The 60,089-nt window shown below is 38.8% G+C and overlaps 1 protein-coding gene across 1 annotated transcript; it reads right to left on the reverse strand.

The window, feature by feature from the left end:
* Positions 1–4,646: 4,646 nt before the first annotated feature.
* On the reverse strand, positions 4,647–37,160 carry LOC108673457 (mucin-5AC). Its single transcript, XM_018161297.2, has 5 exons — positions 35,763–37,160; positions 17,299–17,999; positions 9,179–9,511; positions 8,709–8,966; positions 4,647–8,516 (listed from the first exon to the last, which is right to left on the reverse strand). Exons 2-5 carry the CDS (start codon positions 17,989–17,991, stop codon positions 6,588–6,590), a joined length of 3,213 nt encoding a protein of 1,070 aa, XP_018016786.1. The 5' UTR covers positions 17,992–17,999; positions 35,763–37,160; the 3' UTR covers positions 4,647–6,587.
* Between the last annotated feature and the right edge of the window lie 22,929 nt (positions 37,161–60,089).

The following is a 60,089-nucleotide window of genomic DNA, read 5'->3' on the forward strand; positions in this document are numbered from 1 at the left end:
GGCAGAGTCTCTGGAGCGCTCGGCGTCAATGTAGCGGAGAAGCCAGGCATTAGCCGAGACTGTAATCGTCCGCACGTGTCTTGTGTATACGCGTACGAAATTAGACCTAAATAGAAATACAATCGCTTGCTACAACAATTAGACCTAAATAGAAATACAATCGCTTGCTTATAGTACCTTGGGTCGTTTCTTCTGAAGCCATTAATTTTACCGGGGATTTTTTTCTGTGGAGATTTTCGTGAACGTTCTTCGTTAAGGTTTGCCTTTCTCATGGACTATTTACCCGAAATAACATTTTCACAGGCTTTAATGCGTGCACTTTTGTAATGAACATGATTATGAAGAAAACTTTGTATTGAAAATATTTTGAGCAGAAAACTTTAATTATTTTCAAAATTGTGTGCCTGTCTCTTCCTTAATTTTTTCTACAATTAATTGCATATATGATGCATCCACCTAATTAAAGTTTTGTTTGTAACTTAATCCATTTAATTTATTTTAGAATGAATATGGAAGAATATTCACTCACTTTTCATTATCTCCTGATAAGAAAACAGAACGAAGGATTTATTAGACTGTTTTGAGATACGGCAACCATTAAAATTGAAGAAAAAATGCTTTTTTAATACTGAGCACAAAATTTAATTGCTATATGAACACTATGCGGGTGAATTTTACTTCACATACTGAATGTGTCCGTGAGATCCGCATTCAAGCTTTGAATTCAATATTCGTAGAAATTGTGAGCATTCTTCACTACAAGTTTTCAGCCGACTTTTTCATCTTACATTTTATGCATTTCATTTTTTCAGCTTTTTATATCACAATTTCTAAACGCATGGAAAATTGTAATTCAGCACTGTATTTTAATTTAATAATGATATTATATCGCTCAAAATGCATGTCTTTCAAAAAGCTGTATTTAAAGTAGATGAATACTTTTCTAAATTTAATTCCGAATTGTTAAAGGCTTGTATGACGAGTGATGTTTATGTTGCTCGTGTTATATTTTATTTCTATATAATTATAGCCAACATTTGTTCACTATAATTTCGTCCTCGTTTATGCAAAAGAGGATGTAAGAAACAATAATTTCTTCTTCTTGTTGACTGAAATAATCAAATGTGTATTACATAGCTTCTACACCTCACAGTTTTAATTGTTCTGTACAAGACCAACCACGCAGCAAGTGTAGTCGCGCACCGGGGCCATGCATCAGCTTCAGCACGAGCCGTTGATTCTGACCTGCATGTGCCCAGTGAACTAGAAAAAAACTTCAATAACAGGACGAACCTCCGTAACCTGCAGTATTTTATTTTTTTCTTATTTCCTGGGTCTTATTTTGAGCTGTGAAGTCACCTGAAAATTTCAAATAATGTTAAATTATATAAAAAACGTTTTCTTTCACTTCCCGGGGCTGATTTTTGAGTTGTGGATCGAGTCACCCAAAATTTTCATACAATGATGAATATCTTGAATGAATATAAAAAATGCTTCATATTGTTACGGGAGAGCGAGTAACTATTAATAACGATAACAGAGCTGCCTAACCGCTCAATGTCCCCGGGCAAGAGACGCTACTAGTACCGAGGGATGGCCCATACAATAAGGCTTACTAAGACACAAGAATAAAATTCAATCCAAAGTTTTATTCAATCTAGACTAGAAACTCCGAACAAATATAACTACTGACTACCTACTTCACGGTTACTTAACTAAAAAACCATTTATTCAACACAGTCGACCCGCGACAAATTTAAAACCTATTGACCATTGCACGAACCCGAACACGAGACATGCCGACTTCCCGAGAGCCGCGTATCTCTTCCAGTGGAAGCCCCAATAACGGAACGGGCAACCCCAAGCGGCACCGACACCGGGCCTAGGACACGATGGCTCGGCCTAGGACACGATGGCCCGACCCAGGCAAGCCTAGGGGTCACGCCTCCACGAGGAACTTCCCGACTCTGGTTAACTCGTCATTAGGTGCTCCGCTACGGTACGGCGGTAGGCGCCCAACGCGGCACGGCTTATGCAGAGCACACGGGAAATCACGGGCAGACTGGTCAAGTCGGCTCCCACGTCAGGCGAACACTGGAGGCAGTCGGCTTCTTCCGATGGTGCACGTTCACGGTACGCACCCCTGAACAAACGCCTGAGATGAACACGGTCGAATCTCAGAAGCCAACGCCACACCAGAAAAGGGTCCCTCCCACCTGAGAAGCAGAATATCCCATTATATCTTCCAGGCAAAATAGGGTAAACCCTACTTCACAGTCCAATAAACTTCATATAAATTCGGAACCGGCAACATTAACAGCGTCTATATAAGACTCCTACACAGCCGAGCCTAACCGGCAATCACAACCAGGACACTAACACCTCCTCACCTCATCCACCGAAGCCAACGAACCAAATGGCCAGTCTAACAGCGCTCAGCCCGCTCGTGACCTCGCGTCAGATTCGTTCAGAGAACACCCGCGTGTCAAACCTCTACAATATCATTGAAATGTTTCCTTAAACGCAAGTAAAGGCATGGTGGAGTGTTTATGTCTTTTCCAATCGTAGTCCTTTTTAATTTTCAGAAAAGTTCATTCGTTTTGTCATCTATCATGCATTGATCGTTGAATCGTTTAATGTGTCATTCTCTTTTTCATGGAAGTTCTTTAGAATTCTTTTTTGCGAGCTCCAAATCCGCCTCTGAAATTTCCGCTGAACACGACGTAAAATTTTTTTCCAAAAATTCTTCTCGTGATGCTTTCATGTTTAAGAAAACAGTTCAAGATTGTTTTAGACCAGGCATACCGTAAGATCGATGAACCCAACTTTATAGCTAGGTTTCTACTGCTAGAAAGTCAAATAAAAGATGTCTATATCTACCCAGGATCAGTGCTGAGTATCATCACGACACCGAGTCGTTCCCGCGCCAGAACGAAGGAAGAAGTTAGGCCTCAGCCAAGCATGTCGCCCGGTCTGGCCTTTTGAGTTCAAGTGTCACCGCGCAACGCGCCGGCCATCGATCGCTTCGATGGTCACAGCGTGGGCATGGAAGCCACTGAGCACGAGTGATCCCGTTAAATAAGGTTCCGGCATCCGCTACTTGGATCTGCCAACTAGCGGACATCTTTTGGGTTTTCCGACCCAAGGATCGTGAGGCCGTGGCACCCGAAGCATGACTTGCCTACATTGCCATCGTGAGCTGCGGGGCTCTGCTCTCATTCAGGTGCATGCACGTAACAATGTTCAAAATTATATGCGGGTATGGGTGGCCACTCGGTGGTCTATCACTTACAACTAATTCCCTATATAATATTCTGCACTTTACTTTATCTGCGCCTCGAATTGTTTCCATAAAATAGCATAAATGCTTGAAATTTTGGTACCGCGCGCTGGAACTTTAAGCATGAGGTAAATTAAATGGCCGACTGAAGCATTCTATAGAAATATCGAAGTTTAAATTGAGCATCTGGGTTGCGAGTTTTGTATGCGCGATGAAATAAGTTTTGTAAGGGAAGTTGCATGGATTACATTTCATCTAAAACCATGTGCGTTTATTGCTTGGCATACATACACCTCACGTATATACGTAAATAGCTTGGCAGATGTAAAACATAATGTTAAGAAGTTTAGACTATCATTTAGACTATTTCTCGGCAAATAATTGTATTAGCAATTTTTTGTGGACAAGTTCCTCAATTAATTCTGCTTCAATGCTATCGAAATTCGCATAGATACAGTACCAGAAATATACTAATAGAGAATTAAAAATATAGAGGGCTCTTGTTTGAATGATGCATAACGATCTGGTTCACAGGGTCCTAGTCTTTTTACTTAAAAAATTTCTGAGACTTTTTGAGGCCGGTTAGAAAAAAACACTTGTAATCCAGGCTTTGGACAATTGACGTTCTATTAAAGAATCGAAAAACATAAAAATGATGAAGGTATCAATTAACGATAATGAAATTTTGCTAATTTCGTTGTCATGAATGCGACAACCTGCCTCGTTAATATTTTCCGGTGATTTAGATAATGAACTAATGTAAAATACTGAAAATGAAGATCGAGTTTTCTAACCACTTTTTTTTATTGCATTCAGTTCAACCAGGAAAAATGCAATACAATTCCGTAACTCATCGTTGTGCTGTTGCGATTGTTAAAGCGGAGTGGAAATTCGGTGCATGCGGCATGTGTACGGCCACACGTCGTATGCGACCGAGCGCTGCCACGTCTGCTGGGTTAACAGGTTAAATATCTCGTGGCTTAAGCCGTAGATAAGCAGACAGCTCTGCATGAGGCCAGACATTAGCAACTTTGCCGGTATGCAATATTGCAACTTTGGTCGCTCCAAGTCCCTGTAGTCTGGGATTGAAATTCTAACTTTGGTAAATGCCACAACTTTTGTGGCTTTAGCCTCCCATACACTGTGATAAAATATAATTTTTACAATTCTGACGTTATTTAATATTGCAACTTTGATACTATGACTTTTTTGAACTTCGATGTAATATACTGAAGTAGTTGGCGATTTCATCACATATTGAAAACTCGATTTACTCGCATGGAAGAGATTCGCTTAAACGAAAATTTTTTTCTTCTAACTTAATGATTCTCAGTGATCTATAAGACAACAAGGCTATAACAACAAGATCATTCAGTTACGTATATTTATTTCCGTGTACACACTCTCTATTATCTACTATCTACATCTAATGACAAAACACATCTTTGGCAACAAATAACCACATATATTATTATGTATAGAATTCTGACGACCTATAACTGCATTATTAGACTGTAGTATCGAGACGAAACTTGTTAATGCTATACTGGCTGGCATTTGAAGATACTTTGATCACTTTGTAAAGCACATTTTTTTCTGTAACAAAATCCTAATAACGAGCGACATCAATCAAAATCATAAAAATCAGACATGAAATCGCTCCATGGCAAGTAAGAGTATTTCTGTTTTATTTTGTTTTGTTTCGCTAGTTGGGCAAAAGCAATTTTAACAGTCGATCAGAAATTATTTTCGAACTGTCGGAAAGTCGGTACAAAGTTTAAACAACTTGAATAATTTTTGTATGCATTCACCTACTTGTATGCATTCTTCTTCTTTTTCAAATCAAGGCTCAAAAAAGAAGCTGAATCAAATATATTTATCTGCAGACTGACAGATGAATTTCACAGTTTCTTTCCCTACATTAGAGTGCTATCAGGTACGAACCATAGCTCAGTATGAGGCACAATTGATGGATCTGAGAGTATACGTGAGCGTTACTCACATCAGCTATTCGGCGGCGCTACAGACGAGATGGTCATAACTTCACTGAAGTATTGTGCTATTCTTTATCAGTCATTACCAAGAGCTAGACTCGTGACAGCAAGCTACGCTATCATCGCGTGCTCTGTAGTACTTCATTACTTCACTCAGACCCAACGGACAGCAAAGGCTTGGAGTCAACGGTTTTAGATCCTTTTAACATCGGAGCTCACAATCAACAAAGTCACACAACTTAAGACTACAAAAATTTATCACGTAAATATTAATCAAATTTTAAGTTTTCTTAGTATCTGATTGTAACAGACACTTTAACACAATTCTTAGCATGCAAAGATGATGCTAGCTACATAGCTGTATTATATCTCAATAGATGCTTTACAAGTTCAGTTACCGCATTAGGAATAAAACCTTGAATATCAATCACTTCATTACCCGAAAGTTAGCGAAGAAGTTCGAAGTCGGAAGGGATGCACAAATTAGATATTTAGGGGGAACATTAAAAGGCTTTCAAATTACATATTGATCGGCGTAGTAGGAGTAGTTCTCAGCCTACAAGGAAAAACAATGAATTCATTCATCAACGCATAGTACGACTAACAAGCAGACAGTGCATCACTCTCCTTCAGCTTTGTTGCATCGCAAAAATTGTTGCTTTAAAGGTATGTATTTTACCATTTATATTCGGGTGCTCGCCTTGTCGTATACCAGTGATACGACATGCTACTTGATCTTTGTAAGTACCTGGATTCAATTTAGAATTCACGGAAAATCGTTCATTTGTCTGAATTCGTTACGTAAAAAAACGTCATGTCAGTTGAACTTCTTAATAATAAATCGTACTTTATTTAATGATTAGATAAATTCAATCATATAAAACGAGTAAACGTATTGGTTAATTTCAGTATCGAAGGAATTACTTCTACGCGTTTATCAGCCTTCGCTATTGCCACATATTGCAGTCACTATGTGAGAATTAATTTGTCGATGGATTTAAAATTAGTTAAAGGAATAAATTCACCAGATTTGTAAGGCACGATGATGCTTCACACGTCGCTTTCCTCTCTGAACTATAGCTCGTATCAAATGAATAAAATTAGAATTTGAGTCTTTATTAATCGTGAGTTCTTTAATCAATTCGCTTTAAAATATTTAATGTCTCGTCTTTAGTATTCGATGGATGGCCGCGGTAATAAATATCTTAGAATTTGTTCCGATACTTCTTATCAATTATTGTTGGCTGGCAAGATAAGGTGCAACGCAGGCTTATCAATGACGCAGCCTTGCTGTATGTAAGACGAAATATTTCTTATATGTAAATGAGGTCATGCGTAGTAAGATACTTTAGAGAATCAATGGCTTGTTGCAATTCTTTTTGAGCTTGAATTGCATGTGGTGACGTATAAAGAGAAGGCGAGCTAGAACACGGCCCTCCAAAGCTGGCCATTTTATTTATTTGTTTGCTCGATTCGTCGGGTATCGTAGGAGCCTCATTCTTGTTCAATAAGTTTCTGAAAGAATCTGCGATTAAATTCTGATTTTCAGTACATTCAACTTTCCATGTAAGTTCTGGATTGCTCGAGGGATGTGACTGACTCGCTGTAGGTCCCTCCTTTTGCGAATCTAATGTTGAAGGAAAGCTGCTACGTCGGGAGTTAGCCTTAGCATCTGTGATCGATAGAAAATGGAAGTTACGTGATTCCTTCGGTGTCAACGGTGGCGGAGAAGTTGTCGGCAGAGGCGGAGGGGAGGGCGTTGGACGAGGTTGAACCGACGAAGACGAATTCTTGTCACGCCCAGAAGACTTTTGTACCTGAGTAAGCGCTTCTAAAGTCGTATTTTCGCTATCAAGAGATTTTACAAACGGCAATTTTTGACATGCATGTTCATTCGATTTCAAAACGCCTGCAAATACTTCTTGCTTTGACATAGACCCCGAATTCGTAGATACAAGTTTAGTATTGACGTGATGGCGAGGAGGAACAGCCGGCGGAGTCGAAGACTGAATTTTCACATTTGAGTCTCGAAGGACATCATTATGAGATTTATGGTAATGCTCAGGGCCCAATTCAAATGTATTCAGGGCTTTCTGAGGCTGCGGCGAAGATTCGCTTGTCCCTGATTTTCCTTCGCTTTCTGAGGTAAATGCTGACGAGGCTGAAGACATTGACCGCTGCCGCTCGGTCGACGATGCGGTGGGCGAAGGCGTCGTCAAGTTCGAAGTCAACGACGCGTACGACACCTGCGACGCTGGCGATGACGCACTAGATGGGTTGTATTGAGACGAGGCTGACGGTGAACTAATGTGCTTATAAATAACTTCTCTGATAATGGGCGTAGAACGGGAAGAACTCAGGCAAGATGGCCTGTTTATAACTACCGAATGTTTTGAAGGTGATGAAAAATTTAAAAGTGGCGACAAAGCATCACTCGTCTCATTTTTTGGTGTTCGATCACTCAAATTTGATGACAAAGATGATTCTTCCTTGGTATGTGAAAACTCCCGAGTATTGATTCCTAGATCCTGCAATGATTCTTGGTATTTCTTGTCAATTGAGATCGAAACATGTTCAGGGTGAGGTATTAATCCATCACTTGAGCTTGGTTTAGTTATATTCTGAACATCTCCAGCACATCGTCCGTCGAGTTTTCGTATGAAGTTCCGCGGAGGAGGAGGTGGAGGTTCTTTCTTTATGGGCAGCGTCGAGGTCGCTGTTAACTTTGGAACCTCTAACTCTCCGGATGCAGAAAAGTTCCTTTGACCGATATGTACGATGCCATCGTTTTTGGGCTGCATTGCGCTGTTGCCAAGGTAGTCAATTGCTTTCGATTCACTCTCTTCATAGGCTCGTACTGGAGTTTGCGCTGTACTCGCTGAAGGCTGGAGAACGCGCAGCGGAGGGGTTTGAGGCTGTGGTGACGATGCGACTGAAGAGAACCCAGAGTCACAAGATATCCTCGACAAGTTTTGCGGAGTGTAACAACTACTTCCACTTGAACCACAGTTAGACGAAGATGATGAGGACGACGATGTCGATGATATAGAAGACCTGTTGGATGAAATGCAGGGCACCGCCATCAAACTGGGCTTCTGTATTAGTTTTGGAGAGGGTAGAAGCATAGACGAGTTGCTCAAGATTGAAGACGGGAATCGGATAGCTGGCATCACCAGCTGATCATCCATTTCTGATTCTGTGTCGGTGCTTGAGGTTTCAATGGACGTTACTCGCCATAATTGCTGTCATGATAAAAGAAATCCATGAATTCTTTACACGATAAACTTTATGAATAAATCATTTAACATTTCTAGAGCCACTGGATAGTATTTATAAGTGACAAGTAATATTTTGGAATTATATCTTAGTAATTTAGCTTCTTTAGCATTTTGATAACTTTAATTAGTATTCTCTGAAACGTTTCATTTACTCACCCGCTTTTCGATGAGGCCTTGCGTTAAACTGCGGCGTAGTACAAACGAGTACTTGTCCCTCTTTTCCTTGGGCCACGATGCTTGGATTTGTAGAGGGCGATCGTCGCTGTCGAGCGGACGGTCGTGGTAAGGTTCAGAGCAGCTCTCGTGCAGGGTGAAGAGCCTCGGGTCGTCCGTCCTGTTGTTACACTGCAGAAGCAGCCGCACAACCTCCACTGCAGAGCTCGTGTATGATACCAGCAGCGATTTGTAGTGAGACTAAAGTGGGAAAAGATTTTTTTTAGGTTTTACGTTCATTTTCGGAAAGAATGCAGGAAATATTTTTATTAGCCAAAAAGCTTTGCTGTTTTTTGCCAAATTTGCCTATTTAATAAATGCAGCTAATATGTTTTCTATTTAGAACTCGGTGTTACTAATGTAAAATTTGCACAAATTAAGATAACGAATCACGCCTCTACAATAAAACTCACCCCGGGCGTAAGAACGCTGTCCCGCACCCTGAGGACGCCACCGCGTCTCATGGTAACGCTGAAGTTGGCCTCCCCCCGAGGGCGGCATTGCTGCAGCTCCACGGGACGCGCTGAGTCCTCCAGCAAGAAGCGCTTCTTGAGCGGCGGTGCCCCGCCAGGCCCTTTGACGGCCACTTCGAGCACCACCGCAAACAGGTTCGGGTCGCGGTGCTTGAGACGCAATTTCTGCAGCAGGTGCTCGATTAGCTGACGGCAGGTCGTCTCGGTATCCATACGGATCGTTTTGTACTCGATGTCAGGACGTAGTTGGCGAAGGTGAATGCGCACTGCAGTCTGATGGTGAAGTAAATAAAAATAGATAAGTAAGGTAGACATTTTATTTAAAAATTACAGCCTTCTTGCTGAACATAGAAATGTCATCGAGAATGACGATTCATCTCATGCAGAGAAAACATTCTAACTTTAATTTCAAAGATTAAACTCTACCACACAGACAATTGTTGATGTATTTGCGTGATTATGTAAATACGAGTCCTATTTACATAGGTAAATCGATTACGAGTACGATTATCTAAACGTGTTTGATATTCCTATTTCGTTGAACTAACTTGAATTTGAAACAAATTCTAGATTTTTCACGAGTCCCTTTCCTACGAAGTTCCTATTTCTACAGCTAGGGAAGTTTGTTTGATGTCTACTTTTACTTGTTTAGTTCACACGTGTGGTCAGGTCTTGAAGTAGTTTTTGGTCTTGAAACTTTCTTCTGCTATCACCACGCATTTATTCAGTGATGGAAAAATCACTGAAAAACTTTTAACGTCCTAAATTTTACAAATTTTTGTCGAGTGTAAACTAATTATGAAACGGTTCATTTTTTTCATATTTTTAGCCGCATTTCGGAATTTACCTCGTCACTTGTTAATTGCTTGCAGTGTCATTCCTCAGCCATCGTAACGCATTGCAGTGACATCATTACCTCATATCGCAATCAGACCACTTTTTGCGGGAAATTTACGGAACTGGTAAGAAAAATATTTTTAAATTATTAATTAACCTCGGAAGAGCTTATAAGCAAAACCCCGTAAAAAACATGTGCACCACTAGTGCGGACTTTAGTTTTAAGGCGCATTTTAAAATTCCATTCATTTCGACCGATGAATTTTCATTCATCCACGCAGTTGAGCCGAAATTAATTCAGTCTACCTTGTTCTACATTCATTCATAGTATTGTTCCATTCTGTACTTAATTAATTGATGCTAACTTTTTCTACGGGGATTATTGGGTCGCCTAAATGAGAGAAGGAAGCATGAGGACTTCTCACGCTCATTGCGTTGAAGGCAGGAGAGCGACGGTCAATGAATAAGTCTATTAGTCCGGATGCGGAAGATTCGCGGTTGTCGACTGGATGTCGGAAAGTTTTTTCTTTTTCCGTGGGTTCCGGTCACACCGAGAAAAAAGTCCGTGAGACAACCTTATTGAAATGAATGGAACAAATCAATTTATTTAAGCACTTGATTAAAATAGAATGTAGTAGTCGAGCCAGTTATCAAAAGGCTATTCAAGGGAGCCGTGAGAACTTGAATGAGGAACTGAGCTCAATATATATACTGTACACCGTTGGCAAAAAATTGCAGTTTACATCCTTGTATTGTTTTGCATCATTCTAAAGGATCAAGCACGTCTATAGTTGGATCCATTTCGGGACTCAGTGGTTTGTGCCCAGGAAAAGGAAACCTAGCTGACGGAGTTCTGAGTTGCCCTCCGCCGTAGTGAAGGAATTAGGCTGGGAAAGAAAATTAGGGCATCCGTTGAGCCGCGCCGCGCTAGCGACGGCCGTGTCTACAGCCATTCAGAAGCGGAAGAGAAATTTTCATTTCTTTACGCGGTTCGTTGCATTTAACGTGGAAAATTGCATACATTATTGTTGCGTAATCACGTAACCTTTCTGAATAAACAGCATTAGCATCTTATGAACGTCTTCACAAGTTTTATATCCAATCTTAATTGTTTGGACCGCAAAACGTACTCCCTTAAATTTGTGACCGAATTAACTAAATTGTCTGATCTTCTTATTAAGTTGTGGCGATATTAAATGCTCGTTGTTCTCAATTAAATTATTGAAAACACATATCCGTCTATGTCAATTAATCGATGTCACTAATTTATTACGCAAAATAAGAAATTTTTCGTTTTTCATTTGACCCATCGTTATGATGCGTCAGAGTAACTCGGGCCACAGAAGAAAGAGACGAGCTCCCCTTATAAAAAAAAACTCCAAAGCCTGATGGCATTGAATCTTGCTTGATGACATTACTGATAGATGAAATATGAAATTCAATAGTCACGCGACAGAGCATTGTTTCTTTCATTTAGATGGAAATGAATTCAAGGCCGTTTTATAGTAATTGAAGTCGAAGGCATCTTGAGTAGTGCAGGTCATTCTACAGTCTGTATCGATGATTGATGTGTTGAACATGTGCTTTAATCCCTCCAATAAAACCCTAGCATAAATGTATATCTACCGTGAATAACTTGAGGAATCAGGCAGGCAAGTAATTAAGGTTATGATATGAGTATATGACATTAATATTTATGGGACGCGGAATATTAAGGCTATTCGCAATAAGGCAGTAAACTATTCCTATTATATTTTGATCTTAACTCGAACCCCCCTCCCCTCCAAAAAAACTTGATTGAATTCATTACCCAATCTTTTACTTTTCATAATATGACCGATTGTATCCTCTACACAGAATAAGTGCTCTTCGTCCCGTTACTGAAGCCCCATATATCACTATTGAGACCGCTGATCCCATGCGGCATGCACGCCAGTTATCATAGGAGTAACCGTACCCTTCAGCCCGCTAACATATTCTCAGAGCGAGAGGTAAAATCAACCGCCCCGACACTGACAGGATGTTGAGACCTTGTGGGGATATAGAACATCTGATAACCTTTGGCGCCCGTGCAACAATAGGGTTATAAACACTGCCCTATCGAATACTTATTTTAAAAATCACTGAACTTACTGCGTGCTTTATACACCACGAACGTGCCACGAATTGTTGCCCTCGTTAAAATTAAATTATAAAATCGCATTGATTGTATATTTTACGATTCATTACCACTGCCGTAAGGAAGCATCAACGAAAACGTGCTGGTCGCTATCGAGTGCAACCTTTGTAATATCATTTGTGGTTTACTACATTGTATGACTCCAATTTATTATTACTACTCCATTCAAGATGAAATTTCGGTGTTTTTTTATTGTAAACAACTTGTTTTAGTTCAGAGGTTGTTAATATTTAACTTTTTTAACTGTATCAACTGTACTGTTCAACAGTACAGATGTACTGTACAACTTTGCAATTATTTATATTCTGTGCTGCAACTTTAAAATTGAGGTACCGATCGTGCTCCGACAAATGATCGTTTAAAAATTAAATCGATTAGTTTTATTCTATGTTATACAAAAATGTTATCATTTTACGTTAGAGACGGATTGAAGTGAGCGAGAAAGAGTTCTACATATTTGACGTTCGTTACGAAGAGTTGCTCGTTGACTTCAATCCGTTTTTTAAAAAAACCTTTTGTTGGGAGGTTCTCTCGTTGATGATGGTATTAAGCTTGCCTAATTGCAAATCGTTGAATGGAACTGGATTCCAATAGAATTTCTGATTGTTCATTGGAGTTCAATTTTAGCAACCCCGGAAATGATTTCAGTTGTGACCTCGAAAGTTTTGCTTATCTATTTCCCACAATTGTTCCTGTTATCATTGTTACATTAACCTGATCAAGGCCCTTCAATAAATTGTGAGCAGTTCTTTTCATCTCTATCACAAAAAAAAAAAAAACTCAAAGCGACACTTCATTGTCAGCGGCTGTTATTCAGCTGCTCCTATACTCGCGCAGCGCTGCGTGATTCTGAGCGAGGCGATCGCTTGAACAAGTTAATAGTTTGAACATGGTGATTTATTTAACATGTTTATTTGAACAAATTTATTGTTTGAAAATTGTGCTTTTTTTAACTTGATAATTGTTTGCACATTAGGATTTTTTAAACATGGTTTATAGTTGAATGAGTAAATAGATTAAAAATGGTGTTTTGAACTTTGTGATTGTGAGAAAATTTTTTTGTGAAATTTTTTTTTGTGCTCGAACATGGCGATTGTTTGAAAATTGTTTTAGCTTTAACATGACAATTGTTTGAACGTGGCGGCAGTTCGAACATAACAATGAATAGAACACATTGGTGAACATGTTGATTGCATGAACGCGTTGTTTGAACTTTGTGGTTAGTTGAGCGGGATAATTGTTTAAAAACGATGATTATTATAAAATTGTGCTTTTTATTCGAACATGTGGGTTATCTGAACCTCTTATTACCAATTTCAGTCAAGATACTTTATATTAGGATCAAATCAAAGTTTGAGAGATATGTCTGAGGATACCGCGCCTTGTTCCCATGCGCACACAGTTCCGGCCGTCCCACCTGCTCGGAGGATCTCACTTAAAAAATATAACTTAATTAGTACTCACTGTAGTGAGTGACAGAGAGCGCATTTTCTCGTCGACGAAAACGTGGTCACGGACGGACGGACAGACAGACAGACAGACGGCCGGACATGACGAGCACAATAGCGCCTTTTTTCAATACATGATAAAATGTGCTAAAAAGATGCGAGTGCAAGGCACGGAGCGAGAGGAAGTCTCTTGCATAACCTCAAGTGCGCTCAGAGTTGTTGATGAATTTATGCTCACTACTGAGGGCATGACAATATGTGCCTGGAATGTTCTGAGGGCATGATAATATGTGCCTGAAATACCAATAATTAGAAGATATATGCAAGAACGTTTCATCGACACGCAATAAGTTTTTCTTAACTTTTTCATGCACAGTTTTTATGACCGGCTTAAATTACAACTAAAGTAAAGCTGTGATTATTTGCGTTACCAAATTGTCTGTCGATGTAAAATATGTTTATTGAAGCGCACTAGCCAATCGCTGCGCGAAAATATTTTCTTGCTTGTGCATAACAAGCTTAGATCGAGCTATTAACTTTCTACAAAGTTTTGAGTGAAAAACGTAAAAAAAACGATCTCGCAACAGACCCAAATTTCACGGTATGCCACAACTTTAATTAAGATATTCAGTAATCTAAGAATGATCTGTCGCGATTATTTGGCGCCAGTCATGCAAGATGATCGATGAATGGTTGTTGCGCTTGCGACATGAAACGTCAAAATAAAATAGATTTGTTAGCTCTCACTCATAGCTCGAGAAAACCATGAATGTTCCCACGCGATGAACGCGTTGCTAGTTCACGCGCCTTCACAAAAATTTGCCTCGGCCTATCCTTTGTAAAGCTAACACCCGCAAGAATGCGATGGTGCGCATGATAAGGCACAAACACCGCACGCGGTGCCAGCAGATTTATTGGCTTGAAGCCTTGCTTGATAGATTGCTCGAGTGTCGGGACAACGATCATAGTAATCGATTGCGGCGTGAAACCCTTTAATATTGTTCAAGTTCGAGGGACTTTATCCGCCTTCAGTTACTTTTGAAGCGAGCGTACTATGGTTTTTTGGCGTGTGACCAGAGTGAGGCGTGGCCCCATAAGTAGGCGCATCATTGTTACTAAGGGCCCGCTAGAAAGTTCGGTTGTCATATGTATACGTCATGGTCAAGCGTCAAGAATTTAGTCTCGATGGCACTGCAATTGAGGAGCCCGATTGCGATCGAATCAAGATGAAGCGAGTGATCAGAGGCGTGGCCGGTCGAAACACTTACGCCTTCAGGACTTTATGGACGGTGTTTGAAATACGCAACATATATGATCAAACGAAATATTTAGTGTTTTTGTGCTTATTAATTGAAAGTTTTTATTGTTAATCGAATGTCGTTGCTTGTTCCGTTTATTAACTACGTTTATGTTGGCGTATTATTTTTTTCGCGTTTCATGGCTCCTTAATTAGGTTTTTTAAATCGTACCTATCTGTTTATTATCCACTTTTTTGGCGGTACATATTTTATCACTAAGCAATACCTGCCCCGATATGAGTGAGAGTCAGCAAGGCAAGCAGACACCCGAAGCATGGAGATGATAACGAGTGATGTGAGCAGGACAAAGAGAACTAAAGAACTGGAGAATATATATTGTTAGAGGACAGGTTAAGAGTCGCACTAGGTGAACTGAACAACCGGTTACGCGAGACGAGATGCGCATTCATATCGTAGACATGCCACATTCAACTATTACTACGAAAAATTACTAGTAGTAAACTTCGAATATGAAGCAAAAAAAGAACAGGAGCCATTTCGGGAGTAATTGTTGTTTTTTAAGTATTATTCCTGTCATAAGAATATATAACATCTGTCTTTGTTTTGTTTTGGGACATTTCTTCATTCGGTTTTAACCGGAATTCATTAAAGCTTGTGCTGCATTAATGAGAATAACCTAAAGAAGTTGCTATTTATCCAACAATTAGAACGTTTCTTTACACTGCAACACCTCGCTGGCAGATTCCAGTTCAACTTGCGTTACTGCAGCGAACGCAATCAATTATACCTATATGATTTCAAAAACTTTTAATAACCTCTGATTTTATCACAACACTACTTATAAATTGATTGACATTTAGAAACCGCGCGAGAGTTCCCAATAAATAACGCTCAAGCAAAGCCCTCGCTGCCGACTTCTCAATAGAGGGATTATCCTGGCGCTGCCACCTAACCTCCGCGCCGTGAACGCCCGTTGCGTGTCGCCGCGCAACGGACACAACCGCCAACACCGCGTCGATGGCTGTGCGAGCTAAAGAAGAGTTTGAGGGCAACGCATGACCCAAATCGTCGGTCACACTCGGTGTTGTTTGAAAAAGTTATTTTTTCACGATTAAATGGAATATAATTTACCTAGCATGACAAGGACGTTATTGTTCCTCAGCTTTGTAGTATGAACACAAACGTGATACATGTAACTATATATCTGGCTACGGCTGCTTATTAATACAAATTTCAAAACATTTAAAGTATTAGTTATCATATTTTCTCATAAGACAGCAAGACAAAATGAAATATAGCTTACCTAGCATGACAAGGACATTATTGTTTCGCAGCTTTGTAGTATGCAAACAAACGTGATACATGTAACTATTTTTCTTGCTACGGCTGCTTATTAATACAAATTTCAAAACATTTAAAGTATTGGTTATCATATTTTCTCATAAGACAGCAAGACGCATCTCATGAGAAACTGCGACGAGCAGTGCGGATGTGCCTTCTGTTCACTTTGCACACACTAAGCAACACTGATTGGTTTGACTTCAACATTATAGAAAAGTTCCTCCTTCAATCTGTAGAGGACATGTTTGCTTCATGCAAAAAATTTCATCTTACCGTGGTAGATTTCAAGTCAATTAATTTCTTTCGATTTTGCAAATTTTCAAAACCCTACGTCGCACGGCAACCTGGTTGCAGACGCTCTCCATGCGTCGTGTGTGCGCGTTTTGTGTTCTTGCTGTTAAATGCAAATAGAATGGCGCGGCCGGACGCCGTCTCGCTCTCACCCTCCAATCCTTTAGTCTCACGGTTCACGAGCGAGCTTGATGAGTGCAGCTAACAGGGTTATCATTACAGGACTACCACACATAGCGCTAATGTGGCCCGTAGAACATTCGGGCTGCCATCAAACCAAGGTCGGCAAAATGTCAGGGAAAGGATTAGGTTAGCTGCAGGGGGCTCTTTCCTTGCGGCGCTGATTCACTAATGTTTGAGCTCAAGGGTGATTGAACACAGCCGCAAATCTCACGAGTCGGTGCGACCCAAAGTCGTGTTAATATTTGTTGTTTGGTAATGTTATTGTTTGATTGTTCCTGCACTTTCACACACATTAATATGGAAAACACTTTTAAAATATGCTTGTTGGTAGCTGTCGTTACTGTTTTTTTTACTAATCGTTTTAAATTTTTACATACCTTGCTGTGGAATAGCTAAAGAGATTTAAAAAAATTATAAATAATTCAGATTTCATTTATAATCAGATTTTTTCTAGGCTAAGATTTCATCCACTCAAAATCTTTCCTTTATCACTTCTCTCCCTTTGTACTTGTAATTACTCACTTTACTGCCGCTACATCCGGGGATTCCGACGATGGTGTCCGACAAAGAAGAAGTCGATGAAGATCGTCCTGACAAGGAAGTTCTTCCTCCAGGAGGCAAGGACGTGTAGCTCATGGCGGCCGTCAAGGGGGGCGTGTAAACGCCCGTCAGGGGCATAGGTCGTCTTGGTAAAGTTGAACTTCGCGGCGCGTCGGGCAGGTCATTCCTAGCATCGAAACTTGGCTTTCTGATGCCAAGGGCGACATTCTCGTCGCTTGCAATGCGTTTATCGTTTATTATAAGATGGGGGCTATCGGGCGTGGATGCTTGTGCTGGCGACGACACTCCTGGTGGAGGGTATCTACATCCTGCTGGAGTGCTCATGCTGCGCCCGAGTTTTGGTGGCGGTTCGTTTTGGTAGCGACCATGAATCAATTTTGGTTCGGGGCGTCGGGAGCAGTCAGGGGACACCGTGTACCTGCAAGCCTCGGGGGACTGCGACACCCGCCTGTGGATGCCAGGCGTCGACACGCACGAGGATATCGTGTCGGGGGAGTGAGTGGCGCGGCGGCCGGAGGTGGGAGTGGACGCATTGCTGAGGGGACCTTCGGACGGCTGCCGACAGAGAGGCCGTACTGGGACGGAGGCTCGACGGCTGGGACTTTGAGTCCCGGCGATGGACGTGGACGAGCGATGGGACACGTGCTTCAGCATAGTGCGGCCTGGAAATAGAAGGCAACTTTTCAGACAAGCTTCAAATTGCAATTATACAGCTCAGCAGTAATGTTTAAAATGTACATAATTTAATTTGATTTTCTGTGAGGCATTTGAAGATTTGAAGATTGACTGTGAGGCATTTGAAGTCATGCGGAGAAGTTCTTAGCTATGAAATATTGCCAATCGGACGAAAATGTGTCAATTTTTACGATATCATAAAAGAAAATACCATATTGTTAAGAAATGAGCATTTAATGCCTAAAAAATATTTGCTCATTATCATCAAGTTGACTAAACACATACACATACATACCCACCAGTTGACATACACATACATACCCACCCCAATACAAATGCGCTTCAAACTCCATGCCTCGTTTAAAATAAATAATTTAACAACATATCTCTCTAGTTATGAAAGCTTGCTTATTTTTACTCCAATTTACTCTAAATCTAATTTTCATCCCCAATCACATTTTCTACAATCTCCTTTATCTTTACGCTTATTCTATACGTACGTGCGTGGAAAGTGGAATACATTCACCAAAGAGGGCATAGCTTTAGAAAATCATAATATGCAGTCGAGTTCTGAATGCAGGTACCTTTGTTTGTGAACAGCACAGAGATCGGATCACTGATACCAACTATTGGACGGTAAACTTTATTTAGATTTCTTCTCCGTATAATTATTGTAAGATTAAGTTCCTATTATGGATCATTTATTTGTAGTCAAATTTCTTGCAGCAATACATCATTCATAATACCAACCCCGCATTCAAGTGAACCGTTAAAAACCTTCTAGCAATTTCCCTTCGAAACAAGTTCCCATGCAAATACCGGATCATAATTCCTGCACAGCGTGGCAGCTTATCTCGCTTGTATCGATAAAATCAAAGCCATAGTTCTGACCTGCTTTCCACGATACACTTTACAGGTTGGCAGGTAAACCTCTTTCGCAAGACTGACACCTGCGCTGTCAATATATACCTAGTCTTTCAGTGAGATGAAAATTGGCATTTCTCGCCATGCCATACCCAAAACAATTGGAGTGAGGCACGCTGGCGCATATTGCAAGAGTGTATATAGGTCTCCCTAGGGCGAGGTACCACAAGATTGCAGACTGCAACGCAGTCCAGAAAACCATTTGGGTTGCCCGAAAAGAGTACAGGCTTCAGCTCCTTTTACTTTCAAAATGAACTTGAATTCCATGCTACTGGAAAATATACTTTTAAATTTAAATCTTTATTTGTAAGGGGGAAAATGTAGATGTATGTTATGATTCCTAATTTAGTGAAACCAAAATATTGTATTATGAATTAATGACTAGGTACAAATGTGGCATTTAGTTCATGATATTCATCTATTTGAATAGAGGTTTGAACATTTGCTCAATCTAGTGATTAGCGCACACTCAGTGAGTTAACAATGGCACAACCACAAAATGTGTTCAACTTTCTCTAATAATAATTCAAATACATTATCTCTTTTTTTCTGAATTCATGAACAGATGGTTTGCCTTTGAATATCTGCCTTCACTTGCATTCCTGTGCACTAAAGGTTACTTTTCAAAGTGAATAATATCTGCATTTGCATCGAACAATCAGTTATGTCCAATGTTTCCTTGTCAAGCTTTAAAGCAAATTTCCCTCAATAAGTCCCCACTAATTCAACGCCTTATATATTTGATTTTATTTACATCAAAGGAGTAAATGTGAAAAGAAATAATATGCGTTTAAAAATTGCTTTTTAAAGACAACACTTCTGAACAATCCAGTATCTTGGATGTTACACATGTACAATGAATTTCTAATTTCATTTTCAAATATTGAAAAAAAAAATTTTTCTTCAAATTTTTTTAAGATATCAAAATTTTGTAAATTTTAAAAATTATTTATTCTGTCAATTGATTCATGCATTGTCTCTGACTTTATGCAATTGTGCAAAATTTCAGATCAATTGGAAGACAGACAGACAGACAGACAGACAGACAGACAGACAAACAAGAAGTGAAGTTAAAGAGAAGTGTTGTAAAAATACAAGAAACCCGTTACTCTCTAATACTACCTAGTGAACGAGAACACCGAATAAACAGAATAATAATGAAACTCCACTTTTCTTCTGCGCTAGCAAATGATCTTGCATGGTTTATGAACAGCATCGCAACACGCCCCTAAATTGCATGAACGCTCGAGATTGTGCTAGATTGTGGCTGGTGGACTGTGAATGAGGGACTCCACGAGGGCGCGTGGCATGAGTAACTTGGCCACCTCGTGAACAGTACGAACTGTTTTAAGCCTTCCTTTAGTAAATTAATTAGTATTGTCAGAAGTGGAACTGTACATGAAGACCACCTGCAAAGCCGGAATTTCTAATGAGCATATAGGGGAAACTCTTCCATATCGTCGAATGTATATTGCCCCCAACCTGTCGTGTTCAGCGAAACACAGAAGAATGGTTCCAAGGTGCAGCAAGTTTTGATTCAGTCTTCGGGTATCTGGGCAACATGCATTTTAAAGGATTTTTGCCGTTTTTAGACGAATGCATCCTGAACTTCGAACGAACTATAGAGACATTGGCTGAAAACAAGCGATTTTGCTCAAAGCAAAATCGCTTGTTTTCATACTCCCTCATTCGAGAATCCGGTATATGCTTCAGATATTCTCACTTATATAATGCAGTTTTTTTAACTGATAATCAGGTTTCGGCAAATTTTTTCATTCAGTATTTTGTTTCACTAGCCTTATAATTATAACCTAATGTCTAAATTCGGTAAAAAGTTGCCCATTAAATTTTAAAGTCAACTTATAAAACAGCTGCTTTGGCTCGGCGATTTTTGAGTGGTCAGGGTTCGTTGCTAACAAAAAATATCGCTTTGCATGCGTCATAGGCAGACGAGCGACTGCATTTGCACTTTCTCGAGCGCGCCCGCGGCTTTATTTCCTGTACGGCATTTTTAGACATTTTCTAACGGAGATTCTCCGTGCCTTGCAACTGGTCTAATTCCTGGTGAAGGTCGTGCGTTTCAAATAGTGTTTGAAATAGTGAAGTACATTGTTGGAATAGTGAAGTACATTGTAAAAACAGTGATGTACAATGTAGGAATTGTGATGTACATTGTAGGAATAGTGAAGTACATTGTAGGAAAAGTGATGTACATTGCAGGAATCATCGCTTGTGTTGAGTAAACTACATACTACCACTTGAAGTGACTGCATGCATCATATATGTCGTGACAGTTTCGTGACAGTTTATTGTATGTCTGTAACAGTTTATCTTAAGTATGTAAGCGGTTTGTAATAGTTTTTTTTATACGTCCTAACCTTTTTGAGCTTTGCAGTGCTTATGGGTAGCTTTGTGTGTGTTTCTTGAATTAAATCTAGCCTGCGCTAGTGTGTTGCGTATACACATGCGTAGATGTACAAGTAGTACATTCTCAAACATTGAATGCAAAAAGAAGTGAACGAATTTAGGGGAAGCAACCTGACTCCATGACTTTGTTCGTATAAAAATTACTATGCAGATGACTTGTTCAGCTGAAACTCAACCTCTCACAAGTCTGAATCAAGTATTCAAGTTCTCATTAGAATCAATCATTACTAACAAGTTCGGCTCGCAAATCCATTGTAGGCATCCATCACTGCTGCCAGTCGCACACAGCTGTGGCACGAGCGTTCAGACGCACGGATACCGCGCAAACTCTTAACTTGTGACAACGCCCCGCACTACCAAATTATGATGTCATACTCATCCTCAATACATTATTCATTACAGGGCTTTGAGTCTATACATTTTAAAATGTTTTTCACATGATTAGAATACAAGACGGTTGGTATGATGTTAAATTGACGCATTGCGTGAAGCAACATAATCTATAAAAAAATATAACTCAGTACTCACTGCAGTGAGTGACAGAGAGCGCATTTTCTCGTCGACGAAAACTTGAGGTCACGGACGGACGGACAGACAGACGGACATGGCGAGCACAATAGCGCATTTTTTCCATAAATGAGAAAATGCGCTAAAAATGCTCCTCTATTAAATCTTAATTGTTTATAATGTGTCGCGTGTCGGTTTGATGCAGAGGTCGCAGTCAGGAAATGCATATCCTTTTTAATAACGGGAATATAAGGTAAAGAAAGTGCATGGGTGCCTCCATAAAATGTAACCTCAATCAGCAATAGCTTTCTAGAAAACACCCGATCCTTTTCCTGCGCGCTGCCGATTGAACTATGAACTGAACTGGCGCAAGAACTCCACGCCGCGTATGGGGTCGAGAATGAATGAACGGCATCGACATTCTATTCAATATAACCTTAAAAATACCACTGAGAAAGATACGTGGATATCTGTTTGAATTAAAAGCACAATAATCCTTGCACTGGGCTTGCCGAAGTTGCGAAGGCCCCGTGCGCCCGTGGAATGAAGTATACGGAGTATAATCTTCGATCCGGTTTGCTGATGATTTTAAAAGTCATTATAAGAGTTTGATGGCAAAATTGTTCGTGAATTTTGCACATTTTGCAAAATCATAGTTACTGAAAAATAACGACTTCCAATGTATCGCTAATTGATAATCTCTGAAAAACGTGGATCATCGTGGTGGATGTCACTACTCTTCATTATCCTGCTGCCGTGATCCGTAAAGCCGTGTATGGTGGAAGCAATCATGTCATCAAGTCGCTTCTAAGTGTTTCTTATAAACGGTAGCCGGAAACGGTGTCGTGTTTCACTCGTGATCCCAGCCGACCTCGCTATCTGAGGTAGGGAACCTCGGATCGACTGTGTCGCTCGTCCTTTGGATAAGAACACTCTTAATTTGGGGTAATTCACAAAGCGACGACTAAGGGTAATCAAAAGTGCTCTCTCTTTGACTTGAAGACATATTTTAAGAAAGTTTAGCTTTGCCATTCATATTCTCGGAAAGGTCGTTCGGTTGTAAAGTCGAAGAAAGCGTCAACCGATCAAATGCTATAACGAGAATTTGTCGCTCTTGTTGGTTGGTATTTTGAACGCAAAGCTTCAAAGAAACATCGGAATCGCTATTTGTGCAACGTTTAATGAGGCATATATGTGTACGATTCGTAAAAGTTAACCTATCTGCAACGCCAGGGGTAAGGGACATTTGGAGCCCCATTTCCGCAATTTTATGCTGAAGAACTGAGCGACACTTTCTTTATACATTGTTTTATGGAGCATATTTTAGCCTTTCTAATAGCCGCTCGAATTTGAGATTACAACCATGCCTCTCTTTTGCTTGAATTAAATCAAGAATATTCGAAGAATTACTTTCTATTCACGACTACTCAACAGCTCGAAGAAATTGTGTTACTCGAATATTCCATTCACTGCAGGCGCGTGATGTGCAATCTCATTTAGTTATGGTAAGATGTAGAAATGATATATAACAACTGGAGCAAAACGACTTTTTTATATTCGGCAATTAAGGTCCTTGTTAACTAGAAACGACCTTCCAGATGATCCGATCATTGCAAGCTATACGATTGTGACTTTTGACAGTTACGATAACCAAGAAACAGCAATCATTTTTCCTCTAGTTTTATTTCTGGAAGACCTTTATAAACGTCGCTAAAATGATCCTATTACTCGCCTCTTGATTCTCGATTTAACTTCCTATACGACGTTCTTAAGCTGCATTTCCACTGGGTGCGTAGAGCAAAAATTATACGTTCAATCACATTTCAAACTTGTTAGACCAAATGTCAGTTCGAGAAAGTAGTTTCGAAAGTAAATTATTTCGTCATACACTAATATTAAGTCCGTTAAAGGTGCTGACAGCCTCCATATTATTTTGGTTTTGTCAATTTATTCTCTTTCTGACATTCTACATTATATTTAGTGTTGTTTTGTCCACGGATTGAAGCTATTCAGAAGTGCTCCATTTATAGTTAGGTACTTTTCTTCTGGCTGGGGAAGACATAGCATACAATTTTTGTTAGACGTTCATTTTGCATGCTATCAACAATTTGTTGAGAAAAGGGACGTAATTTGACAGAAATAATTGAATTTCTAAATTTCCCTGGTAATTATTATTTAATGCACTATTTGTCAAAAAACATCAGCAAAACACGAATTATACCATTAAAAAGTAAAAGCGATCAGCCAGAAAGGTGTTAGTTGGCATGTGTTTAGATATAATCTACTAAACTAAAATTTATCGACTGAATTTTCCTTTAAACCAAATAATTTCTGAATTTATTGAAGTGTACAAAGGCAAACTGTAAAACTGTAACTGTGTGAAGGGATAATGTAATTTCTACACAATTAAATTCGATTTTACCTACTTTCAGTCTTATCTCTCAAATACTTCTCTTCGGCGTACGAGAACTTTGAAAATCGCAATAATTAGTCAACCTCATTTTCTATACACCAATTAAATTCATTAAGAATGAAGATGAAATTTATTTCATGGTCACACGAACCAACCACATTTTGTGTGTGCAGCAGTGTATGTTTTGTGTGAGACTGTTAATTGCATCAAACATTATCACACACCTTCTGAAAATAAATTAACGGCTTCTACATTTTTTCGATCCCTTGCATATGCCCGTCTCTGCACTTAATTCGCAGCTCCTGGAGCATCGTACGAACTAAACATGAAAGATTAATTGAAGATGCAACGAACACTTTAAGAACGACTAATGAATTTTGTAACAAATATACATTGATTTTATTAAAATATATCTTTAGAATGTAATATAGCGCTTCCTCTGCAAGAGGATCTCATTAAACTGTAATGCATGAACCGTAGTGCGAGGGGGGCCATGATATTCTTAGATCGCCTAATTGCTTACCAGCGCAGAAAATTTCTCTCCCTAAGCGGCATTGAAACTTAATGCGCTGCACGCAGCAGGTAATCAAGGAAAGACTCTATATTGGGAATACGGTAGGCCCGTTCTCCCTCATATTGGATGTGGTGCTCGACCAGTGAAAAGCCGTCAGAGGTATAGGCTGCATGGTTATGAACACTGAATTTGGCATGAAACACATATTTGCTTGTATTAAACATATATATTTAAATGAAGTATTTAACGTTTTATCAAAGAATTAAATAAAAATAAATGAAAGTGTGAATTGATAATAAAAATTCTGTTTTATGTAATGAAATGCAAGTTTGAAATTGTAATATGCATTATATGCATTTAATTAAAATTCATTATTTTTATTGGGTAGATTAAATTTTATCGGCGTATTTTGGCGATTCATTAAAAGTAAGATAGGGCATTAAGTGAACGATGCCACACACTTTCACTTTTTGATTAGGCAAATAACTGCTTTCACCAGAACTGGAGCTCTCACGCGGCAGTTTGCAACGCTGTCTACGAGGCAGCGGATGCGTTTTTTGCCCCGGCAACTTGGTTAATTTTGCAATTTTCGAACGCTGGCGCAACATGCGTGGGCGATCTGGACAAGAAACAGATCTGTTATACACGAGGTTCTCTCAAATAAGGTATCATGAAGCATTCAAAATTAAGAGTTACCTTTCAGAATTGAAAAGAAAAATGTGAATGTAAACGCACTGCAAATAACAAATTCTATTTTGGTGCTTCTATTGTTTTGGATTTTGGCTGTGATTGTATGACAACTGTGATATCATTTTTTTTAAGTCAGACTCTAATTTGTTAGCCTAACCTTTATAGTTACTTGGAATAAGATTTACATGCAGTTTATTGCGTTGCACTGATATCTCTCTAGCGAACAAAACCTTTTCCTTGGAAAGACCGGTTCTGAGTACCTGATTTAATATTTGATTTAAATCACAAGTCACAAACACAACTCAGAATGAATCCCTCAATTTTTTTCGATTTGAACGTTAGTCAGCTGACTCCCACAAGCTGTCGCATGAATCAAAGCTAAGAGTATGTTCCAATATTTCCAGTAATGTACTGCATGGACGGTGCATTTGTGACTTCGAAGAAATGTCGGCAGCTAACTTATCTCAGAACACTATTAGGTCTTCGTTGTGGCTATGAGCAAGCTTCAACCCGGCGTTACATAACGTGCGTTTTTAGTGCTTGAAAACGTTCATAGATACGGGTGAGAAATTTACGAAGAATCTCTCCTCATCTGTGATAGCGGGTGGGCCAAGAACTAACAGAAGTAAAAACAGAAGTTTTTATATGTTTTAGCCTCTAAAGTTGTCTTTTCTAATCACAATAATTTCCTTTAAACTAGTCCGTAAAGCATAAATTTACTTTTTTTAATGAAAGTTTATTAAATAAATACCCAGATATTTGTTTTACCTGAAAAAACATTCTGGTGAAACGATATTGAGGACTAATAATTGAGCTATTGCGAACACATTGCAATCAATTTCCGGCTCAGAAAGCTCATTCAACTACCTAATTGAAAGCCCAATTACACGTTTTTAAATCTCTGATAGGAAATTTTCACTTTATTACAGTGAAGGAGTAAAAAATAGTAGGATAATTTAGACTCACTGACGTACAATTATACATGTATGTATATTCGTGAGCATATAATTTTAATTATATTGGTGAGCATATAAGCTGACGAAATACAATAGAAACTTGTTACTTGAGAACTATAGCCGTACTTGATATATTTACAGCTTGCAAAACCTTGTTTAAAAATTATGTGCAGACTCACTGTGGCTAAATAATTCTAACCATAAATAAGGGGGTCATTATTCTGCTGAAAATTCATTTTCAAAATGCCCAGGAGGAGAAGCTCAAGATCCGGTTAAAATTTTGCCAACCTCTATGACTTGTGGGTCATTACTGACATGACGAAGCGACATGTGTTGGCGAAAGAGTGAAGGTTGCATCGGTGTGAACTGGCCTCTCATTTAGTCTGGGTTATTATCATAGAAATTTGTCACGACGCCCAGCCTTGCAGGGCCCAGCGTGACCCATAACTTTCTCTGGACAAGTAGCTGCCAAGAAGAAGCTGGCTAACGCGTCTGCATCAAGAAGGGCGACTGCAAATTCTTTTACCTTGCGATTTAAAGGCTCTTAATCATGAGTGGAGCAGCTATGATACATTGAATGAACAAATTCTGATGAAAAATTGGAATTTATAGTCCAGCAAAGGTCTTAGGGTTGCATTAGGTTCTGTAAAGACCCGTACTTCTGGAAACCTCTGCATGTGTAACGATGAACTTTCTACTCTGACGCTGTAAGATTGCCTAGGTGGAGATGTCCCGGATCAAGATTACAACTTCCAGGGGTCGGGATGAGCAGAATGAGGTTCGTATGTGCGATCACTGTTTAGCTTCCACTACTGGATCTTGCTAATTGTACATTTTCAAACAATTCTCTCCATGATTTGATTCCTCGACAGTCCTCTCGCCATTGTCTGCTGAACGCTTGTGTATCAGTACAGAAAAATTTATGCTAGTGACGTTGAGCTGTATCAATTTATTATCAATTTATTATCATTTATTATTATTATTGAGCTGTATCAATTATCAATTTATTTAGCGAAGACGTAGAAAATAAGATTTAACATTTCGTTGATTGTAACCCAAATACATCCGATTTAACTTGCACATGATATCTGCACACAAGTAACACTGCAAAAAAGCATTGCAGCCAGCACAAAAATCTCAGTAAAACTGATGCATCATGAACGATCCCACGGGTCAGACATATGCCTCACGACGCTGTCCCAACTTGACGCCGTCAACTCTCAGGCGCGTAATGACTCCATCAGATGGTAATGATCTGGTATTTAGGAGCCTTAATTACCTGCTGCACTTATCCCTCGACGCGATCACCGATCAGGCGAGGGTGTGGTACTACCATAGGTCGTGCAGGAGGTGATGAAAAAATGTTCCTTCTATACATAAAATGTAAGAAAATGGTTATAAATTACCTACGTTAGAGACGATGTGAACAAAGCAAGTTTAGATGTTATATTAATGAAAACGTAAAAGAGGACATTATGCTAGTCTGTAGGCTTGATTTAAACAAATTCACGGCTACAAAATGCTTCACAAATATTGGTAATTTTAATGCCTCTGCAAAAAGCTGAAATCCGCGAAACAGCTTTCATGAGATGCTTTTAATAGTTACTGATTCAAGCAAACATTCTGCATTGCACTCATGATGATTTTCACGAAAAAAATACAATTCTTAGTTATATTACAGCTTCATAACTAATTAGGTGCTGCATTGCATTCAAGCTTTATGGCATCAGAGGTGCAAGAGCTTGCAACACTGAGAGCACCTCTAATCTATCAGCGCTAGACGAGGGCGTGTGCCCTAGAACTGGTTCCCTTCCCTATACCCGCGCACAAACCAAACATCCGTCCTCGGCCAGCTTAGCAAAACTTTGACTCGCAAAGACAAGTGGCCCGGAACGGAACTGGTCCGCGAGCGCCGACCGTTGGCCTTCTAAACACGCCACGCTTGTAAAGTTTGTGTGTACACATCAACAGGGTTATATTGCATGCCAGGACTACGGTAATGTTACTTCGGAGGTATTATAGTAAACATCAGACGCTGATTTTATATCTGCCGTTATAGTAGCTCATTTTCGTACGTATCAGACGTAGAATTTGGAGGACAGGCTCGATTTTTCAGCTCGCCTCAATGCAAGGATCGCAACGTCGAAAGAAAAGTTCAACTTTCTACGGATTATGGTACTTTCTCCGTGAGTAATTCCTGTATCTGCAGTAATGGGGCAGACGCTCCGTAGTTATATGGTAGTATCCTGAGTCACGCACTGCATGGAAGCGTATTGTTCCAGCACGCAGGAAGTGAGGTCAGGCACAGCATTTAACATCAAGGGGGGCGTCGCGAGCCTTGATCTTGAGCGGATGCGCACTGAACGGCAACGAGTCGAATATTCCGGGGCCTCAGGTCTTGGCTACAAGCGATGAATTGTCATCATGTTTTCAAGAATCTCTCTTGTTCTGCTCGATTACGTTTTAATATTATCACCAAATTTCTATGTAGGTTTCGAAATTTTAGTGGGACGATGAAAAAGTGACGCACGGAGGGTATTTTTTGTAAATTTGATAAATTGCAAGGGTATGGACAACTTCGCTGAAAAAAACTATATCTAATTTTGAACTTAACATTCCTATAATACTGTTTAAAAAATTTAACTCGGTGAGCACTTCATGGAACAATTTTTCCCTGAATCTAAATGATACCAGCACACACGTCTATTAGAGTATATTTATCGAGAGAAATAGCGTCGGCCGTTACAAGGAAATGAAACTCTGTCTATTTTATACGCGTCTGCGTGTCCGGTTGATAAGATCAATTCGCAGATCAGTGGAAGAGTTCGTTGGAGGAAAGCTTCACGGAGCTAAGCACAAGCTTCACTTGATTTATCAAGCTGCTCAATTCAATGAACGTGCAGCTTCCTCGCAATAACGGCACTGCTGAGTGCCAAAATAATGAATCAAGTTTCTTATTCTTGATCTATTGAACTTTCACCTGTTTTTCTTTCAATGCATAGTTGTTTTCTTGGTTAAGTTTGATAAGCTGAATGACGATATTAATTAAATCTTGATTGAATGCAGGTTGTATACAATTTCCGATAAATATTTAGGAAGGGTTCTGACATTTCTTACAGAATAATTAATATATATAGTATTACAGTGGTATTGACTCATGAATAAAAATGTTCGAAAAATTACCGATCTCGGTTATTTTTAATGATGAAATTGGTATAACATTTATGCTGCTATCTCTCTTTTTTCAGCACACAAACTTTGTTTCAGCACACATTTGTTTCAGCACACAAACTTTCATTTATTAACCCTAGACAAATATTAGTGGTTAGGAATAACAGTTACTGTAATAAGTGCACGAAGAATGCGTGCCGGAGATAGCATCGACCAATTGATAAGATCGCGCGCTCGGTGACACTGCCGTTGATCCTTGACGGTATCACGGATACTTTCGATGCAATTAACTCAATCCGCGATTTATGCCAGTCAATCGTGAGTATGTTGTGTGAAGGGAAATGATCAAATTTTATGATGAAAATTTGACAGTGTCCGATTTTCGGCTTCGGTGTCGAACAGAACTCGTTGAATGAAATTTTTGACGTAGGGTGAACAAATAGAATTCTCATAGCGAATTTACTCATGATTTGAATTTTTTGTACTCTCATTAGTTTATTCATCACTTGGAAATTCCCATATAAGTATTGGATTTCGTTGAGACTGACAAACCTTGTAGGCCATACACGCTTACGTTAAATGCGAGTAAAGGCTCATTTGCCTTCGATCGTCCTAATGACTTTGAGTAAACATTCTGCTGCAATTTTCTTCAGTGCAAAGAAAGAGCATCAGTAGCGTGTCTCAAACACTGAAATGTTCCTCATGAAGTAGAAGTTATTTGCCACTTGAGTCCACGTAGAAACGGCTGCTCGTTATGTTAAGTTCTTTACTTACCTCTGGTATTCATTTGAGTCCATTACGAGCTCTAAGCTTTTTACGGACACCTTAGTAAAAACTTAGAACACAAACTCTACCCAAGCTTGCCTAGGTTTACTCTGCAAACACACGTCCTCGTTCCGGCCAGTTTATTTTAGCTCATCTTATGTTAGCTGAGCACTTGCAGAATTAATTCGCGCAAATACATACGCATGCTAACGGCAGCAGAATTTTCAAGCAAGCTTTGATTCTTTGACATGAGAACTTCTCGTTTAAAAAATTATCTGTTTATACCGTGGGATTATTATTTTTTATCTCAAACTGTTTATTATTTATTTCCTGACGCATCTTCAAATGCGGTTCAATTTACAGACAACTCCATAACAGGTGATTAGTGAATTATAGTCGAATGTTAACGTCATTAATAATTAAATCTAGCAGGTTTATCATATTGCCGTTATCTTATCTCTACTGCAGTGATCAAAAACACTAATTTTAATTAATAAGAAAAAGCAATAATTTTAACTCTTCCTGCAATTCTAACATTTTCTGCCTGATAAAATCCTAATCTTTGGATAAATGGCTTGTGATTGGTCCCTGTGACCTGCGTATGTACGTAGCCCCTGAATTAAGAATTACTGTGAGGAAAACACAGTAGAATTAACTTTCGAGCTTGCTTTTCCCCTGGGCAGATAAACGCTGCAAAACACGGCTTCTCGCGGGACGATTGACTTTCACTCTCATGCGAAGCTTAAAGCTAAGGTGCAATAAACCTTGCGAGCTTCTTAATTAATTTGACTTCTTTTGACATGACTCTTCTTAGGGCCAGAAATTACGATGTTGCAGCGTACGCAAACTGTTGTGATACGTCGACATGTGGCTGCAGATGTAGCTAGGAAATACGCTAGAAAGCATCCAGAAACGTTGTTCAAAAATCATGTTATTCAGCGAAGAATAAGGTATATTTTTATCCATTACGGGTCCTTTTAATAAGTAGAAACTGCAATCTCTCGCATGATTGCTTCTGGATATGAAAAAAATAGGTTCGTCGTCATTGCTCTAAGATGCCTGAGAAAACACAGCATACCTGATCAATTCCATCACAACAAGTGTACCGCAACGACCATCTTAGGACAATCGTGTAAATAGTGCAAGTGTTGTGTAAATCATCTACCCAAATTAAAATTACCTTACTTATTTAGCTGTGATAAGAGTAAACAAATTTGACCTGCTTGCCTAGATTCTAGAAAATAGAACAATCGAAATGGCAGTGCCTTAACTAGTAAATGTCTTATCAATTATAGCAAGTTAAAATCACAAAACATAACTGCGTCAGAGGTATAGCCTTATATGTATATAATTAAATAGGTAATAGGTAAAGTGAACCAAATAACCTAGATGGAAATGTTCTCTCGCTTTTATTTCCCCGTCAAATTGCGTAGAAATAATACAGATTAAATTATCTTTTTAGCTCTTGACTATCTGATTGAAGTCGTTGCATCTTTTCCACGGTTTCTCAATCACTGCGAAAATAGAACGAAGACGTCAGCAAACTTTTAACATTCCGCCGTCAATTACTTAAAGCTGATTAAGGATGCTCCTGCTGGAGGATTGAATTGTTCAGTTAAAGAGAGAAATGCTCGAAAATTGCTGACTTGGTTTTACTCATTTCTAGGATCCGCTTTGCTTGACAAAATGTCGCTTCCTTGTACGTTTTAAGACTGATTTTTTTTTTTGAGTTTGCGATGTTTGTATTCAACCTCCATCGGTCCTTTGTGTTATCCGTGCGCAAAATTAACAGGAATCTGGTTTTTTATTCCACGCCAAAATTCCACTGTCGGAACTGAAACAATAAAAAGATATCTGCACTGCACAGAATTTTTTCTTCTTAGAAATTCAGCCTTTACCTATGTAAATACGTTTTCTTTGCGGGCTCTTCAATTATGAACAAGCTGTATTGTTACGATTGTATTGCTACAAATTTACGAGTGAAATTTGTATTCTATGTTTATTCCTGTAATACATATTGAAGTTTATTGTAATTTAAATTCATGCCAAGCATCCCCTCAAATACTCGTTTCGCTTCAAGCATAGAAAACGGGTAGCGGAATGAGATAAAATCTACGGAGCTATGGTTTCCAGTTTCATGCGATTCTCATATATACAATCTTAGATAAATAAATATACTAAAGAATGCATGAGAGTTGACGTTATACGTTCCCTCAATCCCAACGCATTTTTGGCCCTGAAATTTAACAGTGTATTGAGCATAAATGTTCTCAGATAATGAGTGCACTGATAAGAAGTATGGTTTATCGCGAATAATTTTCCAGCAATATTTCAGTATAACGGATTATTTTCCAAGTACGCGAGAAGAAAAATTTGGTCACAGACATTCATTATCGTTAAAACCTTGTTGGAGGCATCAGATTTCAGACCTGAGAGCTTGAAATTCAATTCTTTCTTATGCAGCATTTCAACATAAACTGGAATTAAGTTAGAAAAGCTATGCCATTGCTCAGAATAATTTATTTCTCTATGGTTTAATTTGAGCCTTTCACGTGAACGCAACACCTCTCTTATCCCCCTGGCTTTCTCTCGTGCTCACCTATGGGAGGTATAGGGAAGTTTTTATCTCATGGGGACACCGAACGAACTTACGCTCGAGATCTTATCACTGATGACTGGAGATAGCAAAACTTATCGCCGCACCGAAATTGATTCATGGAGTGAGAAGTTTGGCCAAGTCCACCTTATTTAATGACTTACGGCCTATATCGATAGCGATCAATGTACTGCGAACGCACTACAATAAAACAGACAGATTTGTGAGAACATTTTGAGGACTTTATCACATCACCCTAGCTTGATATCATTAATTGATACTGCGCATTTACCACTGCAACCTCAGGCACCAAATATTTCATTATTAATTGCAGTTATCGCGTCAATTGGTTAAAAATACAATTTACAATGATATCCCTTATACGTGCGACGTCTTGAAATGTAACGGACAAAAATGCAATGAATCATGATCTTATCAACTTCATTGAGCCAATAACTGATTTATTATGTTGGTTATGGTGCTTAATTAAATTCGTTTTTCAAGTCGCATAAAAACCTAAAATATTGAACGCTTATACGCATTGAATGTCGACACTATTATTTGTGAACGAATATTTGCTTTAGGTCACTTTCACGAAACGCACAACCTTCTCTTGAAATAAAATAAATAAACCTAAAACTTGAAATCTCATTGCAAGGACCTCTCAAAAACAAAAATATATCATGTTTCTAAGAATGCCGAGCCTCGTCAGTGAGGGGAAGAGAGGGCGCTTCCCTCGCGTGTCAGGGCGAGTGTTTACCGTGGCTCAGGAAGCAGCGGTGCAGCAGGTGCAGCTCATCCGCTGCTACCGTTCGTGTCTGCTGCTCCCGCTTCTCGCCCTCGCTTCAAACTTTATTGTCACACTTGTTTGTCGTTTTTTTATTGAAGAATTTTTCCGCAACAGGTTTACATCATTTTTCATTTAACTTAAATTCGCGATGTAAATGTTTAAGTAAAAATAAAAGGAAAAAGTTCCTATATTTTGACATGCATGATTAATTTTTCAGTATTTTATGCGAGTGATATGATGGAATCTGGCTAGCTAGAATGCCCTACTTGCTTGGGTTCGATTCTGTTTACGCGGCGAGGGTTGCAGCCGTAAGCCGTGCTTGCTTATCCCTTGACCATTGTTTACATCGTTACTCAGAACCTCTTGTCTACACATTCCTGATGGATCTCTCACAGGACAATTCTTAGCATTTTCGCCTCCCGAGAGTGCGCGCCAAAAATCGAATGAAATAAAGCATTGCCTATCCATTTGCCGTTGATATCAGCTGGCATCTATTTCAGAAACAGATTCTTTCTGAAATAGATGCTAAGTGCTAAACAGACATTGCCAATTTCAGGCGTTGCAATTATGTAACGATCGTGATATATAAGATCTTTACACAAAAATAGATCTTATATACATTTACTTGTCTTCATGTAGTCGAGTAAACAAGACAAATTTTACTTGAATCAATCAACTACTGTCAAATGCAACAAGTGATAAATTGCCATCAAATATGTATGGAGTTCAGGAATACATTTTTTAAGGTTACGAACTTGCATGAAGCCCTATAAGAAATATTTAAACTCCGTTGAAATAATCCAATACTGCGAGCTCGCAACAACCTGCCGAAGAAAAGAAGGCATATATACGCGAGCCTTCTTTGATGTCGTCTTATGTACGGACTCGCTTTTTGACAGGGAAATTGACCTCAGGATCGCAATATGGGTTCAGGGAATACCGCTGTGAAGCAATAGGCAGGCAGGACTGTCGTGTGCTGGCGCGCAGCGCGTATAATCTTTCAAGCGAAAACGCGTTCGACAGGAAAAGTACGAGTATGTTCCAAATTTAAAAAGAAAGCATGTAAACGATTTGTTAAACTTCTTTTTACGCCTTTGTATGTAAAATGTTGCACCTTCGAGATAAGTTACTAATCTATTTATTTGCCGTTAAGCAAAACTTCATGATAGTCTGTAACTGTTGAAATCACACCAGACGACAGTGAGATGTCTGCAATAAAGGCATAAACCTGTCAGTATTTGAAGTTACCGTCACGCATATCATCTCTCTCAATCTCTCAGATATTACCGCAAATGTTATCTTATGAAAGATTGTAAATTTCAACTTTATTGGTCTAGAACAGGAGTGGGCAAATTTTTTCATGGCATCTCACAGTGAAACTTTACTATTATTTATTAGAGGGTACAAGCTTCGTGTAAATCAATTAACCTTTTAATGATATTAAAATATGAACTAATGATGGTTGAAATGTCTAGGTCAATTAAATAGTCCAGGCAAACTGGTCAATTAAATTCTTTAGGGCAAAGAATTCGATACAATCATCCACATAAACATGTCAATTGAATAGTAATGGCAAACAGCTCAATTAAACAGTCAGGACCAACGTTACGATTAAATGCTTGCAGGCACGCAGGTAAATTTAATAATCTACGAAACCAGTCAAGTCAATAGTTGAAAAATTCATTTAAATTAAATGCTTGCAGGCACGCATCTAAATTTAATAATCTGCGAAACCAGTCAATTGTCAATAGTTGAAAAAAAATCATTTAAATTAAATGCTTGCAGGCACGCATGTAAATTTAATAATCTACGAAACTAGTCAAGTCAATAGTTACAAAAGTCATTTAAACTAAATGCTTGCAGGTACGCAGGAAAATTTTTAATCCACGAAACCAGTCAAGTCAATAGTTGAAAAAGCATTTAAATTAAATGCTTGCAGGCACGCAGGTACATATGCACGATTGAAGGCATAACCCAATAGCCCCGCCGTACCCCACCTTTAAAGTCGTCGTATCGACCACAGGTGCGAGGAGCAACAGGTGCGTTGCACAGGACATCGGAGCTCGGCACGATGCAATCCTGCGTATTGCTGCTTCATGAAGAGCTCGAAGATTGTTGTTATTCTTAAATTACGATGCTTTGTGAAGAGTTGCAGATTTCCAAGGCACACTATAAGAAAATTTTTGTTGAACTATACACACTTCTTTGTCGTGCACAAAATAAATGTCCTACGCGAAATAGTTGAGTTAAAAATTCCTTATCCGTCCCAGATTGGTAACTTTATAAACAATTTTATTTTGGTAACTTATAAGCAGCTGGCGAATAAGTCCTAGCTTTCTCGGGTGTCAATAAAATTATGACGAAAAATTTAGCATTGCAGTCCTCGGTTCCAATTCGAGGACAAATTAGTATAGGAATTGCGTGGACGGATTATCGTCCACTTCTCACCCACCACAGTATTTCAACAGCTAACACTCAAATATTTTCCAATAATAAGATATATTTTACCGATTTGTTCGCCGAAATCTTCAACATAATAATTCGTGGTCTCCAATTAATTTTATTTTTGCTCTGTCAATTAATACTGAATTATAGAATCACAGGTTAGAAAAAAGTTGCATGTAAGAATTTTAATTCAAGTACACAGGAATATGAGGAATAAATTGCCGTCTGCAATTTATTGCTTACTCATAAATAATTTCAACTGACAGAGATTCGACTGTCTCATCTCGATTTTGGATTTGAAACTTGACATCTCGCTCCGTGATGAAGCTCACTTACATCTCTGTTGTTTGCCACAATTTGACATCATTTTCAATTCACCAATGTTATTTACATATTGTTGCCTTTTGAAAGAAAATGTATACTTGGTATTGGCAGAAAGTTTGGTAAATAAATTTGGTGCAAAACACTTGTAAGTCATGCATTCGTTCTGCGACACACCTCGCACCATGTCGTGACAAATTTCTAAATAAAATTTTGTTATAATTTAAAACATTTCGACGTCTCGTTAGTATCACTCATTTGCGAGGTGTAGAAGTCATCGTTCGCTCTCAATCATTCCAAAAATACCCAATTATTTTTTGAACATTTATTAGATAATATTCACGTCGATCAATATTATTGGAAACTACTTAAAATGGAAGTATTCTGAATCGTGATACAAATATATTTTGACAGTTCAATCTGGTTCAACTTTACAGCCACAAATGGGCTTCTTGTTGCACAAGCACTTAGTCAGGCTATATTTTTCCAAGTGAATATTATCCCAAGTTAGCGTAGGAAACGAAAGATAGGCAACTGTATTGTTTAAAAATTTCCAAATAACACCAAGCGAACTCTGAACGCGGCACTGAGCAAGTGGCACTGTCGGTCGGGGAACGTAACCGCTGACACCTTCCCTCACCACGGTCACGCAGCGACTGACTGAAGCGTGAAAGCCGCAGCAACTACTATCTCAAATCAGCTAGGAGAGCAAGAGCATCTAAGTAGAAGAAGCGACGGAAGGCCTTGATCTCGATGATTGACATCATAAACGCTTGGCATTTGTTAAAAATTGCTAAATTTTTACCAGGAAGACAGTCAAATCTATGGCTCGTTTTTCGTAAATTTAGTTATTAAAAAAACTTATTATGCATGTTTGATTTTTGAAAATTTAAACCCCTACGTTTTGAATGACTGCTTGAACGCGTTTGAATTTCATTAATAAAATTGTTTTTCGATATTTATGTAGCATCGTTTTGTACCCAATCATTATTTATTCACACCACTTACATGATATCATAAATTTCAATCCCACGAACCATTCCTTTTTTTAATTTACTTTGAAATAAATGAACGGCAAGAAACTACTCCGACAAGAAATCTTATGGAGCCGAGCAGCATCGAAGTTTGGTAGGCATAAAATATCACATTCTTGCCATAGACACGCCGCTTGCGATGCGCGCATCGCGAGATCATCTGCGCGGCGCAGGCTTGTAAAAAGCTCGCCAGCCTGCCGCCGTACATCAGTTTTTCTGACCGTGACTGCCCGTGGGGAGGCATGGGATTCTACTCACGCTATGTCAAAACACGGCCAGACCTCGCACATGTTCTTCTGCGAAGCCAGGCGTCATTATGTCATTGCTTTTTAACTCAATAACGATTATATTATTTCACAAGTTCTGTAATGTGATTTGTACGAGTATTAATGATCCTAAAATTACTGTGCTCAATTACTACAAATGTTCAGATTAAGCATTGGGGATAATTTCCGAGTGATACCATTAAAGAGAAACGAAATATCAGCGATTACGTCCAGATCTTCTGGCGCTTATGTTGTATTGATTTTCCAAATCGTTTGAATGTGAATTCATTTTAGTGAATATAGTTCAATTATACTTAGGAAGTGCGCCTCAATTTGCATGTTTTGATCCGTCGCGCAATCGGTGTAGGTTTTCACGCGCCCCTGCGTCAGCGAGCATATGTGGCGCGCGCACCCCATATAAATTCTCCACACTGCGGTCTGGCGTTCAAATCTTAAACGTGGCTGTGAAAGATTTAATATCAGGATGTGATTTGCAGAAGCGGTGCATGGGGTGAGCGCGAACAGCTCGCCCTCTAGTTTCGCTCCAATAATAATAACAATAAAACTAAAAATTTTATAAACATGCAGTTTTGTAGTGATAGTAGTGCGATGTAATTGATAAATACCACTAAACTAAACAAGAGTGTCTCGAATTATTCTGCTTACTGATGTATCTGAGGCAGGAGTTCCCTCTCGTCTCTGGGATTGACGCAAATTTCAGTCAAATATTACTTGCTTTTGCATTACAAACTTCCTGCAGAGGGGCAGATGGGGAAGGATGTTTAGATACGCATAACTTGTGCTAAAACTTAGCCGTGCTTCCTGCCTCTGGCTTATTGCTCGTCTGGGGAGAGTTTAATTATTGCCCGAGCCCTGGCCTCAAATTAACCTTATTCGAAATTATTGTAACTTCATCTTGTCTATTAAGTAAACTTATACAGTCGAATTCTCTGTGACTTGCAAACTCGTGTAGGAAATTATTAATGCCAAAAATTATAAAATATAGATTTTTAAGAATTATAGAAAAGGTTCAGCATAAACGAAAAATCATGTTGTACTAAACATTATTTTAGTTTATTTAAAGTCTATATAACGGAAGTGTCAAACCGATGTGAGTAAATTCGTTAATTGTGCCACGAACAAATAACCTCGATTGAGGTCCACGGTTCGCTTTCATCGATCAGAGTCAGTATTAGTTTGCAAAAGTTCCATTTGTTTAATTTGAGTCCATCCTCACACAAAATTAAGTCCCTCATCAATACAGAGTAATGAAAGTTAAGCAGCCATTATGGTTAATAATTCCATCGTTCGATTAGTTTGTCACACCTGGAAATTTGACCCGTCAGTTCCACCTTGTACGGAAAATTGAGGCAAAATATTACTTGGAAAAATGTCACGTGGTTATAGGCAGGGTACGAAGAGTGCAGCTTGTGTCGCCTCATTAGAGCAGCTGTTGTTGGTTTAGCGCAAAACAAAAGCTGCTGAAGAACGTTGACGTTTTTTAAACGCTTCAAGCGTGCGCACACTAGCGGAGTAGAGGCTTTAAAGACGCGTACGAGATCAATCTATTTATACGTACGTATGTCGGATACGTGCCGTGCTCGTCCAACCGAACGACAGACTTCGATGACGATAGCGATAACATAGCCGAGGCCCTGGGTACAAATCCGCTCAATCTGGGAAATGACAAGAAAAATAGACGTGTCATTTATTTGTTCTGCTTTGGGACTCATTTTTGTAGAAATACCAGAGACCGCGCTAATTCCATTTAGATTTATTTAAGTATTTCACAAGCTTCTATAAAGTTCTTGTTTTTGTGGTAACTACATGAATGAAAACATCGGAGATTTTTGTGCATTTGTGAAAAATTGCACGTTGAATCTGCGTGCTGCGTTTTTTACCTTATAAATTTACGTTATTTCGCCTATATACCACTAGAAATTACAGCTATTATTCAACTTGATTAAACATTACGCATGTTATAGAGACAAAAAGTCATCCCTTCTCATTGCTCACAAATGGCTTAGCTGTCATCTCGACTGTCTTGAAAAACATCTGCATCGGAAGTTCGGCTCCATGACCAGCGTCCTCGTAACTTCTTCATCCTCGAGTCATTACTCTCCCCTTAGATAAATTTGGTTGTGTTTACGCATACATCCATACACTTTGACGCGTTACTCGCATAGCACGCGCTCTTCTCAGTTATGCCGTGACGAGATGAAGTCGTAAAACTGACTTACGATGGCAGTTATTGAGTCGTCCGTATATATATGCCTCGTAGATCCTTCAGAGCGACTCTTGAAGCGAGCTAGTGGATTGTGGAAACAAACTATGACGAGTAAAAATACCATACAACATCTTCATTTCATTGCTGTCTTTGAATGTTTTATTGCCATCCAAAAGGCTTTCAATCAACATCTTTTTATTTGATATCCATTATGCTTTAATGTCAAGTTGAGGCAAATGTTTGTTGACTGATAGAAATTTTATTTTGAATGCTTGTGTTATGCATGCCAATATACACCATTGAATATCATACTACCTCTATTCCTCTGAATTCGTATAAATAATCAATTAATCGATAACATGTAATTCCTAAATTCTCGCGTAAGATATATCTAAGCCTATCAGTTTGTGTTTGAGGCCTGCATGGCACCACTTATACGCATAGAGGCTGTACGTTCGAGCGCATATCTACTATGCTTATCGTGTTGGGATATCATATCTCGATCTGAAATTTCAGTCTTAATGTGGGAAGTGGAAAAGATCGGAAGAAACTGAAGAAAGGATTTGAACAAAAATTTAAATTTGATATTGCAATTGTGAATATAATTCCATTTAATAAACATAAGTTTTTCATATTTTACAAAGAGAGTAAAATGGGAGTCCTGTTTTCTAAATTTGTGTCTGAATGAATCTTCATTTACTTGGATTTACTTGGAATGCATAAACTTTGTTATTATTAACGAGATACAGGATTTTGGAAATGACGGATTGAAATTCCCAAATTGGAGTAATTATCCAATTGCTCCAACGCTAAGTTACTATTATGAGTCAAAGTAAACTAAGAGCTGCTTCTCAACATGACTCACCGATAAAATAACTAGCGCAATCAATAATTTCTCTCATAGAATTTATTGCATGTTTGACTATTTTGCTCGCAAGATCCATCCCTGCCGAAATAATTAAGGGGCTAGAGTCGTAGAGTCGTACCCTGCAATAACTTTTCGACGTCAACACGAGCATCTGTATAGAAGACGTTCCTTTCAGGATACGACGTAAACGACACTGAAGGATATTTCAAGAATGAAAGTTGTGTAACTTCTCCAATAATTTGGTGACATTCTTTGTCATGTATGAGAGAGAGATAGGCATAATTAATAGGTCGTTAATCCGCTATAGACTCTTCCTATTCAGAGTATACATGCATCATCCATTATCAAAAACAATTGTTCTCAAAATCGGGTTCAAAATAATAACTGTCGGGATAGGTAATGCTTAAAATATTTATCATCAACATAAAGTTTAAGATAATGGTCACCATGCAAAATCGAATATTAGGAATTACATTATTTTGTATTTTTTTGTAATTACATTATTTTGTACTACGTAAGTTTATCCCATATCTCTGTATAAAGATAAGAGGTCATGAGAGGGCATGATCCAAGATTTGCATAGGGACATGTGGTCTATATCGTGTTATAAGGGCGTGTTATAATCTCCGTTCACAAAGATTACGCCATCATTGAATGAAAATTTGATTAGGTTTGAACCCTTGTTACCCACCGGAAATCGCCGTCTAGCATAGCTCCTCTCTAGGAAATCTTTGATGGAAATAGCATATATATGACCGCTTAATGGCCAGACATCGGCTGCTTGTATCTGTTCCTAAACTGTACGTGCAGTTACTGCTAGTATGATGCTGAAGGCTGCGCATATACTATAGGCAAAAAGTAGCGCACTGCCTCAAGTGATTTTCTCAGTCGCCTTCAGAAGGCGCGCAGTCTACCCCACATGGGCTCAGGAAGCCGCAAAACACCTGCAGTTGCCCCCAGTCCATGCTGTGGGGCGAAGGCGTCAACCAACAAGAGATGGGCGATATCCGCTTCAGTTATTCCTTACAAGGCTTTGCCGCTCCTTTAAAATACATGAAAAACCTGTAATCAATATTGTCGGGTGTCACTCAGGAGGTGGTCGACCGTCATGACGAGACGCTCTGATTTGCGGGCGGTGAAATGCCCTTTTCATTATTTAGATGCTACTATACATGAACAAAGCTGAGCATTGCCAACTTTTTAATGAAATATTTTTCGTACCGCACAAGAAAGTGTGATTACTCTGAATATGTTTCTTAATTTCTATGTTTTGGTGAATAAATTTAATATACATTTATTGAAATTTTGTGAAAAAGGCTCAAAATTCGCCATTGGTGTAAAAAGTAAGATCTGGCATCTATGTGGATGTAAGCGAACCATGTTGCTTGTATAGGGTAGTTCAAGCGTATATGGTTTGCATGCCTTTATACTGTCAAACTTCGCAACTGAAGTGCATTATATCTTAATATATAAATAATTTAGTTTACCTTAAAATTATCTCGAGCGTAATGTTTGGCGTAGTCGAATCCCTAACTGATCAGTAAATATTTACGATATCTGCATTCATTCTTTCATACATGTACTGTAGAATAACTCGCAACTTTTGACGTAACGTGGCAAGCATAACAAAATACAGTCTGTAGCCATAATAGTTTTGCTACAATTAAAGACACTCACGCTTTACTCTGTGCCAGGCACTTACCGAAATCTACAGCGAGTTCCGTCATTGTGTGCATGCCTATAGCAATACTTTATCCAGGATCCGTATTCATTATTATATTACGTCATCAATAAATACCAAAGTGTGTATGAATATTTATTCCTGTCACATCAATAATTGGGCATACGCGTTTACGGTCCGAAATTTTTAAACTTATTGCGAGTTGAAATGAAGTTTTTTACCAAGCGAGTGAGAGCACAACTCTGGAAGATCATTTAAGCAAAACTTCTGACTGATAATATCAAAACGGAAAATTCATTCGTGTGAAGTGAATAAAACGCTATTAATTAATTTAATCAGTGCGTAGTTTTAATTCGTGGCATATGGTTACGGTATTATTGCAGCTACTATTGTTATTCGTCGCTGGCAATTATTTCATAACATAAATTCAAGTTTTATGCACTATGGTATTGAAACACAATTTTCGTTTGTGTCATAGAACATATAACGTAAGAAATGTTCTTGTCTAAGCTCGTGTCTGACTGGGACCCTGCAACATCCTCTTTATTACATCAGAAACATCGCCCGTAGCTGAGACGATATAGGATTACACGTAGGAAGTTAGGCTGAGCATAAGACTCCCTCAGATGTAGCTCCTCGTCAAACATATTAACTCTTGCAGAGCTTTATTTTTGGCGTCATGCACGGGCATCCCATACACTGTAGCTTCATTCATTTCAAGCCCACCAGCTTAACTCACGATTTCTTCACCATTCATCAGACTTGCCAGCCAGGCCCTGAGAGCAGTCCTGCGAATGATGAGTGCTGTATGGGGGGCGCATAACTGACAAAAGGAGTCTGTTCCAAATGTAAAGTCGTACTTGCTTTTTGATTTCAGAAACATAATTTTTATATGTTGTCAAGGTATTTATTACTTGTGATAAACATTTTCGTCACGTGCAGCTATCTAGCTTTTGGGATTCAATGGCATTTATGTGTTAATTTAATTTTTTTTGTCGCGAACTACCAAAAGATGACTTTAACATTGCACTGATTGCCGTTCGATTAAAATTATTGGAGCTCGTTGACTTGAGAAATTGAGTTCTATACAAATTTAGTTCTTCTAATCGTAGACATTCTAAAAGTTGGAGATTTGTCAACCAAAAATCTAGCACATAGAGTGCTGAAGTTGGGTTTTTTATTGAAAATAAATGCAACTCATTATAAGCTTCCAATTTATACACAGGCTCCAATTTAATGTCTCATAAATGGTAATGGTAGTAAAAGTTTGAACAATAAAGAGCAAATATTATTTCTATCGTTCATCAAGTCTCCGGCTTGAATTTTTACAGTTTTTGTCTTTCAAACATTGTCTCAGTACAAATAAAATTCGTTTCCGGTAAATACAAATATCCTCTCGTATGATTTTTCTTACCGGCTTCCATTTGATTGATTTACATCATTAGAAATTCAAATTTCAGTATTTGTCTAAGCTGTAAATTCTGATTCCCGCAAGATCAGCAAATTAGGCTTCCTGTTATGACGCCAGCTAGCATACAACCGCTTGACGAGGCGCGGTTAAACGAAGGCATCCCAACGCCGGCGTCTGCAGCCTATAGCTGGCCGAGGCCGGTGATATATATAACCTCTTGAATGTTTCTGAAATTATTGGTGGGGACGTGTGGTATACATAATGGAAGAAAATAACACATTATCTTCATTTCAATGTAATTCAGCCAGGTTATCACATAGGTCATGGAAATTAATAGGAGAGAATAGGTTGAAAATATTTATCAAAAATAACTTGTTAGACCACTTTCAATGAGCTGTCTTTTAATTAAGTGAAATGAACCTGTTACAGAAAAGACACATTTTTTTGTTAGAAAGTAACATGAACTAATTTCACTTTTTGAAATTAGTATAACGTGAATAAAATATCGGTTCTCTCTTATAAGAAATTTACCCACGTACTGATAAACTCAGCACACTGTACATTCATTGTATAGGTCAATTGTCACGTTTGCTTAACAATGAAACTGAAATGAAATTCTCTACGTAATTCGTAAACGACCCTCAACTTATAGCAACGCCAACGATGGCAGTGAATACTTACTTTAAAAAATACTTGAAAGGTCAGTCCTATGTGTAAAGTGAATACTTACTTACTTGTTTAAGTGAATACTTACTTGAAAGATCAGTCCTTATGTTGATATTTGTATATACAGAGATCCACATTATGATTATTGTGGAGTCGAAATTATATCGCAACTCAACTCTGTGCACGACGATATTATGGCTGGGTTTATATCAGGCCATTATCAGAGCAAATTAACGTGCATTATAACGCTGTGCGTCAAATCCGGCATCAGGATGAGTGGCTTTGCGCTCCTGATTAGCTTGGATGTTGGCCAAACGAAACATGTCTTGACATCTGCAAATCACATTTCTCGTTGCATAAATATTGATTCGATATTACTATATAATCAAATCAAATTGTTCATCGACGTGTGAGCTTAATTTGCAGAGAAGTAAACTTGCAAATAGTATAAAAATCAAATTGTTCATCGACGTGTGACATTAGGTTGCAGAGAAGTAAACTTGCAAATAGTATAAAATACGTAGTTATTGATGGATCAATACCGTAACGACAACAGAACCATCGTTATTTGACAGTCATACGATCTCAATGTGCTGGAATGCCCATCTTTTAGGAGTATCGCATTAATTCGATAACGTACCGTGCTTCATGCGCTGGATCCTATTCCAGGATTATCAACATTCAGCGTTGCGGCTGTATAATTAAAAAAAATTAGTTGTAAAATAAAAAATATAAATTTAGTTGGAAAATAAGCATAGAATTGTTACATAAAACATTGAACTTAACAACTTAACAAATCTTTCATAAGGTGAATAACGACTGCAGAACAATCGTTATTTGACAGTCGTGCGTGAATCAGAGTGAATTAAAGAGGCATCGAAAATTACCTACAATTAAGAAACAGCCAGGAATCTCATGCTAGGGTATTTTGGTGTCGTTTTTTTTTTTTTGCCTTGAGTGTTTGCAAACTTCCTGTACTTTTAGCCAAGACTTTACTGCCAAAATAAAACCAGAAACCGAAGACTAGAAGCCAAGAGATTTCAAACCTGGTTCTGATCTCTTGCATGGTTCTGATCTCTTGGTTCTGATCTCCTGGTTCTTATCACTTGATTCTAATTTCTTGGTTCTGATCGCTTGTTTCTGACCTCAAAGTTCGGATCTCTTAATTGGTTTTGATCTCAAAGTTCTGATCTCTTGGTTCTGATCTCTAGATTCTGATCTCTGGGTTCTGATTTCTTGGTTCTGATCTCTCGGATCTGATCTCTTGGTTCTGATCTCAAGGTTTTGCTCTCTTGGTTCTGATCTCAAAGTTCTGATCGATCCCAAATTTCTTCTCACATTTTACAAGTCCCCTAGGCCAGCCTTACGAGTACGTTCACAGTCAAGACCCTGTATGTAAATTTATACTAATACTATACTGATAAGATATATTTTACCGGCGTGAAATCGATCTACGACAGCTGCTCATTAGTTTTCAATTTTAGCTCAAGTTAAATTTAATTATCTTTAAAACATATAGATTCATTATGAAGTTTTGGAAATTTATTTACCTCAAAAAATTGAATTTGATGTTCAGGAAGCACAATTTGAAATAATTACTGACGGTAAATATTGACCACCGCGTAAAATATGATGAGCATTACTATGCATATTTTGGTCAGAAAATTTGGGTATGCCTGGGGTGAGCAAACTAAGCCCGCGGACATCCTGCACGTTATGAGGTCCAAGTACATGTACAAGCTGCCATTCTACCTTTTTTAATGTGTTATTCTAATTTTCGTCTCCAATGTTTAACTTTACTGTTTTTAATTCAAGCCAGGAGTTAATCAATTGTTTAGAAAGACAGCAGAGTGCGTCTGTCAGACATCACGTTCATCTGTATTATTAATAGTTGATAGTTTAATGCGCGGTATTGTTTGAATAATACGTAAATAATATTTGTAATAGGCACGCTGAACAATCGATTTTTCATCAAGGCACTCGCATAAACTCCATATTGTGTTTATCTCATTTTCCACTTAATTCACAACCTTCGCTAATTATCAACGATTTTTCATAGGCCTAATTATGTTGATAACAACTGTTATTTACTTGATTATTTTGGTGTCACCTAACCTAACCTTCCTAGCAACTTGTTAAATTTGTATAATACCAAGAGTACCTTAATTCTGGTCATCTTTATTCAACTATTTCATGTTGCTCAAAATAAAGCAGCTGTTGTTCTGAAGAACGAAGCACAAACTTCAAGACAATTTTGCCGTTTTTTCTGCGAAATGTTCTTAAACCTATCAACTAATTACCGTTTTAAATAAGGTATAAAAGAATAAACTGTGGAATAGGTATGTCTAAACAAATCGTATTAGATAAGATATAAAGGAATGCACTGTAGAATTGGTATCTCTAAAGATATCGTAATAAATAAGATATAAAGGAATGCACTGTAGAATAGCTATGTCTAAAGATATCGTATTAGATAAGATATAAAGGAATGCACTGTAGAATAGGTATGTCTAAAGATATCGTATTAAATAAGGTATAAAGGAATGCATAGTACAATATACGTATGTGTACACCGATGTCTTTGCTAGCCATCTTCTCTTACAACTCATTTAACTCAGTTGAAGTCAAGGACGGTAACAGCGTCTTACTGAACCTCTCTGCATTCATCCTAAATTGGCGTGCTTACATATAATCCTGCCACTTATTCCACGAGCTGCATGATAATCGTAAGAATGTGCTATTTGCATGGCTGGGAGATTCTTGAGTCCTAGCGGACTTGTTTGTTTTTATAACAGTAAAATGATCGGTGAAAATCTGTGGGACAATTAGTCTGTGGTACCGATTCAGTTTGTATTTACGCACTAGACAAAAAATACTATTTAAATTTATTCAGCGCTTATTTAGCTTATTTATTGCAACTATCATAAACTTGTGTGAATATTTTTATGAAACATTACACTAAATGGCAGCAAATTTCTGGAGCTGGTATAGTCTACGGATGCGACTCCTTCATTGAGCTTGAGGTGCCAGAGCAGCACAGCTGAGGCTCTGATTCAATCGTCCACATATAAACGGCACAACAAAAGCTATTACTGGACATCCTGCCCAGCCTCCTCCTGCACCTGTTGCATCTGTTCTTCATACATTCTAGTACAGAATAAATATCAAACTTAGACTCTCTTTTTAAGTAAATGGTCAGGTTCATGATGTTTAAAAGAAATGCTTTTAAAATGAAAATGCTGCAACATAAATATTATTATACGAGCGTGTATCAATAATTCGTTTGATATTAATAACTGATGTTGGAATTGAATTTTACGATTGTAAAAACTATTTGGCGCTCTTCGTTCATCAGTCATTTTATTTTCATCTCCTCTCTATTAAGTTTAAATTATTAAAAGCAACTAAGTATTTTAGGAGAGACAGATGTGCCTTTCAATTGAAAGTTTTTGTATCACCGCCAAACACACAATCAAAATAAATCGTTTTACGAAAATAATTGATCGTTTCCTATACTATGCGGTGGCTTAAAAGAAATAAAGCGATAGCAATAAGACTATAGAAATTCCCCATTACAGCCTAAGCATCAACCCGACCGAAACTACATGGCAGGTTTCCTGTGCCATTACAATCGTCAGCCTCCGTACATTTCCTGTGACTCGATAGCAGCTGCCAAATAACGATTCACGCTATTCCCACCTTTCTCCCGCCTCGATCTCACCACAATTGCCTGCGCATCCACGCTACGGAGGGCATCAGAAAGTGGGCCAACTCATGCGCTCATGCCGTGATTTTGATGTCACTCTAAATCTTAAACTGTCATCCATCAGGTTACATGCACATTAAAGGGAAACGCGAGAACCCAAGTAGTGAGCAAATCTTACGGTAATTGAAGATATTGCCGCTGAAATTTGGAGACCGTGTTTTGTGGCGAAACCTCTTACAGTTGGCTGCAATCTTGAGATAATCAATGCAGGTCTGGCGCAGATTGCAAGTATTCGAACATGACAAGCTAACGACTCAGGTTTGAGAAATTTCAGTAAATGGGGGAATTTCGAAATTGATAAATCTTAGTCGGAGACGAAGCTTTCTAACGCGTTCCACCAATCATTCTTGCTAATTCACGTATGCAATTTTGTCATTACTTAGATTTTATGTTGACTTCAATGGTAGAAATTGATGAGTTTCCATGCATCGGTTGTCCAAAAGTCTAAATAAGATTAAATTTATCGATTGTGCTGCAGTAAGCATAATTTAAAAACAATAAATTTCAGTTTTATTTGAGGTATTTTTTTTCTGCTTAAGAAAATTATTTTTTTAGACAAGGCTAAGTTTCAAGGTTTTAGTTCTATTTTGCCCGAGCGTGAAAGTTATATTTAACCGGCAGCAGGTTAAATTCAATGGCACCATTTACATTTAACTACATTATTATTACTACGCGATCTTGAAATCCGTTTCTCTTTCTCGTGATTGCAGTTTCATTTAAGCCAACTCAGTGTAAATTCCGTTTAACTAATATTTTAAAAATGTTATTTTTATTACTAGGTAATTGTTACTTTTTCTTACTCACCGTCACTAGTCTCCACTCTTAATGACTCATCTTGACACCCTGCTACTCTCTTGCACATCTTCTATGATTCTGTTCCTCATCAACGTCGCCCTGACTGCTCAGGTCTTCCGTCAAGCGCCATTTGTTTCCGGTGCGTGGGGCGCACGCATCTCGTCGGTAATCTGAGCACATTTAGCTCCTTCAAATTGCCTGCTCTGAACCAACTCCGTTTGACGATCCCAGGAAATCTAACGGGGCTTCAGCTGCTCCAGCAATTCAGACAGACGTTCCTCTCGCATCCTGGATGGAGGAGGCTGAGGGGCCGGCAAGAAGGAACTGGTGATAATCTCGGGAGCAAGGTCAGGTCGGCCGCACGCGACCTGCATCATTCTCAGGATCCGGTTATGAAATGGCCGGTAACCGAACACTGGGCACGCGCTGTTATTGTCTGAGCGTCGTTCATAAAAAAAGCTTAGTTTTATCTCCTAAAAGATCGTTTATTTTGCGCTGAAAAATGCAAAAAACGATATGATTTAAATACCGTGTGCCATGTTGTCGTCAAAATTTCTTTGAGATTTTAATGGCAAGTAGTTTACTCTTAAAAACAAATGTAATTGTATATTTTAAACCGATAGTTTTATTAGACATTAAAAGATACTCTTCCCCTTGGAAATGATCTGATTTTATATGGGTTCTTCTAACACCTGGACACAGCTCTTTCGAGGCTAGAAACACGCCCTGCGCGCATCTGCTTGCTGCTACAATGTGAACTTCCCTGCATGGCGCGAGGGGCAACAAGTGATCAGGAAGCAATACTCGATCGTGTCACGCCATCAGCCACCGTTGATGGTGTGATTGGCTTCACAGGCTTGGGCAACAGCTAAAGCAATAACGTGTCGACAGGGGGGCAGCAGTACAGGCGTGTTTGCAATCAATCACGACGTTTTAACCATCTGTTCTGAACACTGATAGGACCTCGCTATTTCAGAAGATATTGTGAAAGATGAAGGTAGGCGCAAATTATTTGGCTCATTATCCTTAGTGATTACAGCCGACTTATTCACTGTCCATGTAGAACTGGCTTAGAAAATATTTGTGCGCTCTGCTCATCTTAAAAGAAAAATATCCTGTATCATGTCAATCACATCTGTATCCCTCATGTTTAGTTATCCTAAAACCAGTGTTACGTTTAACAGGTTTTAACATGGAAGCGATCTGCCGGATGATTGCTGTGACGGTGTAACCCAAGATCCAGAGATGTTCGCTCCACACCACACTGCCGTGACCTCGTAGTCGAGACCTTAGGAGCTTAGGAACGCGACGTCTTTGTGGTCCCAACCTGTTAATTTCGTTCGTTAGGAGTTGCCAATTTGAGCGTAAGACGCGGAGTGGCTTGAGACGTGACGTGTTCAGCGTAACTAGTGCGATGTAAAATGGGCAGTGACAGAGAAACTGCGATTGTAAAATGGGTAGTGAATGTCAGTGTATATAGAAATAACAGTGTTAAGTAAAATGAACTAATAACTTAATTGTCTAAGCAGAGTATTCAAGGAATGACGCTGTGGAAACACAAATATGGGAACAGTAATGACTACCTTTACGAAATTTGTGTGCGCCGTTTTGCTGTGCTGTTAGAATTGCATCTCATATTGCAATCAATGCAATGAACTTCCCTTGCCAGAGATCAGGCTGGTAGGTGCCTCTGACACCACAAGTCATCAACCCAACTATACTAACCACGGCAATGAGGTGTGACACCGGTGTGACGAAGTTCCTGGCATTCTTGTCTTCTAAAAATAATTGATCTCCGCGCATGATTTATGATTACTCCAACTCTTGCTGGTCGGTAACTTGTGTAGCATTCTCAGCAAACCAGCCATTCAGCATCTAAAAACAATTCTCTATCACTTGTTAATCTCTTTTACTTCGACTTTCCTCACAGGCCCGTTAGCTCCTGCAAAAAATGCCAAAAAACCTCTAATTTGTTCATTTGGTTTTGCGCCGCTAATTCAATGATTGGCCAGAGCTTCTATGTATGTAGCTGCATTTAAATGGATAAGAAGACGCTCCAATCTGACAAGAGGTCACAGGTGAGGTCAACAGGAAGGTAACGGAGCTGAAGATGTATTGTATATATAGTGCACTTATTTCTATATTTACTTTTTATGATAGATTGTGGCGATCTCCTGATCCTGGGTCTCTCCTCCACATGTCATGAAGCCTTTAGGCAGCACAAATCTGATTCGTTTTATAATTTGAAGGTTTTTACTCGTCAATATTTAAACTAGTTAGTTGAAAATAAATAAGTGCGCCTAATTGAATTAGGCGGGTCAAACGGAACGAGCCTTGAGCTATCGTATCGATTTGAGTCTTCAAAAACCTTGAAAGTTTTTCGTCTTCCTACGATCAAATGACTGCGACCTCAGGCAATGATGGTGCAGCTTGAATTGCATTTTCAGAGAAGAGTAGTCTCCGTAATTGGATTGTTATCAGCTAGCATTTTATTTCGTACGTAATTGTACTAAATTACAAAATTTCCAGCCAATTCTTCGTATTTCTTTCAAGTTTTACTTTCTGAACTATTATGAATTTTGATGTCTAAACGATGATGAATTTTAAAGTGTCTAAACCACACAAGCATCTCGTAATTGCCTCATTTACAAGCTCTGATAGCATAATGAGTTTGGCCTTATCCACTTCCTAACAACCAAGCTACTCACAAGACACCGTACTGCTTGTGCGTGTCGTGTACTAACTCTGATGACATAGCACAGCAGAACTACTACTACGTCATTTTGCCTATGTCCTCCAGTATCACATGATTAATCAGAATACCGCGATGCTGGTGCAGTTTAGTACAACTAATCTTTTATATTTGGATTAAAATAACTAGCTAGGCAGATAAAATCCTAATGAAATTTAATTTCAAGGAAGCTTTAAACGAAATCGCATACTTCCAGTGAAATAGGTTAAAATATTAATAAATTACTATCTAGAGACTGATAACGACGGCAGAAATATCATCGCTGGTCATTTACTCTTCACCGAAAGTTTTATTTCCACTTAGAAATTTTCTGTCAAGGTTATGTCCATTGGTGTCAATGTTGTATTTATCCATAGGTGGGTATACTCATGGGTATACTATTGAAGTTACCATCAACAAACAAGACGGGAGAGGCATTGTATCAAACATCCTAATTCGTGAACAGAATATGGGAACTCTGGATTGCTATGTTCCGTTGAATAAATCCATTTATTCAAAATTGTCACTTTCCTCGTGTATATTTTTAAGTAAAAAGCAACGTGCGATGACTTCATAGACATCGTGTCTATGACGGCATCAGTAAGACATGTTTGTTGAGCATTGTTTGTGGTCTCTGGAAGACCTGACCTGAGAGACTAAATTGCTTGGATTTTGTCTAACAAACCGGATTGGTTGTTAGATAATTTAGTCGTTTTCTCTGCACAAGCCTGGTATTAAAGCGAGCAAGAAGCTCGTGAACAGCGAGAACGATCATGCACAGCTTCCTTCAGGACTAATAACGCTTGTATTCAACAAGGAACGATCAACTATAACAGGAAAGACGATATCTTTAATCTGATGGGAATGATGACTTAGTGATAATCAACAATGGCTAATAACAAGCTTATGTGCAATTGTTATTATTATCGAAATTAAAGTTTCTCTGGATAAAAAACTGATAACGAGTAAAGCCTCATAAGTCGTTGCTCCTCAAGAATAAACTTACGATTCTGTATCACCTTGAACATGAGCCATTTTACAAGCATTATAGCAACATAGTCTTGTGCGTTACAAAATGTACAGGCTCTAAAATAATTGGTCTCAACTCACCTTATCTTATCTGATATAATCCAAAAGAAACACACTTTCTGGATGAGCTTTGAATGATTTTGATACATTTTGTTAAGTTTGCAAAGCACAGGATCGCTACATCAACTGCTCTACTTTGGGTCTTATCAATAAATGAAATGAAATCAGGAACTAGATGATCAATAAATTAACATGTCTAATGGTAGAATTATATACGCTGATCTCAATTCAGTACATTTTTAACCTTTCAGCTTCAATCACTCACTTTTCTAGCGATCGTTCCCTCTACTAAAATGGAGAAGACGGTAAAAATTTAGTAGCGTGTAGACGAGGCGCATTCCTCAGGTCTTCAGGATGTCGTCCTCCGAGCAACAAGGTTGCCGTAGTCTCTTCCTTTAATTTGCTGGGCGAGCGGCGGTCGGGCCCTGACTCCGCAGTTACCGTTAAATTAGAATAAAGTGCATAATTTCTCAGCGTATGATATGGCACAATTAAATCATAATCATTAATGGCAGCGCATGAGTGAGCTGCCGAAAGTTTTGTGCAAATCAGTCGTTTTGCGTCGTTGTATGGGGGCGGTGTTACTGACATAACTAATATGCATCTTCATTAAATCTCTTAATTAAACAAATTAAAATATCGTTACGTTAATCCACAGAATCAATAACAGTTCATTTATGAGCTCAATAGAAAGTCCTAACATCCTTTCTTTGCCTGGAGTAGACGCTTCACTTGCGTTTTTCTCGGCGAGCGCTGTACCATCAACGCAATTACTAAGATGTAACCTCTGCTTTATAAAACTTTTTCATAACCCCTCTACGCTGCTATAAGTTGTCATGAATAACGACAGACTACATGGTGCGTTGCTTCAATTTGGCTCAAGAGTTGTTACTCTGACTCCAACTTGTGGGAATACAACTTGAAACTTATTCATGGAATGAGAAGTTAAAGATCGGGTGTTGGAAACTCTTTTTTTTTATTTCGTACGGATAATTCTGTTGAATATTGTTCCAATCTGATGAAAGTTAATTGTGACGAAAGTTTCTTTTAGTTTTTCACTCGTGCAATAAAAATTTACTAGCATCTTTGCAATTAGATTATGCTTGCACAATGTTTAACTATGCACATGTAAACATTAATTTATATGTTAGCATTACCTTGCAAATATTATGTATCTCTTTTTATTCATCGATCATCATGATGTTCATCATTGCTCATGGCTCCACATGTAGGATACGTTGGTAAGTGCATATACTCGCTACCGTTCTTTCAGCCATGCAAGCGAAGCGTCATCCGGTGTGATTGTATGCGTGCAGGAAACAAACGCCGGATATCGAGAGATGTGAGATGATGAAGGCATGCAGTCCGCGAGCTCTTCTTGCCCTGATCCACACTAGATGCAGAGGGGACTTTTTAATTGTTTTTCGTCCTCCAGAGAGAAGGGAAGGCCAAACTAATTAATTGCTTAACGAACTCCAACTCGAGAGAAGCAACTTTCATGAATAAGAGATGATCTTTTTCAAGGAGATTGTAACATTAAAAACTCTCGATGGCGTTAGAGTAATTTCTTTGAAAAGGCATGAGTTAAAACAGTTTGAATCTAATGAATTTTAAATGACAATTTATGCGTTCTACAGGAATCTCCGAGAGCAAAATATTACAATTCAAGCTATAAAATTGTGGTCTAGAAATGTCAGGGGCGGATCTGTGATTAGTTGTGCTCCAAGAAACATTTTCCTAACATAAAAGCTTATTACGCTGCGCGTTTGAGACATTTTATTAAATCCGGCATTTTTCGCTCTAACGCTGCACAAAGGTTTAGTAACACGTAATTTTAAAATTGAGAAGTTGACGTTTAACAGTGAATGGATTTTGAAGAGAAGATTGAACCTTCCCCTGCTGTTCGCAGATGTCATTAGATATAATTTGTCAATGTCTCATGAAAGGTCACGGTTGTTGAGTGACTCGGAAGATGCACCTCTGAGCCTCACACCTGGCGGTGAAGTTGTAACTCGAACATTTGGAAATGCGAGTAATCTATTTGAAGGTGAGTTGTCTTACATAGATGCCTGCCTCAAGCTAAATTGTTTTAATTGGTTAAGAAATTAGCGGCCCACTACTTCTCCTTATCTGCAAACGCAGTTCGCGTCTCTCTAGACATCAAAGCTTTAGCAAAGGTGATCCTTAGAGTGATTGTGTTCAAATACAAAGTAGAAGGCATATTTAGTTGAATAAATCATAATAAGGGAATAACTTTTAGATTTTGAAGCATATATAGAGGTATTACGGTTTCCATATAAGTATCTAAACTAGGCATTGGGGAAAGCGATATATACGCATAAACATAATGTTTCTATGAATAACTAACTCTCTTTCTTCGTTATCTCTAATTCAAATCTTGAACACCAGAGGGCAATGCTGACAATATTAATGATTATACCAAGGAGACGCTGTTCTCAATAATGCTAAGCTTAAGATAACTACAGGGTCTCTCCAACTGTCGCTTGTAAACCTCAGGCGGAGTTTGGAACTGATTTAAGAAAACCGCAACCTTGCATATGGCGCACAACCGCGCACGTTCCAAGGCCAATAACTTTCTTACTCTCGTCAAGAGTTGTTCTTTGGCTCGAGTGTTATTCATTGCCAAAAATATTACGATCATAATGAGATGCAATTTGCGAAGAGGATGCATGATCGTGCTCTGCTTTAAAAAGTGCAGTCTTTTCAACTAGAGCCTGAGGATTCATGAAAGTTATAGTGTCTTGACGAGTAGAAACGAACGTGACTACGTAATTTGGACTGCCTTTGCATTTGCTTTGTCTGAGAATATTAATATTCTGGATTCTCATAATGTTTCAAAGATTTTTTCATGCCAATTCGAAGCTCAGGAGTGTTGATATTTATATTTAAATACCCCTAAGAGAATTCACTTATTGGTTTTCATTAAAAACTCAACGACCATCTACTAATTTGAATTAATACTGCTGTTCATAACGCCTACCTTAACCAAACAATAACGCTAACCTCGTTAATGTTAGGTTAAGATACGTCTCGGACTGGATGTTGCATTTGAATCTCGTATCATGCTCGGGTGCATGGGGTGCATGTAACAGAGCTGGGCAGAGCTACTTTGAAATGTAACGGCCGCTACCGCTGCATGCTCTAAATGTAGCGAGCGTTACCGCTACCGCTACAATTGCTTAAATGTAGCGCCGCAACCGTTACTGAAAATGTAGCGGCCGCTACATGTAGCGCGCTACTGCCCACCTCTGCATGTAACAGTGTCGTTACAGAACCCACATAGCCGTACAGCTATTATCTGACAACTAAAAACAATGTTGGAACACAATTATAGTTACTTTTTTAAATAGAGTGTAAATTATTCTTTGCAATAGGAATTTTCAAGTAAATTCTGTATAAAAATTTTCAGGCTATAAATTCCATTATAATGCAGCCTGAATATGTTGTTAATGTTTTAAAAATACCGCTTGCACATAATTCCTGTTTGTTGTCGTACTGTCCTAAAGATATTGCTGTTTATGAAAATTAGCGTTTTTATACATCCTGTTTATCTCTTGAGGGCTTAGGCCTCCTTATCATTAAATATAAAGACACCCTCGGGAGTAAAATTTCATTGAAGTGAGTTCTATTCTTCAAGTAATATTCATGCAACAAAAAATTGTGTGGCAGCTGTCAGAGCGGTCGAGAAAGTAAGAAAAGCAAGATTGGAGCAGAGGCAGGTTACGGGGTCAAGCCTTAGCTAGCTGACAATTTTGGGTATTAACATAAACATAACATAGTGATGTCGTCGCAAAAGAGTACCTATGCGGCTAGGCCTGATGTGGCCTGTCGCCGATTCTTGAACTTTTCGTGACTAGTTCGCAGAATATATAAAATTGTGTCATTTGGCCGGACCTTTTCAAGACTATACAACAACTGGGACACTATAGACACTGGGCACAGGGTGGCCCAGTGGTTAAAGTTCAGAGTACCAAGATTGGCGCAGAGAGGTGCGGGTTCGATCCCAGCTTTGTGCGCCAGTTTCTGGTCAGAATCGGCGAGGAGGCCGGGCCGGGCCGGGCGGTTAATTAAGCAAAGCAAAATTTAAAGCAGTGAGTTGCGAGTTCGAGACCGCAACAAGCTGTGAATGTTCTGCGATGTTAAGAATCGGCGACAGGCCTACGGCCTATAAACGCTGAAACCGCTATTATTATTATTATTATTATTATAAGGCTGATGATAGCTTAAAATAGCTACTAGACTTCCACCTGGTTCGATATGGTGCTAGGCATTTCAAGCCTGAACGTAAAAAGAAAAAAACTAAAGGACGGTAAAAAAAACTTTTACAACAAATTCTGATGAATTCAGTTCATTATAGTGTGTATATAAATTTTAATAAATAAAAATATGAGCATTTATTAGTAGATGGCTTAGTTCTCCTTGTCCATAACCTTGGAGCCCTAAACTTTGTGACACCAGTGACTTTCATCACTGAACTGCAAGTTTGAGCACAAGGGAGCTGTGGAAATTTTCGCAAATGACCAACAAACAATTGTGCAACCTCAAATCCAAACTTCTAAATTTCATGTCTATGCGGAATGCAGCAATGCATCCGTTACAATTTCCTGAAATTCCTGTAGTTATGACTACTTATGGGTGGCCGTCACTGGCCGCGATTCCGGTTCGAGCTGCGGTCAATTACGGACGTGTGCCTGTGAACATTGAACAATCGACTAGATAGATTTGTGTCCACCTAGATATTAGCCGAAATCGTATCTCACATATATTTATCAGAGATGCGTCCTTAATGTGTCGGAATATACCGCGTTTACCCTAGAACCACATTTAGTTAACCAATATATTTTTTTACAATTTTTAACTGTTTCAGCACTTGAAATTCAAGACGGCTTGGACGAATTTACAGCTGGATTCATGGCCAGTCTTTCAGCAATTCAGCTGGTCTTACGGCCAATCTCCAAATTCAGTGACCAAGGATTTGCAAGGAATATCTCTCAAAATAATTAATGCAGCTTGATAAAACTTGGAACATGTATTTATTAGCAGACATTAGGATCTAACAATGATGTTTAGCTTGTGAAAAAATTTTTTATTTTCACATTCATTCAGGAGTCTGGAGTTATATGGATGGGCCGAAATTTGCAGTGATCAAAGAATTTCTCCCAAACTACCAAACAGATTTGAACAAAATTTTGAATGAAAATTCAAAATTTTTAATAAAATAAACAAAACTACCAAACGGTGATTTTTAGTTTGTGAAAATTTATTTGATTTAGTGTCATGTTCTGCACCGTGCAGTGTGCATGTAGCACGTGTTTTGTACAAATCATCAAACAAATTTACAAACTTCTAACTTAAAATACTTGGATTTCGTGGACTGCCGCCCCCCTTCTGCTCTGCCTGTTTCTTCCTCACCACCCCTCTATATCTTTCCACTGTCCCCAATCCCCATGGGGCCTGGGGGCAATATTGTCCACTTTGGAAACCAGAACCACTGGCTTAGAATATACCTAGCCTTCATGAACAGGTTTTGAGCTCCAATGATTACTGTAAGTCAGTAAGTAAGTTTTCCCATGGTCAGGAAGATGTGCCAGGTGCGCGGGAATTTATTTTGTCATTTTAACGACCTGCACGGTGCGCCGTACTACGTTGTTGGGGGTCGCCCCGTCTAAAGGTCAGCGGGCCGGCCGGTATAGTACCAGCTAACGGAAAAACAATAAACTGGAACTCAGGAAAACAAACCAAGCAGAACCAAGCAAAAAAATATATTAAATAAAATAGTGGTACATGAAGATGAACGGTGAAGGTTAATATGTTAGTGATGGGACAGCCCGGGGCTTATGGGTGATGGGATGAGCCTACCATGTGAAACCAAAAGAAGACCAGTAGCCCAAACTGGCAGAAACTGAATAAATGGTGAACATTAACTTAACTAAACTGGGCCAGAATAATAAAGAGAAAACTGAACCGAAAATAAAACAGGAAATAACTGTCTTTAAATTGGTCTGGTGTCCAGCCTGGTTGGATCCGTCACAAGGAAGCAGTACTGAGGAGCAGAGGAAGCAAGAAGGCGGTGGTCTTACCGGTGATGGACAGCAAGGACTCAACTAGAGGATGCTTGGCTCAAGGTGCACGTGGCTCCAGGCTGGCTCAACACCTTCACGGCACGTGGTCCAGCCCAACCCAAGACTCTTGGTGAGCTTGCGCAGCAGTGGCCCAAATACTAGCCCTGGATTTGCCCAGCTCAGCTCTCTGGTTCACTCCTGGATTGGCTCCAGAATTCGCTGCTCTGCAAAAATGCCAGGACAGAAGAACATAAAACCCTATCCAACAATCTAACACTTGAACGCAGAAACATTATCCTACCTAATGTACAGTTCTAAAACCTCACTGCAGAAAGGATGATATTTACTAAAGAGTTTACTAGTAAAAATAAGGACGAAGATGCATGGCGAGAGTATTCCCTGGACTCACCTATAAAAGAGCAGCAATAGTCCTAGCAGGTAGGTGGCAGGTCATCAAGGATGTCAGCATGGCCAGAATCCCAGAATGCAGGTACATTTACACTTCCACCATTAAGCAAAATCAGGGAAAACTAAACTGGCTAGTTGGCCATCTCTAGTATTTAAACCACTGTATTTACACTAGTATTTAAACAAACTAGTATTCAAACACTGGGGATAACAAAAAGAAAAGAGAATTAATGCATGCAATTTACAACTTCTTACTTATTCATATGCCACCATGTGGCCCCTAACATTCCTCCCCACCAAGTGTCTTTCACCTACTGAAAGCACTTAAGATAAGTCAGGACCCTGCCATGCATCCCGCAAGTCCTGTACAATTCCTAATCAGTAACTGGCCCAGTATCTAAACTATCCTAAACCGTTGATAAGAATGAATTTTTAAAATTTGCTTTAATTAATGGTTACGTTAAAATTTACAACCAGTAAAACAATGACAACACGACACCAATACAAAGACAACGAAACTCAAGGTGATGACT

This window comes from Hyalella azteca, unplaced genomic scaffold (genome assembly GCF_000764305.2).
Source record: "Hyalella azteca isolate HAZT.00-mixed unplaced genomic scaffold, Hazt_2.0.2 contig10279, whole genome shotgun sequence".
In the NCBI taxonomy this organism is placed as follows: domain Eukaryota; kingdom Metazoa; phylum Arthropoda; class Malacostraca; order Amphipoda; family Hyalellidae; genus Hyalella; species Hyalella azteca.

Coding starts and splice junctions, on each gene's coding strand:
- LOC108673457 (XM_018161297.2), bottom strand. CDS start 17,991: ATGCTGAAGCACGTGTCCCATCGCTCGTCCACGTCCATCGCCGGGACT. Junction 9,512..17,298: donor CCGGATGTAGCGGCAGTAAA/GTGAGTAATTAC, acceptor CTTCACCATCAG/ACTGCAGTGCGCATTCACCT. Junction 8,517..8,708: donor AAGGCCTCATCGAAAAGCGG/GTGAGTAAATGA, acceptor TTATCATGACAG/CAATTATGGCGAGTAACGTC.